This window comes from Stomoxys calcitrans, chromosome 1 (genome assembly GCF_963082655.1).
Source record: "Stomoxys calcitrans chromosome 1, idStoCalc2.1, whole genome shotgun sequence".
NCBI classification, from domain to species: Eukaryota; Metazoa; Arthropoda; class Insecta; order Diptera; family Muscidae; genus Stomoxys; species Stomoxys calcitrans.
The window spans coordinates 76,827,795-76,895,450 of record NC_081552.1 but is presented as its reverse complement, the minus strand read 5'-3'; the positions used below and the strand labels follow the sequence as shown (position 1 = coordinate 76,895,450).

Below are 67,656 nucleotides of genomic sequence, written 5' to 3'. Positions count from 1 at the left end.
ATTTTTAAACCGATTTGGAAGAAATAAAGACCATCACTACAATTTATTCAAAATATTGCTATAAAAAGTAAATCAGATCACAATAGCCACAAAGCTAAGCTTTCATTTTGATGTATAATTCACCTAACTAACTTATAAAAAAAAACTAAAATTACACCAAGATAACTTTTTAATAACGAAATTTACATTTTCTCCTTCTTCATATGTTCAACAGTGGGAAAAGGTAGTCAATAGTTTTGACTGACCCTTTCGAGGCCTATTTCTCGAGACCCAGTTCCGTCCACCGGGAATTTTCATATCACGTGAAAAGCTTAGTACTGAGTTCGTCTTTAAGCCTAGTACCAAGATATATTTATTTACAGGTAGTCGCAGTTGCCCGACAACAAAATATTGTGTGCACTCTCTGTCAAAATCAGTGATAAATGCAACTCTGATTTTGTGTATGTTACTAGTTCGCGCCATTTTTCGTTGCTCGTGTGTGGATGGTTTTTAACTATATTACATACACACAACCAAAACTCGTTGACACATAGTGCAATTTGCGAGAAAAATTGTATACAGCTGTTTACGGTTCACTACTTGGTAATTATGTCATGGCTAGTACTGACTTCGACTTTTCACACAAACAACTATCGAAACGCGCTAAAAAAATTGTTACGCAGATAATGCGAACACATTCCATGCAAAATAGTAGCGACATGTCGCAGCATCAGGATAAATTTCGCACAATTTTAATTGCAAATGAAACTAAATGGTCACAAAATGCGCCGAATCAGCTCTTCTTACTTTGCAAGAAATTAACTACCATTACAACTGTCAAAGCTGGTATTTGAGCAAAATACCAGCGACATGTAGCTGTGCCGAAACAAATTTCGCGTCAAATAATTGCAAAGTAATTTTTTGCTCGCGAACTGGATCACAAGCACCACTGTTTCAACGTATTTGCTTTTATTGTGTGTCTTTTTATGAATTTTGTTAGTGTTATATCGTCCAAAAGGATACGGCATATTCCGCAACCAATTAATAGACAATTTTCGTGCAGATGAAGTTAGTTCTAGAATTAAGTGCAAAAAAACAGAGACATGTCACTGCATCACATTAAAATTCGCTTCGCAATCCCATGGCAGCCGGTTGTACGTACCGGATTGACCCGATGGAATCCTCCATCGGCAAGGGCTGCCGTCTCGGTGTAAAACACACTGCTACAACAACAACAACAACAAAATTCGCTTCAAAAAATTTTACATGTACAGTTGAACCTCGATTATACGGTTCGCTCGGGACCGAGCTTAGCACGGAAAATCGAAAACACGGTTAATAGAGGGTTTTCAAAATTCATTATTTATGTATGTACCTCGGCTACATGTAGCTCAGATATTTCTGGACTTCTATTGTTTTTAAAAAATCCAATAGAACAGTATTGCTTGAGGTAATGCGGACTTTCTGGGTCTTTCGTCTGATTCTTCAAAATTCCCAATAGCTCTTATTCTTCGCTTTTGTTAGCCGTATGTTTTATGGCATCAGATTCTATAGCATTGAATGTGACAACATCGTCGCTTTTCCCCTAATTTGAGAGGTCAGTAATGGAACATCCAAGCGTTATTACAACGTTTCAGCAGCATAATTCACCTGTTCATGACAGGCAGGTTGTCCCAAACATTACGTTTAAAGGCTGGTACAATATTCGTGTTCCACAGGTGAAAACGCATGTGTTTTACGCTTACTTTTTTGAAACACTACAAATATCTCAATGATAACATAATATTTTTATGAAGATTTTTTCATAAGTAATGAAAGCTGTTTTGATATTCAGAGACATGATGAAAAAATGTAGGCTTTCTGAAGCCAAAAGTGTTTGGATGATTAATTTACGGTGTTAGAAGCTTCGGATTGCTCCTTGATCCATAGGCTGAACTAAGCATGTAGAATTCTGTGCAAGAAATATTACTATAACTTTTTCAGATACCAAACGTTTACATCTGGTTGTGCTCTCATCTAGAAGCAAAAGCACGTTGCGTTCCTTATCGAAGCTAATGTTTTGCAGAATTTGTCTTACTTCTTCCTTTTGTCAAACCATCCATAGATTCACTTCTAGAGGCATAATTTAAAATTGATTTGTTTTATTAAATCGCATAAAGTTTGATTGCCTACATCATATTGTTCTGATTACAAAGCAAACGATATGTGTATTTACTGTGATCTTTAATCAGTTCTTATTATTCCTGAATTGAGAAAACTTCACGTTCTCTTATTTTCTCTTTTGTTGTTGTTGTTGTTGTAGCAGATTATATTCTATCTTTCGTCTGCTTGATTCTGTTGAGTGTCAAGATCCAGGAACTCCGCGACTAAGATGGGGTGCGTCCACAGGGATCTGGGTCTGAGTCGAGTGGGTCTGGCCGGGCAGTTAAACAGGTGACGTGTATCGTGCGGTCCCTGGTTACAATCGGGACATACATCTTGCACGTCGGCATCCATCCAAGCTCTGTGGGAATTGAGGCGGCTGCATCTGCCGGAACGTAATTGAGCCAGAACCACTCTGGAGGTCGATTTCTTCGGGTGCAATGGGTGGCGGTCGTTCTCCAAGGACTACATTCACCCGGTAGCCAATTAACGCGTCTGCTAACGTGTCTGCATTAATGTTGTTTAGACCCGCTTGATATGCCGCTTCATCTAGAGGTTCTCTCTTGTAGCGCTGAACCTCACGCTCTAGATCGTGTAGATCTACCTTAAGGCTTCTGGGCGGTGGGTATCTATCCACAAGATGATGATTTGGATGATTTCTGCGATAACAGCCCAAAAGGTATTGCTTAGACAGCATGTAGTTATGTCTTCGCACTGGTAGGATCTTTGTCTCCTGATGGAGGTGGTCCACATGAGAACTGAGGAGACAGCCCGTCGCAGTTCGGAGGGCGGCATTCTGACAGATCTGAATATTATTCCACTGCGTGTCACAAAGTTGACGTGACCACACTGGCGCTGCATAACTTACCACAGACCGGCCAATTGCTTTGTACGTGGTCAACAAGGTTTCTTTGTCTGCACCCCAAGTGCTGCCAGCGAGTGACTTGAGGACCTTGTTTCTACTTTTGACTTTATTGCAGATTGCTGTGGCATGTGAGGAGAAAGTGTAGGCGCAGTCAAATGTGACGCCAAGTATTTTGGGACACTTGATGGTCGGAATCATTTCTCCATCGACCATCACAGTCAGCTCAGTATTCACCTCACGCGTATTTGTAGTAAACAGTGTGGCTAAAGATTTGGTGGCGGATATCTTCAGATTTCTTGCAGCGAAATATGAGGCAAGCTCGTTGAGGGAGACGTTCAACCTATCGCAGATGTCATCAATGGGTGGGGGGCCTGATGCCATGATCGTACAATCGTCCGCATATGATACGATCTCTATGCCGTCTGGAGGAGGTGGGATGGAGGATAGGTAGAGGTTAAACAGAGCCGGAGATATCACCCCACCTTGGGGAACTCCCTGTTTCACTCTACGGTGTTTTGACTTCTTATCCCTAAATTCCACAAATGACTGGCGACCACACAGATAATTCGCGACCCAACGTTTCAGGCCTGGCTAGAGGGACGTGTTGGCGATGTCCTCAAATAGTTTGGCATGGCTGACCGTGTCGAATGCCTTCGATAGGTCCAGTGCCACGAGGACCGTCCTATCACATGGCCTGGGTTGATTGAAGCCACGGCAAATGTTTGTGGTGATGGCATGCAAAGCTGTTGTTGTGCTGTGCAGTCTCCGAAATCCATGTTGATGCTCGGCGAATGGAATTTCTCCTACGAGGCTCGGGAGGAGTAATGCCTCAAGCGTCTTTGCCACTGGTGAGAGAAGGGAGATCGGTCTGTACGACTCCCCCAAACTAGGGTCTTTTCCAGGCTTCAGTAGCGGGATCACTCTGCCCATTTTCCAGACATTGGGAACTATAAGAGTGTTCAATGATAGGTTAAGGACAGTGGTAAGGTACTCAACTCCAGGTGAATCCAGATTCTTCAGCATCAATGTAGAGATTCCGTCGGGGCCGAACGCCTTGGAAGATTTGGCGCCACGGATGACATTCGTAACTTCGCCCACGGTAAATTGTGATGGCTGTTCATCGGCTCGGAGACCACGAATACGGCGAATGTCTCTCCTCCTTGCCCTGTCTCTCTCGGGATGCACAATAAATTGACGGTTGAACAACCTGGCGCATCTCTTCGGATCAGTCACGGTTATCTCGCCAAAAGTGACTGAGGTCCTGTCGTCCCGTCTACCGGGGTTCGAAAGAGACTTAACAGTGGGCCACAGTTTGCCTGCACCGGTGCCTAAGTTACATTGCTCCAAGTGTTCCAGCAACAAATTCCGCTTATGTTCGTTGTACGTGTTCTCTTTTGTTGTTGGGACCATTTTTGAAAAAACACCTTAATCTTCAATTTTTCAATTGCAGACTAACAGATAGAACTTTAACTCAAAATAAGAACGAATAGGGCCCGTCGGATGTCTCAATAAATTAATAAGCCTTAGGGCACCAGCCCCAACACCCATGACATAATTATCAGGTAGTGTAACGTAAACAGCTGAATATAATTTTTTCTCGCGAAGTTATAGTTAGTTAATAGATAGTTAAGAACCATGGCATACAAAAACAACGAAAAATGGCGTGAACTAGTAAAATACACAAAATCAGAGTAGCACTAATCGCTGATTTTGAAAGATAGTGCACTCAATATCTTGTTGTTGGTCAACTGCCACTACCTATAAATAAATATTTCTTGCCTAACACTGCTCATTAAATTCGGTTTTACGGCTCACGCAAGATATATTGATTACCAGGTAGTGGCAGCCAACAACAAAATAGCAATAGAGCACTATCTGTCAAAATCAGTGATTAGTGCAACTCTGATTTTGTGTTTGTTACTAGTTCGAGCCATTTTTCGTCGTTTGTGTGCAATGGTTCTTAACTGTAAAACACACAACCAAAACTCATTGTCAGATCCCAGTGGTGTTTGTCTACAAGACATCATTAACGAATCGTGCACGACCATTTAAAATACTTGAAGACATACTGTGGACACAAAACCAAAATCATTGACGACATTTTCACACAAATGTCGCAAAACTCCAGCATGACATTCCAAGTGAAATGTGAACGATCATGTCCTTGACGACAATACCGCTAACAGTTTCGCCCATCTTGTCGTCAGTGATACAGTTGGTAACACAGTCTTATACAGTATACGTCGACGACACTGTAAGAAACAGAGTCTTTTACATTTTCATCAACGACACAGTAGGAAACATACATATACATTTTCGCTGAAGACTCAGTAGAAGACAGAGCCTTCCACGTTTTCGTTGATGACAACATTAACGACTGTTTCTAGCATTTCGTCTTGGACGACTACCTAAGATACTTTTTCCGCCTATATTCATTGATGACCTAGTTGGATTAATATCAAAGAAACATGTATTTTAAAATTAATGCATATTGTTTTTATTTTATATAAAAGATCTAACATAAAATATATAATTATTTGTTATCGTTAAACATTACATCCATGAAATTTCTAATAATTTGATTTTTTTTTCTTTTTTTAAAATTAGTTCATATATTTCTTATAAAATATATATTCAAAAATTAAATAAAAATACGCTCAATCGTGAAAAATTACGTCAATTTCACTTCTTATAAAATAATTATAAAAACCCGAGAAAAATAATATTTCATTTTAAAATTGTATCAATTACGGAAACCTTTCTATAAAGTAACTTAAACATTAATTACCTTCAGTTTTCGAGAATTTGGTTTGTGGCTAGTATTTTTAATTATTCGCATAGCTGCTCGCAAATTTGCGACGTACAACTCGTATAAGGCCTTCCGTTTTTACCGCGTCTGAAAAATATGGGAAAAATTAAACACAACTATTAGATTCGATTTTTTATTCAAAAACTTACCATATAATCCGTTTGCAATATTTGAGTAGGTTTTTAGATTCTTTCTAAAATTTCGCAATTTAATACGATTCACAAACAACGTACCAACGCACGACCCTTGAAGCCATAACACCAAATATGGTTGAAAAGTCTTCTAACCAAATACTAAATGCGTCCCATAGTGGTTGGTGTGTGTTGCTATCTTTGACTTTCCTTTTCCATTTGCATCTCCGATCATTGAACTCGTCTCGAAAGAGAAACAAACAAAAATTGTAAAATTTAATGATCTCGCATCTCGCCCTAACAGGCACAAAAAAAAAAGGAATTTCGAACTATTTTTATTTTTCAATAAAACCAAATTATTTGGCATATTTATTGCAATATAGCAGCGTGTGCCGTTAACGTCAATGATTTTTCCACACTTTTTATTACAAGAGAGTACAAGTAATTTTTTTTTTCTCCGTATTTATGGAGGAAAATGTTGACAAAGTCGTCTAAAAGCAATTGGGCATTATTTTCGTAGTTATAGGGACAGCAAAGTAATCTGTAAGCGCAATGTATAAGAAGAAAATGATAGTATTTATTTTCGTTCAAAAGATTTTTAAGTATTACTATACCTGTGTACAAAGCGAACAATCTGAATTCTGTCGCTTCCCATCTATTAAATTGATCAAGGTTTCCTATTAAATTCTTTGGGTATATATCTTACTATGCATACCAAAGAATTTGTCATTGAACAAATCTGATCAGAAGTTAATTTTTTCACTATTAAATTCAAAATTTCACGCATAATTCCCAAATCAAAAAGAGGCATGGGGTCAAGTGGGAATCGAGAAATCATGGCAATACCAAGATATATTCATTTACCTGTAGTGGCAGTTGCCCAACAACAAAGACTTGAGTGCACTATCTGTCAAAATCAGTGATTAGTGCAACTCTGATTTTGACTATGTTACTAGTTCAGAACATTGTTGGTTGTTTGTGTGAGTTATGGTTCATAACTAAAGGGTGATTTTTTTGAGGTTAGGATTTTCATGCATTAGTATTTGACAGATCACGTGGGATTTCAGACATGGTGTCAAAGAGAAAGATGCTCAGTATGCTTTGACATTTCATCATGAATAGACTTACTAACGAGCAACGCTTGCAAATCATTGAATTTTATTACCAAAATCAGTGTTCGGTTCGAAATGTGTTCATTCACCGTAACGTTGCGTCCAACAGCATCTTTGAAAAAATACGGTCCAATGATTCCACCAGCGTACAAACCACACCAAACAGTGCATTTTTCGGGATGCATGGGCAGTTCTTGAACGGCTTCTGGTTGCTCTTCACTCCAAATGCGGCAATTTTGCTTATTTACGTAGCCATTCAACCAGAAATGAGCCTCATCGCTGAACAAAATTTGTCAAAATTTCGAACCGAACACTGATTTTGGTAATAAAATTCAATGATTTGCAAGCGTTGCTCGTTAGTAAGTCTATTCATGATGAAATGTCAAAGCATACTGAGCATCTTTCTCTTTGACACCATGTCTGAAATCCCACGTGATCTGTCAAATACTAATGTATGAAAATCCTAACCTCAAAAAAATCACCCTTTATAATACACTCACACAACCAAAACTCGTTGACAGATAGTGCACTTCGCGAGACAAATTTATACTCAGATGTTAACGGTATACTACCTGGTAATTATGTCATGGCCTGTACCCTGCTCTTCTAAATCATAAGTATTTTCGCTGAGAAATATCAGGTGGTGTTCTTTAGAAATTAGCTTTTTGAACATTTCGTACGCCTCTTAAGATTGAATATACCGTACATTTTTCTACTTTTTTGACGATTTGTAGACACATGCTGCAGCCATGAAAAGCATGCTTCCATGAAATCCATGCTCTAGCAGGAGCATCGCAAGAAAAACATTTGATGGTAATGGATATATTATGACCTTTATAAAAAAATCCGTCTCTGTTTATTTCTTTCAAATCGTTATTAAAATCATGTAAAAAGAAATTAATTGATAATGGTTTTGATACTCCGCAATAGATTCCTATAAGAAAAACTGTATTTAGGTTTAAATTCAAGACTTTTCCTAATATCGCCCATGGCTAGAGATGAGTTTATACCGGGTAAATACCCAAATCTTGGGTATTTATTGGGTAAATACCCTTTTGTTGAATACCTTTTTGTTAAATATCGTTCAGATCAGACCATATTTAGTTTAGCTACTATATATAGACCGATATCCCGATATAGATTGAGCCCATAAAAGGAGCATTTTTCATCCGATTTTGATGAAATTCGAAACAGTCCGATTTGATAGACCTCTACACTTGTTTGTTGTATATCGTCCAGATGGAAACATATTAGAATATAGCTGCCATATAGACCGATCTCTCAATATAGAGTATTAAATAGAATATTGTGTAGAGTACCTGGTCCATATTCCCTATATGGCCCAATCTGGGCCCACTGTTTCAAATTTCATCAGCATCGTATGAATAATCCTCCTTTTAAAGGCTCATTACACTATACCGGCAGATCGGTCGATATGGCAGCTATATCCAGAAATTCCGAATCGGTTATCAAGTCGACAAACAAATGTTTTTTCTTAAATTCTGTAGTTATAAATTCTTTTAACACAAAAGAGGAAAAAAATTTTTGTCACCGACACACAAGGCGCTGGCAGTGAACATGACGATGATGACATTTGCATAGTACATCGATTATATTGTCGACAAACAAATGTTTAGAAGACAACAAACAAGACCGTGTTAATGAAATTGTCTTCAGGAAGAAAATTATATGCAATATTGTCTTCAAAACATCTTTGAAACAATTGCATGATAGATTTCCCAATGGGATAGTGAACTTCGCGAGAAAAACTTTTACTCAGCTATTTACGATACACTACCTGGTAATTATGTCATGGGTTCACGTGAACTTATTTTTATAAAGGAAAACAGATAATAGAGTCATTTGAATGGTTAATGTAAACATTACTTTTTATACCCACCACCGAAGGATGGGGGTATATTCATTTTGTCATTCCGTTTGCAACACATCGAAATATCCATTTCCGACCCTATAAAGTATATATATTCTTGATCAGCGTGAAAATCTAAGACGATCTAGACATGTCCGTCCGTCTGTCCGTCTGTCTGTTGAAATCACGCTACAGCCTTTAAAAATAGAGATATTGAGCTGAAATTTTGCACAGGTTCTTTTTTTGTCCATAAGCAGGTTAAGTTCGAAGATGGGCTATATCGGACTATATCTTGATATAGCCCCCATATATACCGATCCGCCGATTTGGGGTCTTAGGCCCATAAAAGCCACATTTATTATCCGATTTTGCTGAAATTTGGGACGGTGAATTGTGTTAGGCCCCTCGACATCTTTCGTCAATTTGGCTCAGATCGGTCCAGATTTGGATATAGCTGCCATATAGACCGATCCTCAGATTTAGGGTCTTAGGCCCATAAAAGCCACATTTTATAACCGATTTGGATGAAAATTGACACAGTGAGTTGTGTTAGGCCCTTCAACATTCTTCGTCAATTTGGCCCAGATCGGTCCAGATTTGGATATAGCTGCCATATAGACCGATCCTCCAATTTATGGTCTTAAGCCCATAAAAGCCACATTTATAATCCGATTTCGCTGAAATTTGGGACAGTGAGTTGCGTTGAGCCCTTCGATATCCTTCGTCAATTTGGCTCAGATCGGTGCAAATTTGGATATAGCTGCCATATACACCGATCCTCCGATTTACGGTCTTAGGCCCATAAAAGCCACATTTATTATCCGATTTTGCTATAATTTCGGAGAGTGAGTTGCGTTGAGTCCTTCGACATCCTTCGTCAATTTGGCCCAGATCGGTTCAAATTTGGATATAGCTGCCATATAGACCGATCCTCCGATTTATGGTCTTAGGCCCATAAAAGCCACATTTATTATCCGATTTTGCTGAAATTTGGGACAGTGAGTTGCGTTGAGCCCTTCAACATCCTTCGTCAATTTGGCCCAGATCGGTCCAAATTTGGATATAGCTGCCATATAGACCGATCCTCCGATTTATGGTCTTAGGCCCATAAAAGCCACATTTATTATCCGATTTTGCTGAAATTAAGGACAGTGAGTTGCCTTAGGCCCTTCGACATCTTTCTTCTATTTGGCCCTGATCGGTTCAGATTTGGATATAGCTGCCATATAGACCGATCTCTCGATTTAAGGTTTTGGGCCCATAAAAAGCGCATTTATTGTCCGATGTCGCCGAAATTTGGGACAATGACTTGTGTTGGGCCCTTCGATATTTGTCTTCAATTTGGCTCAGATCGGTCCAGATTTAGAAATAGCTGCCATATAGACCGATCTCTCGGTTGAACAATGACTTGTACTTATAAGCATTTGGTCTAAATCGGATGATATCTATAGAGCTGCTATGTGGCATAAGGTATGCATTTTTCACTGGATTTTGACGAAATGTGGTTCACATATATACCCGAGGTGGTGGGTATCCAAAGTTCGGCCCGGCCGAACTTAACGCCTTCTTACTTGTTATCTTTGATGTGATTTAGACAAGCTTTTGCTAAAGCTGCTTTCACACTATGTGTTTTTGTCTTAGGGCATGTTAAATTTTGCATTCGTTAAAGTTGTACACATATTGTGATACGAATGAACAATAAGAGGTGTACAACAACCACAAATTAGATGGTGCAACCCGCCATTTCGTCCTCAAGATGTCATTTCAAAAATGACATTGTCCTCAACACAGCCAAAGAAATTTGCTAAAATGAGTAGAAGAGAAACTCAAACAAAAAAACATGCAAAATATGGGGTGGTTTGTTGTTAATGTAAAGGCAGAACTGAGATGTTAATACCGTCAAGCTGGCCGGTTGTTCGCATGAGACGACTTTTTAAGTCCAACCTGCTTCGAATGGAAATATCATACGACAATCACATTTCATATTAAAGGCCTAAACAGAAGGAACAGAACGAGCGTTGAGGAGCGCCGCGTTAAAAAATTCAACTCTGCAAACGAATGTTAAAAAGCAACTCGCAAAATTAAAAGATTTTTATCTTTAACGAACAAAAACTCTACTTCAAGTGTGGCAACCCCGAATGACGCTCGGTTTCAAGCGTCAAATATGACAATTTTCTTAACTCTTCCGCCAATATATATTCATTTACAGGTAGTGGCAGTTGCCCAACAACAAAATATTGAATACACTATCTGTCAAAATTAGTAACTAGTGCAACTCTGAATTTGTGTAAGTTACTAGTTCGCGCCATTTTTTATTTCTTTGTGTGTGTTATGGTTCTTAACTACAATATAATACACACATACAACCAAAACTGGTTGACAGACAGTGCAATTTGCGAGAAAAAATCGTACTCTGCTGTTTACGGTACTCTAGATGGTAATTATGTCATGTTTTCCTCGTTGCTTTAGTGGAATTTGTGAGCAGAGTTGCATTTTTGCAATGTGATGCTCAAATCCTTAACACATTTTATTTTTTCGATTAGAGCGTACATAGGTAAATTTATACAAGTTAATGTCACTAGCCCAGCTCATGACATAATTTACAGGTAGTGTACCGTAAACAGCTGAGTACAATTTTTCCTCGCGAATTGCACTATCTGTCAACGAGTTTTGGTTGTGTGTGTATTAGTTAAAAACCATACAATACATAAACAACGGAAAATAGCTCGAACTAGTAACATACTCAAATCAGAGTTAAGTGCAACTCTGCAACTCACTGATTTTGATAGTGCACTCAATATTTTGTTGTTGGGCACCTGCAAATACCTGTAAATGAATATATCTTGGCCCAGCTTATGGAATTCTCCACTTTCAGAGTTGTATCCGAATCCCAATGTTAAATGCTTTTTTGGATTTTAAAGGGTTTTCACATTTTGATCCTTTTCACATTTTTATTATTTAATTTATCATTTAAATCTTACGGCTACTCCAGATGAGAACGCCAATAAAAACTAGAATGTCAATTTGTAAGTGTACAGAAATTTTACAGCCTAAAGAGAATGAGAGCGTTGAGGAGCATCGCGTTGAAAAATTCAACTCTGCAAAAAAATTTCAAAAAAATCAGATCGCAAAATTTCATCAATTTTTTACTTTGAAGACTATTGACACTGCTTCACGTGACTAAAATATTCTCCCGTCGCCAAAGCGTTTTTTAAAAGATAACGAACAATCAGTGACAAAACAAGACTCTTTTTGTCTCCATTTAATTTCAAAACATAGCTTTCACATTCTTATAATAATGCTTACTTAGCGTACTTTATTTACTTACTTAATTTGGCTATGGCAGATCTTTTGTTCCACTAGCCGAACGTAGAATAGCGTTCCAAGCGCCTCGATCTCCTGTGCTAATTCTGAAATATCTGACACCAAGTTTCAAGGTGTCTCCCAACACTTGACCTTTCCATCCGGCTTTTGGTCGTCCCAGTTTGCGTGTACCACCATGTTTGCCTTCAAAAGATTCCTTTGCTGGAGCTTCTTCATCCATTCTAACAGCATGACCTAGCCAACGCTGCCGTTGTATTTTGATACGTGTAACTATCCAATCGTCATCATATAGCTCGAGGTTCATACGACGCCTATATTCTCCATTAACGCAAACTGGTCCATATATTTCACGAAGAATCTTTCTCCCAAACACTCCAAGCGGTGCCGAACGAGACAGTGCTCCATCTCAAAGCGTGGCTCCCAACTTTCTCCGTTTTCTTTGTCGGACGGGTGGACAAGGCGTTTTGGGAGTTGAAACCATTCATTTGGTCTTATCTCCATTTACTGTCAGACAAATTTTCACTGACTCTTTCGATTTTTTCAAAGGCTGCAGTTACTACTTCCAGTGACCCACCTATGACGTCGATGTCGTCGGCATAGGGGAGTAGCATGTGTTCTCTTATGATTAGTGTGCCATATCTATTCTAACCGGCATTTCGTATAATCTTCTCTAGCAGGATATTGAAGAGATCACACGATAGGCTGTCTCCTTGTCTGAAACCTCGTTGGTATTGAATGGTTCGGAGAGATTCTTTCCTATTCTTACTGAGGAACGCGTATCAGCAAGTGTCATCCTGCAGAGTCTTATTGATTTTGCAGGCATACCAAGCTAAGACATGGCTTGACATACCTTTGAACGTAAAGGGGTATCGAATGTGGCTTTGTAGTCAACAAAAATATGGTACGTGTTGATTTGTCCTTCTCGGGTCTTTTCCAGGATTAAGCACAGTGTAAATATCTTGTCTAGGGTTGATTTACCAGGTCTAATGACGCATTGATAGGTTTTAATCTTTCACACAGTACGCTCGAGACTATTTCGTATGCGACGGGGAGGAGGCTTACTCCCCAGTAGTTGGCACTTCCGTATGCTGAGGTTTCAATCATCGGTTCTTCTAGCCACATTGCGCAGACAAGCTGATGCATACGCCTTATCAGCGTGACGCCTCCGGTCTTAAATAGTTCAGAGGGTAACCCGTTGGTTACCCGTGAATAAACTAACAATCTTGATTATGTAGCTAAAAAATAGATTTTTCACTTATGTGAAGTTTTTTTTTTTTTTCTACACTTATGTGTATGACTTTATTTATTCAGATGAGTATTATTACTGACATGTTTTCTTAAACAAAAGTGGTATATAGTCAATTGTGAAAAATGCTTATTGTGTACTTTTGATTCTTTGCAACTTTTATTCGTTCTTTTAAATTCTCGGAATTATTTGTCAACAACAGAAGGGTGTTGACAAAAATTAGGTTTTGGTATTCTTCTTATACAATGTTGCTAAAAATGCTTATTAGGAGTTTCATTCTTTTAATTCGCGGAATTATTAAAACAACAAAAGGTTGTTGATAAAAATTAGGTTTCTTAATAATTTTGTCTGGAAAGTTGCAAAGAGGAAACGCGTGTTACCAATTCCTAAGAAAAGTAACCATTCATATTAGTATGCGGTGGGGTGATATCGTAACTCCCCCTCCGTTAGATTGAGGCTCCGACGAAATATGAAGAATGGTTGCTTTTTTTTTACAAAATATGGGTATGGTAATTAATAATATGATCAATATTGAAATCGTAGTGCTATTTGTAGCTATGTTGAAAATTCTGTTTATTTTTTGGGTTTCATTTAAATCAGTGTGGACACTTTTTTTCTTCTTTTAAATCCCTTTATTTTATTTATATTTAGTTAAAGTTTAAGAGTAAAGTACAATAAAATGTTTGATATCAATAGAAAAGTAAAACAGTAATCAATGTAAACTAATGGAATGGCGTTCGGTTTTAACTCGCGTCTTTACGTCGTCACGGCTGCGGATAGACTGATTTCTGTGTGCTTCGCTTACTCGTCTTCGTGTTTACCAAAGCCAAACACACATACATTCAAACTTTTCCCACAATTCGGCCATCCTGCGGGGAATTCGTCTCGAATTCTTCATCCTCGCCCTCAAAATCGCACCACCTCTTCATGTATTCTGCACAAGTTGTAGTTTTCATCGGTCCCTCACCAGAACCACGTTTGAAAACATCGTAGGTATCATTTGGCTTTACCCTCATCACTTCGTAGGGTCCCAAATATTTCGGTTTCAGCTTAAGGCCTGGACCAAATTGCGTGCGCTTTATAGCAATTAAGTCACCCTTTTGGTATTTAGTGGCCTTACGTCGTCGTAGATTGTAATACAATCTGTTTTCCTGTTGGACTTTTAAAATTTGCTCTTTCGCAGCTTGTCTGTAAAAGTTTCTTTCTTCAACGAAATTCGAATTCAGCTCATCCTCAATCATCTTCAGAATTTCAGATTGTTCGGGAGTCCTCATCTTTACTCCAAACATTAGTTCAAAAGGTGTAGTGCTAATACTTCTGGAAATTGTCGAATTTATGACTTGCTGTACTTTTGCAACGTGTCGATACCACTTTACAGGGTCATCCATACTCAACTTTGACAAAACGGCTATAATCGTCGAGTTCAATCTCTCAATTTGCCCGTTGGCTCGTGGCAAGCCCGTCGTTATCAGGAAATGTCTGATGTTCTCCGTCTCACAATACAGTTTGAAGTCCTCTGAGGTAAAAGCAGTTCCTCTGTCCGAAATTATTTGATGGGGATTTCCAAATAGAACACTTTGCGACTTCAGCTTAGATAAAACTTCGTTCGTCGATGTTGTCTTTGTTGGGTACAACCAACAGAACTTTGTGAAGGCGTCTATCACGGCAAAAATATGTTTATACTGTTTGCTAGTTGATTCCAATGGTCCTAGATGATCAATGTGGTAGGTATGCAATGGTTGAAACTCTTTCGGTAATGGGTGGAGTTCGCCCTCCTGTTTTCCTTTTTTCCGGTTAGCCATTATGCATGGAATACAATTCTGCAAATGATATTTGACCTTCTCTTCTAATTTGGGTACAGGGTGGCTGATGAATATTGCTACAATGATGAATATTGCTACATTTTTTTTTCGGTGTATGGAATACATTTTTCTTTTATTCATGTTAAATTAAATTATTAAATTAATTATTAAATTATTATTAATTAAATTAATTAATTAATTAATTAAATTAATTATTAAATTATTATTATTAAATAGAAAAAAAGTTATTACATTTTTTTTTGGTAGCGGCTTTCATCAGCCACCCTGTATATAATACTCCCTTCTTATAATCTCTTTGACTTTGTCTTTGGCAAAATGCCCTTTCTCATGAACAGCTCGTATTACTTCCCTCTGCATTCCCTTAGGAATCACCATTACCTCATAGTCATCAACATACCTGCACAAAATATTTCCTTTCATGAAATAGTTATCATGAACGTCTTTTTCTTGAAGAATGCTTATAATTGCCAATAACTCATCGTCTTGTTGTTGAGCTTTCTCCAATCTGGTTAGTAAACTATCCTCCACTATCGTCATTATTGGAAATCGGCTTAATGAATCGACATGTTTCATCCTTACACCAGGTCTATGCTCCACTTCATAGTCGAATTCTTGCAGTAGCAACACCCATCTGGCAACTCGTGTACATAAATCTTTTTTCTCCATCGTCTTGGTGAATGCATTGCAGTCGGATACTATTTTAAAATGAATTCCAAGTAAGTATACTCTGAACTTCTTCAGTGCCTCCACAACTGCGAGTATCTCTAACTCGTAACTGGAATATTTCCTTTCGGCGTCCGTCGTCTTCCTGCTCATGTAGTATACTGGATGCCAACCGTCGTCATCTGGAGATCGTTGCAATAAGATTGCGCCATACCCGTCCATCGATGCATCCGTATGAACTTCTGTTTCGTATCGTTGATTAAAAATATTTAATACGGGTCCTTCTGACAAAATCTTTTTCAAAGCGTTAAACGTAGCAATCTGTTCGTGACCCATCTCGAATAATCTTCCTGCCTTCGTTAAGTCGCTCAAAGGTTTAGCCAATATTGAAAAATCTGGAATGAATTTCCTAAAATAACTAGCAAGCCCTAGGAAACTCTGTAACCCTTTAACGTCTTTCGGCATTGGGAATTTCAATATAGCGGCGACCTTGCTGTTCGATGGAAATATCTGCTTATTCTCGATTACGTGGCCAAGAAATTCCACGCGTCTGACTAAAAATTGGCTTTTCTTCAAGTTTAGGTCAAGTCCATAATCCTTGCAAACTTGTATTACCTCCTTCAGATTTCGCAGGGCCTCGTCTTCGTCTTTCGATGGAATAATAACGTCGTCGACGTAAGGAAGTGCAACACCTCTTCGTGTCAAATCACGAAAAATTGTGTTAATAAACCTCTGAAACACAGCAGGTGAGTTTGACAAACCAAATGGCACCTTACAAAACTGGTATTGCCCGTTGTGAGTAACAAATGAGGTGTACTTACGGCTTGCTTCGGCTACACTCACGTGGAAGATTCCGTTCTTTAAGTCAATTGTGCTGAACACCGTAGCCTCTTGCAGTCGGTCTAGCTGATCTTCGATGAGTGGTAGGGGGTATCGGTCTTTAACTATGATCTTATTCATGCGTCTAAAATCAACGCATAGTCTATACGAACCATCCTTCTTCCTAACCATCACCACTGGACTGCTATATTCAGACACAGATTCCTCAATGATGCCATCAGCCAACCACTTGTCCACTTGCTCATCCACTGCTTCCCTTTCAATCATTGGTAATCTACGAGGTCTGGAAAATATGTTAGTGTCTTCGCTCAGGATGATATTCATTTCGACATTCGTAGTTTTGTTCTTCTCAGGTCTGTAATTATCAATGAGCTTCATAACTTCGCGTTTTGCACCATCACTTGCCATTAAATTCACGTCTACTTGACTCTCTGGCTCGTCAGCTGTTCTTATGAGCATAATGTTGTGCTGCTGGGAGGTAACGTCGTCTTTGATCTTTTCGAACTTTAAACTATTCGCCGTAATTTCAACACGAACATCGGAGCAGAAATCCTTTCCTAGCACCACGTCGATATCCATAGAATTTGCTGGAACTACGTGGAATGTCAATTGGTAGTCCTCCTCGTCGATTTCAACTTGATGCGTGAAGTTTCCCAGCGGCTTTATTCGGTTGTTGAGAGTCCTTTCACCAAATCCAACCAAATAAAAATCAGATTTCTTAAGAGTTGGTCTTCTTAGATCATTGTAAACTTTATCGCTGACAACATTATATCTGCTGCCTGTATCGAAGATCGCCATGTATTGTAAATCAGAAAATTTAACAACTTTCTTCATTATGTCATCAGGAACTAAACGTCGCATATTGGCTCTTTCATTTTTGCGCGGACATTGTTTTGATATGTGGCCAAACTCATTACATCCAAAACACTTGGTCCCTTTATCTTTATCGCTGCAATTTCGGGACGTGTGCCCTTTTTCGCCACAGTTGTAACACAACTCCTTTTTCTCGGCCTTGTTTGTTGTCTTATCCGGTTGTTTCGTCTTATCAGGTTGTTTCGTCTTGTCAGGTTGTTTTTGGTTAAAATTAAACCTTGGTTTAATCTTTTCCTGCATCGTCTCGTAGCATCTTAATTTCTCCTTAAACTCTTTAAGATTTCTGGCACCATACAGCATCGCCTTATTTGTTGCTAAATCATTTATGCCGTCGATTACGTATTGTATCAAAGCGTCGTCTTCTATGTTGCCTCGAGAAGCTAGCTCTTTCATCTTTAAAAGATATTCCAGGTAATTTTCGCCTTTTTGGATTCGTCGTTCGGACAATTGTTTATGAAGCTGTGCGCTGTTTGTCGTCGACTGGAATTCTTCTACCAATTTGCTTTTAAGGGTACTCCAAGATGTTATACCACGTTCGCTTGATATAAACAATTTCGCAAGCCCTTTCAATGAGCGTTTAGCAAACACAAATTTCTGGAGGTCATTCCATCCCATAACAAAAGCAGTTTCGTCGAATTCATCCAACCATGCGCCAATGGGTAAGTCATCAGTTCCATCAAAAGGTCGAATGGAGTCTTCAATATCTCGGAAATTTAAAGTAAATCTGGGAACGTCATTGTATTGATGCGTCTGACACGATGAAACCTCTCTATTTACACCACTAGGCAGTTCGCAATTCATTGTTTGCTGTACGTGAACACTTTCAGCTTTGAGACACTGTTCGCGAACCAAATCGCCTGCAAGCAACAGCTTGTCATTATGTGAACCACCACCAATTGATTCTCTAACACTTGCTTGGCTATCTGCTCTCATTATTGTGCGGTCGTCTTCGTTGCTTTCGCCGTCGTCGTCGTCGCCTTCATCATCGTCTTCGTCGTCATCAACAGCAGCAGCTAACATTGCACCCTTTCGCAGATTATTAAAGATGTGTAAACACAAATCACCATCGATGTAGTCGATACCCAAAGCGTTACATATCGACACCAGGTCAGCTTGACACAAATTTGCCTTTATGTACGTTGCTTTGTTTGCATACATTTCGCTGTCTACATCGTAGTCGAAGCCGTCGAACAAGCGTAGTCGTTTTCGGTTGTCACGATCTCCTTCTCTTCCAAAAATGAATTTATGCATCGCAACCACCACCGTACGCTTGGCAGTTCTTAAACGATTGTCAACCGCCGTAAAATCCCCTAAACATGCCATGGTTCTCTTTTATTTATTATGAGTATTCTTTCTACACAAGTGTGTGTGTGCGTCTTTGTTATAGTTTTATTTTCTTATATTCACAAGAACTGTCCGCTGCACACAAACACATAAACGTGCACTCAATTCAAATCAGATATTGTATCAAATGTCTAAGGTGTCTTGACAATGTCTTACACACAATCACACTCTTCTCCTCAACTTGCCTCTACACACACAACGTTGGGATGTCGGCGTTCTCATATACACTTCTGAAAATTAACCGTCGTTTTGTGTATGGTTGCGAGAGTCCGTCTCTCTCTCACTAACACATACACTCGTCGTCTGTTGTTATTTAAACCACCTCCGTATTTTCAAATTCAACCGTCGTTTTGCGTGATTGTGTGAGAGTGTGTGCGTTGCAGAATTAAAGAAGTTGTACACCTGTGATTCCGTGCTTGGACATTCGTGGATAGAAACTATTCTGCTTTTTTCTTCTCTTTTGATGTGCTTGATGCAGACAATAAATATACTTCCTCGTCGAGTCTTTTCCTTTCTTTTTCTTTCTTTTTTAACCGTTCAGGCTGATTGTCGCCTTTCCACATTAACCATTGAATTACTCCGTTCGTCTCGACCGAGTCGCGTCGCGAGGTTTCTTCTTTCACTGCGGCTTTTATTGGCCGATCGTCGTTTTAGTTCACTGAGTCGACTCTATTTCGGTTGAGCCCCCAATTTGTGGACACTTTTTTTCTTCTTTTAAATCCCTTTATTTTATTTATATTTAGTTAAAGTTTAAGAGTAAAGTACAATAAAATGTTTGATATCAATAGAAAAGTAAAACAGTAATCAATGTAAACTAATGGAATGGCGTTCGGTTTTAATTCGCGTCTTTACGTCGTCACGGCTGCGGATAGACTGATTTCTGTGTGCTTCGCTTACTCGTCTTCGTGTTTACCAAAGCCAAACACACATACATTCAAACTTTTCCCACATCAGTAAAATCATTTTCGTATTTAATTTGTTTAATATATAGATTTTCCAAATTTATTTCTGGGAATGTCGTATTTTCTTTTATCTTTTTTAAAAGAGTAGTTTGAATAATTTTTTCTTTTACAATTAGTTTCTCATTCTTAAATGTTAGATTTCCGACATTGATTTGACAATTTTGAAATTTAATTATAAAGTTATGGCTTTTGCCAATATTTTCTTCGTAATTACAATTATTCGTAAAATTATCAAAGAAATTTTTAAATATAACAATTCCTTCTTTTATTTCTTTAATTTCTGTATTTTTTTAACTCTTTGAGTGTACAACTTGCTGTTTTACTTTTATTAAATATGCTTAATATACATGGATCATCAATTTGCTTTAGATTCTTAAATAAAGTGGATGAATTTGGGTAATATGCATTTTGATTTTCATCTATTAAAACTCTGTTTTCTTTTAAAAATAATGACTTGTTCATTTTATCAGGTATTGGTTCAAAAATTATTTGTTTAAAGGGTATATTGGAAAATTGGGGAATGGAAAGGATGATAATAATTTGGTCTTTTTCAAAGGAAACAGCAACTTTTGTTCTTGTATATTTCTCAAAGTCATTTATAATTTCAGTTTCTTGTTCATCGAGTAAGTCTGTCGGTATTATTCCTAATTTACTAGTAAATATGACACTTGCAATGTCGTCAATATGGTTTTTGAGTAGATTTATGTCATTATTGATTTGGTAAATGTGTCTTAGAAAAGTTACTTCGTCCTCTAATGTTGATATCTTATTTTCGATCTCATTGCGAAATTTATGAATATATGTTTTTACTATATATTGTTGTCTATTAATATGGGTTGTAACATTTTGAATTTGTTGGGACAATACTTCGCTTATGCGTGCTGTATTTCCTATTCTGATTGAGTTAGCATTTGTAATTGTAGTTAGATTTGCAAGTAATGATTTGATTTCTTGTTCATCATCACTGTCCATATTTCCTGTTATAAATTTCAATCCTTTACCTAGACCATTTATTAAACCACGTCGTATTCTAAAATTTGGTGAAAGGTTGTCTAGTTTAATTTTCAAAAGATTAAAATTATTTAGCGTTGTGTCTAGAAGTGGCATTAAATCTGATACTGAACCATGTAATGAATTGATATTATTGTCTATGATTTCGATAGTATTATAGTAGTGTGTTAGATTAATTAAATGATATATTCTGCGGTAGTGGTCGACGATTCTTATGTCGCTTTCTTTGATTGGGATATAGCCTTCATTCTCCGTTAGGTCTTGTATTTCCATTAGTTGGGGTTGGATGATGTTCACTATTGAAGTGAGCATAAATACGAATATTTGTAGTTTCATCTAGAAAGAATGATTTTATAATCAATTTTTGTTGTCATTGAAGGTCTGAAATTTCTTTTTCCTTTTTATATGAGACTTATAGTATTTAAAATTTCGGTCTGTTACTACATGATCGTCATCTAATTTAGATACTGTTATTTTTCTAAATTTTGAATGATTTTTTCCACCTCGTTCATCCTTTAAATAAATTGGTCCTGTTTGGATGTCGATGTTTTCACGGGTTTCGTTTAACTTATTTATGATTCTTTCTTTTGCCTTTATCATTTTTTCTTTAATCAAAGGGTATTCATCTTGAGTTATTAATCCATTTTTGAAATCAGTTGGTTTTTTACCAGTTGTTGAATGTATTGTATTATTGTAATACATTATTATTCTATACATTTTTTCCTCAACACTTTCTGTGTCTCTGTTAGGGTCATGTTTTAAAATTCGAACGTGTTCGTTGATTGTATTGTGCAGTCTCTCGACATCTGCATTTGAGGTATGATTATTATTTGAGGTATAGTGTATTTCTATTTCTTGTTCTCGTAAGAATTCCCGAAGGGGTAAAGCTTTAAATCCTAATTCATTGTCCATAATTAACTTTTTTATATTTCCGACTGTTGAAAGGTATTGGGTGAGAGCTTTCTTAAACTCGATCCAAGATCTATTTTCTATCTTTATGGTTTGAGCATGTTTTGAAAATTTGTCCAAAAATGTTAAAAATAATGTTTTTTCTAAACTGTAAAAGACATCGGCGTGTATGACTTCTCCGGGTTTATCAGGTGTTTCGGTAATTTTGTATTGTTGTCTTATTGGGTTTCTCTCGTACTTTTCTTTATTACATATATCGCAATTATTAATGTATTGTGTTATGCGTAGTTTTAGTTGTGGGTGGTAATATTCAAGTTTTAGTTCCGCAAAATTCTCATTAATTCCTCTGTGATTGTTTTTTAAATGTTCCTTTTCAATTAGCTCAGTCAACTCGTTTTCATCTGTGATATCCTTAAGAAGGTATTTACATCGTACAATTTTGAAATCTTCGTTTTCACCAAAATATTTATCATAAACATTTTTCAGTTCATTAAAAATAGATTCATCAGTCATGAAAATTGCATTTGTTTTATCAGGGTTAAACTGATTTTTCAATAGAGTTATAAGTGTTTCCTCGTCGAAATTTTTCGCATAAATTGTTTTCCTATTGTTTTTAAAAATTTGTTCATTTTTTATTTTTAATGATCCTGACATCGTTTTATGAATTACAATTTGTCTTCGATAAAAATTAAGTGGGTTATTTGTTTCTGAAATAATGTTAGATAAGTTTCCATCTTCGCTGAAATGTATCTCTATTCTAGATAATGCGTCTGCATTACCGTTCATAATACCCTTTTTATACTTGATATCATAATCGTATTCCTGTAGTCTAAGTCTCCATCTGACTAATTTTGAATTCGGTTCCTTGATAGAAAATAACCAGACTAGTGGTCTGTGATCGGTTTCAATCAAAAATCTTCTTCCAAAGAGGTATGGTCTAAAATATTTCGTAGACCATACTATTGCTAGAAGTTCTTTTTCTATGGTACTATAATTTTGTTCCGCACCATTTAGACTTCGACTTGCATAACAAATGGGATGTCCATTTTGGGATAGGACAGCTCCAAGAGCAAATTTGCTTGCGTCGGTTTGGAGAACGAATTTTTGGTTAAAATCTGGATATGCCAAAACGGGAGAATTTGTCAGTAATCTTTTAAGTGATTCAAATGAGTCGATATATTCCAAATTTTCAAGTTCAACAACGGAGTCCTTTTTTAGATATCTCGTCATTGGCCTAGCTATCTTAGAGTAATCTTGCATGAATTTTCGGTAATATCCCGCTAATCCAAGGAATTGTTTTATTTCCTTTTGCGTCTTTGGTAGGGGAAATTTTTGCACACAGATAATCTTCTCAGGATTTGGCTTAATAACTTCTTCAGATACTACGTGTCCTAGAAATTTGGTTTCTCTTTTCATAAACTCACTTTTGTCTAATTGAATTTTTAAATTGACTTCTTTCAGTCTCTGAAAAACTTTTGTTATAGATTCTACGTGTTCTTGGAGTGAAGTTGAAAATATTATTATGTCGTCCAAATAAACAAGGCAGATTTTGTTAATTAACTCGTCTAAGACATTATTCATTAGACGCTGGAAAGTGGCTGGGGCTGTTTTCAATCCGAACGGCATACGAAGAAATTCGTAGTGGCCGCCTTCCACATTAAATGCTGTCTTTGGAATATCTTTTTCGTGGATTTCGATTTGGTGGAATCCTTTCGCCAAATCGAGTGTAGTAAAATATTGACAACGCCCAAGTTTTTCTAAAATTTCATCTATATTCGGGATTGGGTATTTATCATCTATGGTTACTTCATTGATCTTCCTGTAATCTACAACGAGTCTCCATTTTGTTTTTCCACTAGCGTCCATCTTTTTTGGAACTATCCAAACTGGTGCCGAATAAGGTGAGTGACTGGGTCTTATTATTCTTTTCTCTAACATTTCGTCTATTTGTTTCTTCACCTCAGTTTTGTGTACATATGGATATCGGTATGTTTTTGCAGCAACAGGTATGTTGTTGATAGTTCTTATTTCATGTTTAATAGCATTCGTAAATGTAAGATCACTTTCCTCTGTGTAAAAGATATTTTTGTATTTGTTAATGATTGGTAGTAATTTCTGGTTTTCCTCTTCATTTAAGTGGTCTAAACGAATTTGTTCCATTATTGATTTGTCAGGTTTTTCATTGAGTTCAATTGTATAAAAATTTTCGGGTGTTACTTCATCTGTGTCTTGAGTTTCTAAAATAACTCGTTGTGGTAAATTTCCATTCACTTGAACGAAAGCATTGATATTATAATTTTCCGCTTCATATACCCCTTCCATTATTTCGATATTCTTATCGTTTAATATAATTTGGGGATTATAAATTAAACCGTTTTTTTGTTCAACTGGCAACATTATTTTATGTAGTCCTTTCTTTTCGAAATAGTATTCAACGCCGTCATTCGTATATCGAATGGGGATTTCTGTTTCCTCTAATTTTAAAATATTATCTTTCATATTAATTATTGCTTTCATTTGTCTTAATATGTTATTACCAATTAGTCCATTATATTGATTATGAAATTGGCAAACAAAAAATTCTATTTTCGTATCTGTACTTGCACCGAATTCTTTAAAAACTGGAATGGCTACTTTTTCTGAAATTGTAACAATATGTTTGAGAGTCTTAACATTCATCGTATTACAAGGTACCCTCCATTTAGGATGGCAGATTCCAGGATTAATTATGGAATGTGTTGCCCCTGTGTCTATGATAAATTTCAGGCGTCCCAATTTGGTTTTGATTGTTATATATGGTAGGTTTCCGCTGAGGCTGTCGGCTGAAAATTTTGTGCATCGTTTGCATTATTTTCATTTTGTTCTTGTTGTCTGGGTTGGTTGGAGTTTTGTCCATTACATTTGCAATATTGTTCGCTTTGGTTGTATAGTTGGTTATTTTGGTTGTAGTTCTGATGATTCTCTGTTGAGGAAGTAGGTTGCACATTATTTATTTCCATCGGTTCTGGTTGTTGGGGTTGGTTATGGTTTTGTCCGTGACGTTGTTGATTTCGATTGTAGTTATAATTCGGGTTGTCCTGCCGATAATTATGGTTTTCCCGGTGTTGATAATTATGATTGTTATATTCATTTGATCTGTTATTATTATTATTATTATGATTATGATTGTTATAGTCATTTGATCTATTATTATAATTATGGTTGTTATGTTCATTTGATCTATTATTATTATAATTATTTCTATTGTTATGGCTCCTTACACTTCCTGAAGATTCTCGGTTCCCGTCTTTTCCTTCATTATTTTGTCTTTTTCCTTTATCGTTCCTTTTTACTATACGACCATCTTTTCCCATGTAGGCGTAGCCGCTTTCGAATAAAATATCCATGGCAGATTCCAGGCTATCAGGGTTTCTGCAAGTTAATACAGTCCGCATAGGTTCTGGCATCTTGTTTTTAAAGATATGCAATGCAGATTTCATATTATTAAGAGAAACTTGATTAGCTGCTTCACCTTCGCCAATGACCAAAAGGGCTTTGCTATTCAGGCGTCTGAGTCTGTGTTTTATTTCATTGTAAAAATCTACAGTAGTGGTTTCAAAGGTTACTGCTCTTAATTCGTCAAATAATTGTTCGCAATTTTTTTTTTCACCAAAGTTGTTCTCTAAAATATTCTTAATTGTGGTCCAAGACTGTGCCTGTGTATTAATTTCAATGATTTCCTTTGCTTTACCGACTAACCTACTTTTAATGATGTCCGAGAACAAAAGCTGTGATATTTCGTCATACGTCCTAAGCATCGGATGTATTCTGTCAATCAGTCTAGTAAAATTAATCAAATCGTTACGGTTTCCATTGAACTGAGGTATTGAATTTAGGTATTTGATGGGGTTTATTTGGATTTGGTTAGGTTGGGCCATTTTGTTTCTATTATATAATATTATATTATATATTGGATATTGTGTTTATTTATTTATTTTGACTTATAACTATTCTTACTATACTTTGTAGCTTCCTTTCTCCTTTTAGGGTTAGGGGGCTTCCTTCTTGGTAGTCAATTTTTGGTAGTCAATTTTTCTTCTAGTTGTTTTCTTTATTGGATTGAAGTTGTTTTTTTTCTCGAAATTTTTTTGTTTTTGTTTTTAGAATTTCCAGTCTCACTTGGCTAATTAATTTTTCTTTTAGCTTTTTGTTTTTATTAGATTGGGTTTTTTTCAGAATTTCAAGTCTCTTTTTTTATAAATTTTTCTTTTAGTTTTTTTTCTATTGGATTGAAGTTTTTTTTTTTTTTTTTTTTTTTTTTCACTTTTTAAAAAAAAAAATTCACTAAATTTCGAATCTCACTTTTCTAATAGTTTTAATTTTTCACTTCGATCTTACGGTGGTACACGTCGTTTTTAGTCAGATATCACGTTAGAACATTAAAATGTTTGAAAGAAATTAATTAATTATTTAATCATATTCCTTTTCGCGACATCCCATCCTCGTCGCCAAATAGATTTTTCACTTATGTGAAGTTTTTTTTTTTTTTTCTACACTTATGTGTATGACTTTATTTATTCAGATGAGTATTATTACTGACATGTTTTCTTAAACAAAAGTGGTATATAGTCAATTGTGAAAAATGCTTATTGTGTACTTTTGATTCTTTGCAACTTTTATTCGTTCTTTTAAATTCTCGGAATTATTTGTCAACAACAGAAGGGTGTTGACAAAAATTAGGTTTTGGTATTCTTCTTATACAATGTTGCTAAAAATGCTTATTAGGAGTTTCATTCTTTTAATTCGCGGAATTATTAAAACAACAAAAGGTTGTTGATAAAAATTAGGTTTCTTAATAATTTTGTCTGGAAAGTTGCAAAGAGGAAACGCGTGTTACCAATTCCTAAGAAAAGTAACCATTCATATTAGTATGCGGTGGGGTGATATCGTAACTGCTAAACTCAGTTGGAAAATTTCGGGTTTTTCAATAAGAGCAAAAACAAAGTTTTTTTAAATAAAACAAATACGGCTGTGGAATCAATGAAATAATACTGTGAACGTATGTTCGTTGCCATTATGTATAGAACTCGATTTCTTTTGCATGGCCACCGCGGGCACGCTTGCAGAAGTCTAGACGCTTAACCCAATTTTCGGCGGTTTTCAAGCTTAAATCGGCCGATACTGTTACAATTTCGCGTTCGATATTCTTATGAAGTTCGTCAACCGTCACTGGCTTGTTGGCATAGACCAAGATATATTCATTTACAGGTAGTGGCAGTTGCCCAGCAACAAAATATCGAGTGAACTATCTGTCAAAATCAGTGATTGGTACAACTTTGATTTTGAGTATGTTGCTAGTTCGCCCCATTTTTCGTTGGTTGTGCGAGTTATAGTTCTTAACTATAATACATACACACATAATCAAAACTCGTTGACATATAGCGCACTTCACGAGAAAAAATTTTACTCAGTTGTTTACGTTACACAAACTGGTAATTATGTCATGGCATAGATCACAAACTTGACGTATCCCATGACATAACTATTTACTAGGTAGTGTACCGTAAACAGCTGAGTAAATTTTTTTCTTGCGAAGTGCACTATTTATCGATGAGTTTTGGTTGTGTGTGTATTATAGTTATGAACACAAACAACAAAAAATTGCGCGAACTAGTAACATACTCAAAATCAGAGTTGCACTAATCACTGATTTTGACAGTGAACACAATATTTTGTTATTGGGCAACTCCCACTACCTGTAAATTAATATATCTTCGACGTATCCCCACAGAAAATAGTACAACGGTATCAAATAGCACGACCGACGTGGCCAATCGACTGGCCCATTTCGTGTATAACATGTTCTCCAAACTTGGTTTCCAATAAATTGATTGTAGCATTTGCTGAGTGGCTTGTGGCACCGTCCTGTTGGAACCACATGTTCTCCAAGTCCATATCATCCAATTAGGTCCAAACATATTCTGTTATCATTGAACGATAGCGATTCCCATTCATAGTAACATGCCGGCCTTGATCATCACCGAAGAAGCACGGCATGAACCGTGATGCAATGATGACTCATCGAGAATGCGTAGCGTCGTTTGCTGTCGCTATCGGTCTACTTTTGTTGCGTCCCTGAATTGAATTGGAATTGTTTATAGGCTGATTGGAAATATGCTTATTCAATTAGTTGTAATTGTTTATGGTTTGATTGGAATTATTTGGAAATTTTTTGTACCGGAAAAAGTATTTGGGTTATTTACTGTGTGGGTTTATTAATTTCATTTAAGAATTCTTGCAATTTATCAGGTTGATAGGTGTTTGCATATGTAACTACCCTCCCATTTAGATCTGAATTCGATTATTCAAATTTATTTTAAAATGACTAAATTTTGTCCTCCAGATGAAAAATATTAATATAATTGTAAATATGGCGAACATGTTTCATCCATATATGACTTTATTAGATTCTTTAAATTTGAAATATTTTGAAAGGTAGCTTTATTTTCATCATATATTTCCTCAAATGTCTGCTTTTCTGTAAAATTGTGTATATCATCATATCGTAAGCTCATAATGTTTTCTTCGATTTTTTCAATCAAATTAGAAAAGTAGCAATCATTCCCTCTTATCCCAGTTGGCAATGGCGTAGTCGAATTCCGAAATTTTTACAAAATGTTATTATGGTTATTGAAGACCAATTTTTTTTTTACATTTTTCGTATCACGTAAGTCGAATATGACTGTCAAATATGACGAAAACGATCAATGTATAAGTTGATTGCATTCTAAAATACATCACGCCTCTAAAGCTAAGAATATTGATTCGATACTAAAAACCGTATATATAGACGAATATAGATTGGAAAAAGGAGCCCAGATGAACGAAAAGCAAACGTTCGACATCGGCAAACATGCTATAAATTATTTAAAGTAGTTATTCCTTTTGTAAATATTTTAGTTTGTTAAAATCAATATTATATTTGGTGATTTCGTTTTTTGTTACAATATTTGGGTGAACTATTCCATATTTAGCTTCAACTACATTATTTTGTATTTGTTCTTTTTCGCTTTTTAACAATTGAATTTTTGTGATATGTTGTAATTACATATATATGTTGGTGGTATTCGTGATTTTCCATTCAAGTTATACCATTAAGATTTTTTCAATGTCTTTTCTATCGCTTTTTACAATTTTTTTAAGTTGTTTTATTGCCAAATTAAAATGATATATTTTGTTTATTTAATGTTTGATCAGTTTGCAATAAATGTTTTTGCATGTTCTATCTACCATAATCGTACATGGTCACAAATGTCCACTTAGATAAGGTAGCTACTTCGTTTATAAGCCCTAGTTTTTGCCCTGTCTTTATTGGTATTCATGACATTTCTTAATTTCTTGTCTCTAATAATTCAGTTTGTTGTATATTTATGTTACTTGCATTCATTAGTAGTATCGTCTGTAATTTCACTAATAATGTTTTCTATTTGTTCAGTATCTACTATGTTTAAAATTATGCCACTATCCATAACTATGTCTCTTATTTGCAAGTAAATAAATCCTGATTGCTCAGTTAGATGTCTCGTTGTCATCGTCCCGTGAATCGTCATTATCATCAAAGTAATCATTATGCAAATTTTAATGGATGTTTGTTCTTATAAGGATGAATGTTATTTAATTTTGATTACTTATATTTAAGATGTTCTTTGCGTCTCAGAGCCTTATAATTCTTTATATATCCCTCCCTTCTGTTTTCAGTATATTCTTCTCTAGAACTGTTAAATTTATCAGAGGCATCTCTTGAGCCACCCAAGTTGCTGCACTCTCTGGCGTTGTCCGCAATTCCCATGCTGGTGTTTCCCTTACCCCTGTCGGTGATTGGGTAGGTTGAAGATGACGTTCTTAGGCTGCGATTACTTCCGTCAGTCTGTCCCGAATCTTGATCCTCGCCCAGGCTTCCAAGCAACATCATTCCTTTAGATCTCTTAACATCTCCTCCTCCCTTCCAAATTTGATTTTTATGCCGCTTGAACTCCTTACCGTCGTGCTCAATCGCCCAATCGTTCAAGTATTTGGCCTCTTATCCATTTTTCAGCAACAGCGCTTTGCGCCCTAAAATACACATACTCGCCTGGAACACAGGATCGGAAGGATGATTCAAATTCTGACTTCTGCCTCTGCATAACCTTCTTGTCTACCGTATCAGGTCTCACCAAATCGATGCTAGTATGTTCAAGAATAGTTGCGCTGGTGACTGGCCGGTGGTGGAGTGAGGCGCCATTCGATATTGCCTTAAAAACTCGTAGATGTTCCGGTGCACTGATGTGTTTCCTGTTCCCATAGCACTTAACGCACACTTTACCGTCTGTACATACCGCTCGGCCTGACTATTTGTCGCGGTAGTATAAGGAGCAGTTCTCTTGTAATATTTAACTCCCTTTTCCTTTAAAAATATTCTGAATTCCGCTGAAGTGAAATTTGGCCCATTATTCGTAACTACAATGATCGGTGCACCATCGTCACTTTGATGTCCAGTCACTTGCTATAAGCGTCCGTAATAATAAGGAGATGTGAACCATATATGGGGCCCGGAAAATCTATGTGTACCTTTTCCCACGGTGCCTTGGGGTACTCCCAATGATGTGAATCAAATTGTGCTGTCATACGGCTGTTACTGTTACACCCGTCGCTGTTACTGCTACACCCGTCTGTATAGTTGCATAGTTACTGTATACTGTATAGTTCATTTCTGGCGCTTTAGCTCTAACTGGAAGCTGCAAAATTTGATACGTTACGAACCAACTGAATTGATCGTAATTGATCTCGTTGGTCGTTTCTTCATCCACCACGTTAATGTGTAATTGATCTTTCATCTGTAGTATAGGGAAATCAGCGTTAATATTCTTTTTGGACCGTTTAAAAATGACCACAAAATCAAAGTTTGCAAGAAAGTCGGGATAGTTTGCCATTCGACTGATGCAGAGCTGGGGTAATGCTTTCTGGGGATGCAAAATCTGGGTAAGGGGTTTACTATCTGTTACTAAAATCCAATGTCGGGCATACAAATACATAAAGAATTTTTGGACTGTCCACACTAGGCAGAGCCACCTTATCAATTTGGGTGTATTTAACCTCGGCTGCGTTCATTGTCCGACTAGCAAACGTTATTGGCCTTTCCTGGCCATTCGTCAGACGGTGGAACAAGACGGCACCAAGCCCGGTCTTGCTGGCATCGGTCGCTAAAACGAGTGGTAGTTTAGGATCGTATGTAATTAACGTTCGTGGTGATAACAGGTCCTCCTTTATGACATAATATGCCTCCTCAGCCTCAGGTGTCCACTAAAAAGGCACTGTTTTCAGCATTTGTCGCAACGGTCTATCTTTAGTCGACAGATTGGGTGTAAAAGCACAATAGTAGGTTGCTTTTCCCAAAAAGAGTTGTAACTCCTCGATAGTACTAGGCCTTGGAGCATTACGGACCGCCTCCATGTGTTTATCGGCCATCATTGGACCTTCGCCATTTATATGGTGACCTGAAAACTCGACCTCTTCTGGAGCGAAGATGCACTTACATCGATTCAATTTCAACCCATTTACACTTAGGCGTTCTAACACCTGTTCCAACACTGTCATCAACTCTTCAAAATTCTCCGCGAATACCAAAATGTCATTGAAAAAATTATGAACGTGCTCTAACCTTTGCAACACCATTTCCATCCGCCTTTGCCACAACGCTGGAATATTCGCCGCTCCATTGTCTGCTCTTTTTGGCCTTACCAAGCCATGTGTCGGAGTATTCAACGTCAACATTTCTCCAAACTTATCGCCGATTACCAGATGGCTATAGCATCCCTGATGTCGAGATGGCAAAATAATGACCACTTCATCTTATTGAAGATGTGGTCTGCTCTCGGTATCGGGTGTTCATCTATCACCCTCCCCTTGTTCACCGTGGGCTTATAGTTGCCGGTGACCCGCAGCTTACCACCTTTTTTCGCAACTATATGGGTTGCAACTATATGGGTTGTCGAAGCCCATTCTGAGAATTCCAGCTCAGACTCTATCTTATCATCAATCGCCTAAGCATACGCCTCCTGCATGGCATATGGAGCTTCTCTTGCTTTCATGAACACTGGCGTGACCCCTTCTTTCATATGGACTGTCACTGCAGGGCCAGTAAGTTTCCCTGCTACATCAGAAAAAACGTCACCAAACCGTGTAAACACTTTATCCAAGACATGTGTTTGTTCTGTTGACAACTCCAAAGCTGGTGAAATGAACAATCCACTCTCTGCCCAAGAGAGTATCAAACTGACCATCTATCTCCTGTGTCAAATTCCATCTGCACATACTTTCCACCTTCTTCACATCTACCTTTACTTTATTAGGTGACTTCCTCTTCTGAATACAGTCCACGTTGTTTAACTCTTCAATCGATTCTCCTTCTGAAGGTGACGCTTCGTCCTCAGCCACATGAGACGTTTGTGCTTCATTTCTGCCATGGCGCAGTCGGCAACTTCCAATGACTGTGCTGGTTCGTACGCTACCACAAAGTTGTCTGGTTTCTTTGCTATTATAACGTTGCACATCTCCCTGGCCTTCAAGCCAAACAAAAACTGCTCCAACAACATTCGATCAAGAAATGTGCCATATTCACAATAAGCTTCCCTCAAGCGCAAAGAAAAATTTGCCACATTTTCCTCAATAGCCTGCAAAACTTGTCTAAATTTAATTTCATTAGCCCAACAACAACGAATTCAACTATACAACCCTTTGAGAAATTGCAAATTTCTGGACTCTTCCTAATTGACATTCTATTTTTTATTTTCATCAAAAAGTTTATGATTATAAACGTGTAAATTATAAATTCAAACGATAAAAATGTGAAAAGAAAATTTCATCAGCTGGGCTAATGGCTTTACCTTGTATAAACTTGCCTAGACCCTGCTTTTCCATTTCCTTTATTTGTCTTCTAACTTCTTCTTCGTGTTCTGTTGTATATCTGTAAAATTAAGCATTAATTTGTATTTGTGCTGTTATAATTTCATGTTTTATGTCCATGGTGCTAGTTAATGAATAAGATTTTGAATTTGTTGATGATTTTCATAACTTCTTTCAATTCTTCGGTATTGAATTGTCCTAGTGCTATTCAATTCCTGTCAAAGTCTGACACTTCTGATTTGCAAATCTGAAGATTCTTATATGGATTTATAATAAAAATTTGTTGTTTGATTGTAAAAGAAATTTTACTGTCGACAATATTAATTATTGTATTAAAGGAGTTGATTAATAGCCTGTTTGCCGAAGACGAACGTTTGCTTTTCGTTCGTCTGGGCTTCTTTTTCCGAACTATATTTGTCTATATAGGCGGTTTTTAATATTTATTTTTGATGAGTTATTTCTCTTTTGACTTTAATGAATCTGATGTCGAATCAAAATTCTTCCAACAAACAAACTCTTGAATTACACGAAAAATTCGTTTCGATATAGACAAACAGGCTATAAATCTATACCTTTTTTTATAAAGTTGTATCTTCGTCCTGTAAGTGGTGTCGCTTTCCATCTAATTGTCCTTTTTTATATTAAATTAATCTGATATGTCTGTAAATACCTCTTATGTTATTTTTCCTATTCCACGAATAAATTGCTAAATTGAATTACGTCTTACAACTTAAATTTTTAAATCCTCCACCATAACATACCCCCATTGTTATACTAATTTCGTCATTCCGTTTGTAACAACTTGAGATATGCGTCTAAGATCCCATAAAGTGTATATATTCTTGATCGTCATGACTAAGTCTATCTAGTCATGTCTGTCCGTTCGTCTGTCTGTCGAAAGTACGCTAACTTTCGAAGGAGTAAAGTTAGGCCCTTGAAATTTTTACAAATGCTTCTACTTAGTATATGTCGGTTAGGATATTGTTAACCCTCCGATGAGTGACAGTTTTGAACTTCACGGCCGTGTGAAAAGGTCCCTACGGACCTTTTTTGTAAATCATGTTTTTTTTCATATAATTTTTTTTTTATTTTTTGTTTTGTTTTTTTTTATTTATAACGAAATTCTACATACAAAAATATTTTTTTCAATTTTTTTATTTTTTTTTTTGCTTGAATTTTCTTAAGACTATTATAAAAAAATTTAAAAATTATTGTTGTACTTCTTGCCCCTGCCCTGTGCGCAAGTGTTGCAGCGATGTAAAAGTGTGCTATGTTCTCCGCAAACAGCGTTGCCGCAGTCGAAGCAGTATGCCCGCGTTTTCCGCTGCCGCCCGTACTCAGAACGGCAAAGCCTACATGACGGTCTACTTGACCTAGCCGCAAACGACGGTACATTGCCTTCCATCGGTCTTGGTAATACCTGAAATGAAAAGAAAAATAAAAAACAAATATATATATATATATATATATATATTCTATTCTTGAATTTGAAGATGTTTTCTTACCCTGACATCGAATGCTTCCATCGCATTGCGTATCCTTAGATAGGAGGTTCTATGGTTGGTCAGTTTTCGTTCTTCGATATTTGGTCTGTCACTCCTTTTTATAGGTTTCATTTCGTGGTAAATCGTAAAAGCAGCCCATGCAGCGACGTCCAGCATATTATAAAACATGGCCAACGGCCATCGTTCTCGGTTTGCTCGTCAACGAGGCAGGTGTAGTGCATCGTGGAGAGCACGTTCACCACTTTACTTTTTTCGGCACGTACGAACATAACGATATATCCCCCTCGTTCAAACCAAATAATGTACTATTGATGGTGCGCTTCGGGTTCTTCTTGAACTCCTGTGGAATGAATGTTTTGTTGTAGCGCACTGTACCAACATATGCGGTCTTCCTCCTCAACAAAATACGCGCCAAATCAAGAGTGGTAAAGTAATTATCCACGTATATAGTACGGCCAGCATCTAAATAATTTTCCACAAGATAAAACACTATGTTCTGCCCTTGGTTTATCTCCCGTTATTGGTTTGGCAGTTTTCCAGAATATATCATTCCCTTCACAGGATAATAACTCTGTGAGTCGTATAACCACCATACTTTCAAACCATACTTAGCTGGCTTTGACGGAATATATTGTGTGAAGCGGATGCGGCCTCTGTAAGGGAACAACTGCTCATGAACTGTTAGTGTTTCATGAGGAGTGTAAGCTGCTGCTAAGTTATGTTGCAACATTTCCCAAATGTCGTCAATAGTCGCAGTTTTGCTGTTGATGAGTCGCTGTGGTCGAGTGTTTCCATTGTCGAATCGAATAAATTGCTTTATACACATGAAGCGATCATACGACAACGCAGCTTTGTATATTGGGCAACGCGTCGCGTCCCATAATTCCATAGCTGGTTCATGGTTTGATCTTGTGAGTCCAGCATACAAAAGAATAGCTACAAAGGCGTCAAACTCTTTCACTGTCACTGGCTTCCACTCCTTTTTCTTCGTGGGATTCGCCAAATTCCATACAGCTGTAACCTCCCTGCCTTTACCCTTTGTTTCACGCAGCACTAAGTGTATTATTTCCTCTGTCATGATTGAACGCATTATTGTATAGGGGTCATGAATATTTTCTGTTGGTCCTGGTTTCTTTCTTCTGAAGTCGATCACGTTATGATAACGAGTGCGTGATGTTGGTGGTGCTTTTTTACTCCATAGGGTGCCATCTTTACCAATACACTAACTTTCATTCGTTTCCTGTCCATCATTTTCTTCCTCTTCATCATCGTCGTCATCAGTATTTTCATTTAGCTCGACGTATCCTTCAGTTTCGGCATCTGACTCTTCAGCATGTTGGTATGTGCGATCTTCATCATCCTCAACTTCATAATTATCAATTGCAGCAATATCAATTTCTTCATCCATAAAATCAGCAAATCTACTATCTTCTTTCTTTCATCCGCAGTCATTTGCTGGTAACATGTACTACGGCGTACAACAATTTCAGCAACGTCCAAATTACTTGCATCTGCCATATTTATATTTTTGTTTCTATCACACACGATTTTACTCTTCGCTGACTGATTTGGTTTACGAAACTACAACTTCTTTTATACTCTTTCGTACGTCTACCTGAACTCAAAGACATTTAGGGATTACTTCACTGATGCGCAGGAATAAAGTTGAGAATGTATGTGTGAGAAAAAATAGTCATAAAAAAAACAACAAACACATACATTCGGTGCACATGTACTTTTGTTGCTCTCTCAATGACGACTAAAAAAAATATGTGTGTATTTTTTTTCTTCGAAATCCAATGTGTATTTTTGTTCTTAGAATTATTTGTTTTTATCATCATCCCTAATGTCTTTGAGTTTAGGTCTTTGTGTTGAGAACAAGTAAATTATGTGTTGAAACAATAAAAAAATTAGAATGATGCCCAAAAACATACATTTATTAGTGAAATTCAGTACAAGGTCCATACGGACCTATTCACACGTCCGCGTACTATTCTCACTAAAACCTCAATAACTCCTAAAGTAATGATCCGATGGGCTTGATTTTTTTTCCAAAAGATGCGCAACAAAATACTCTTGGAATACAGAGTAACTTTGGGGTGGGATGTAGTGGCCGAAGTAGGAGTGATTTCAGTTTGAAAAGGCAAAAAGGCCCCTTGGGACCTTCTCACTCATCGGAGGGTTAATGGGCCAAATCGGTCAATCAAAACAGTCAATATCAATATCTAGAGGCGCAATTCTCTTCCGGCTTGGTTCAAATTTTGCACGTAGTGTTTTGGTATGACTTTCAGCAATTGTGGCAAGTATGGTTTAAATCGGTTCATAACCTGATGTAGCTGCCATATAAACCGATCGTTTTGAGCTTCTATTGGGTGCAATTCTTATCCGATTCGGACGAAATGATACATGTATCGTTTTGGTATGACTTGCAATAACTGTTCCAAGTATGGGCTAAATCAGTCCTTAACCTCATATAAATCGATCTCCCGATATGAATTCTTAAGATACTAAGCTGCGCATACGTCGTTTTGGTATAACTTCCAACAATTGTTTTAATCATGGTGTAAATAAGTCGAAAATCTGATATAGTTGCCATACGTATAAACCGATCTCCCAATTTGTGTATGACTTCTAGCAGCCATGACAAGTATGGTCCATATCCGTCAATAACTTGATATTTGAAAAAGTCATTCAAAGAACATAACAAATGCGACCCATGGTGGAGGGTATATAAGGTTTGGCCCAGCCGAACTTAGCGCTCATTAACTTGTTTAAAATCATTTATGTCTCATCAATTATGCTTGCTTCTACATCTATCCAGGTTGCATATTTTTATTCTTTATTGTTTATTTCACCATTGGTAAACAATCATATATTGTATTCAAAAACAAATCATTTGTTATTAAATTTTGGATTTTATTTTTTCCACTTTCTTCTATTATCTCTTATCGATTTATTTCTTCTTCCTTGATATTGTATTGCATATATTTTGCAATACTTGCTTTGGGAATGTTTGCGAATTATTTGTTTCTATGTTATCAATTTCCATTGGTTCAGCGTGGTTTTGCCAATGTCGATTACTGCTTTCTTCTCCTTCTGTAATAATTATTAAGATTATTATAGGTTTATTATTTCGGTTAAAGTTGTTATGATTGCAATTATTTCTTTGTTTTCTATTCATTTGATTGTAAATGTTTCGTTGATTTTTTTATATTAAAATTTTTATTATATTTGCTAGATTTCATTTTTCTATATTCTGGTCTAAACCAACTACCCTCCAATATCCTACTTGCCATTATTTTCAAAATATTATTTAAATTTCCTCATTATAAATGTTGTGTTTATCGTATTCACTAATATACTGTCAAAGTTACTTAAATCAATATAATGGTCGCATGAATAATAAACTGTGAATTAGGCCGATTTATATTTTATATCTTGAATTTTTATCATAAGTTGGTGGGGTTCCACGTCTGGTCGATATCTTAATTCCAGCGTTTTCTTAATAGACCTGCCAGTTGTCTGTCTTCAATAGGATTCATCGCTTCTAATTGTTGTTCTCGTCTAGCAACTTCTATTACTAGTTCCACTAGTCTGCCTGTCCTTCCGTCATCCTTCGTTGATCAAAAACTTGTTGTCTTCTTTGCCTGTTAATTGTAAAGCTTTTAATACCGATTCGTTCATTTGTTTTAACTTTTGCTGCACAGAAAATGTTGTTATATTTATCAGTAGTTTCGGTTAAGTGTTCACTTCAATTTTTTCTTTTTGTAGTGTCCACTTTAAATTAAAAGTGTTCACTGCACTCTGGTGGTGTTTGCTTAAAGAACTGTTTCTTTAGCTTTATCTTCTCTATCTGTGGCTTCCACTTTAATTTTTGTTTTAAGCTTTGGATGTGCAACATTTTTACAATTACGAGGTACATATCACTGAATCCTTTCTTGAGGATTCTACCTACTGTGTCACTAAAATATAACCCCGTCACCAGAGCGTTATTTTACAGAACAAACAAATGTATTGCTCGAAATCATTACCAAAATGAGACCCTCTTTTTTTTTCTTTAAAACATTTAATTTTAAAACATGGCCTTACATTATTATAATAAAGCGCTTTCAATCGTCAAAGTTGAAAATGTTTTAACTTTTCCGCGTTGCTTTTGTGGGATTTGTGTGCAGAGTTGCAGTTTCGCAAAGCTCAACATTCTGTTTCGGCCTTAAGTACAGTATGCACCTCTGGGAAATTTTTCGGTACCATAAGAAAGATATCCTAAACGAAAATTTCGTTACCGATGCCGTTATGTACTTTATTAGCCAAAAATGATAAAGTCGATGTTTTTTATCATCTTGTATTCTAAACAACTATTTTTCAGTGGCGACATAAAATGTCTTGGCCGCAATCGAAAATTACGCCAGAGGTGCATACTCAGCTTAAATGGGAATTTGCGCCATGACATAACTACCAGGTAGTGTACCGTAAACAGCTGAGAACAATTTTTTCTCGCGAAGTGCACTATCTGTCAACGAGTTTTGGTTGTGTGTGTGTAATATTTTTAAGAACTACAATATAACAAAAAAAAAAAAAAGAAAAATGGCGCGTGTGTATGTTACTACAATACATACACAGAATCAAAGTTGCACTATTCACTGATTTTGACATATAGTGAACTTAATATTTTGTTGTTGGGCAACTCCTCCCTTCTTTGAAGATTATCCTGCATTCTATTATTTTTTTTAATAGGTATTTTAATGCAAGTATAACAGAGTATTACATATCATTAATCGACTAAAATTTATTTTCAAAAAATCGATTTCGTGTTTATTAATTTCCTTTGCTGACAATAACGATAGATGTAATGTGATATATTTAGCTAAGGCTATATTATCCAGTATTTCATCTACTTTGTTTTTTAAAATTGAAATTTAAGTAATTGGTGGTGATACTTATGTAAGTGTGCTTATATGTCGTTATTATGCGTTTGTACATTGTTTAGAAATAGAGTATAGAGTTTTAATATGACTTGAATCGTTAAATTTTGTGTTAATATCTAGTTTTTTATTAATTGTTGTTGTTGTAGCAGTGTGTTATACACTGAGTCGGCAGCCCTTGCCGATGAAGAACTCCATCGTGTCAATCCTGTACGTACAACCGGTTGCCATGGGATTGCTAATTGCTAATTTTATTAATTGTCTGTAGGTTTTTTAATTTGGATTGGTTAAGGTTGGATTTAAAATGTTCTATTTGTTGCCTATCACCATTATTCATGGTTCCGAATAACCATTTTTGAGTGTTTCCCACTATATTTAAGAGACCTTTTTTGCGCTAATATTCTCAATGTACATATGTTTGTTTTCTAGTACGACGTTTAGTTCATGTGGATGTACAGGATTTGTATACCCTCCACCATAGGATGGGGGAATACTAATTTCGTCATTTAGTTTGTAACTCCTCGAAATATTTTAAGTCGAACTAGTCACGTCTGTCCGTCCGTCTGTCTGTCGAAAGCACCCTAACTTTCGAAGGAGTAAAGCGAGCCGCTTGAAATTTTGCACAAATACTTCTTATTAGTGTAGATCGGTTGGGATTGTAAATGGGCCATATCGGTCCATGTTTATATATAGCTGCCATATAAACCGATCTGGGATCTTGACTTCTTGTGTTGAGCCACTAGAAGGCGCAATTCTTATCCGATTTAGCTAAAATTTAGCATGGGGTGTTTTGTTATGACTTTCAACAACTGTGCCAAATATGGTTCAAATCGGTCCATAACCTGATATAGCTGCCTTATAAACCTATCTGGGATCTTGACTTCTTGAGCCTATAACGTGAGCAATTATTATCCGATTTGGCAGAAATTTTGTACAACGGCTTCTCCCATGACCTTTAACATACATGTCGAATATGGTCTGAATCGATTTAAAGCCTAATACAGCTCGCCTATAAACCAATCTCTTTTTATACCCTCCACCTTGGGATGGGAGTATACTAATTTCGTCATTCTGTTTGTAACACCTCGAAATATGCGTCTAAGACCCCATAAAGTATATATATTATTGATCGTCGTGACATTTTAAGTCGAACTAGCCATGTCCGTCCGTCTGTCTATCGAAAGCATGCTTACTTTTGAACGAGTAGAGCTAGCCGCTTGAAATTTTGCACAAATTCTTCTTATTTATGTAGGTCGGTTAGGATTGTAAATGGGCCAAATCGGTCCATGTTTTGATATAGCTGCCATATAAACCGATCTTGGGTCTTGACTTTTTGAGTCTCTAGAGGGTGCAATTCTCGTTCGATTTGACTGAGATTTTGCACATAGTGTTTTGATATCACTTCCAACAACTGCGCTAATTATGGTTCAAATCGGTTCATAACCTGATATAGCTGTCATATAAACCGATCTACGGTCTTAAATTCTTGAGCTTTAGACCATACTTCAACAACTGTGCGGAGTATAGTCCAAATCGGTCCATAACCTGATATAGCTGCCATATAAACCGATATTGGGACTTGACTTCTTGAGCCTCTAGAGGGCGCAATTCTCATCTGATTTTACTGAAATTTTGCACAAAGTGTTTGATATCACTTCCAACAACTGTGCGAAGTATGGTCCGAATCGGTCCATAACCTGATATAGCTGCCATATAATCCGATCTTGGATCTTGAGCCTCTAGAGAGCGCAATTCTCATCCGATTTGGCACAAATTTTGTACGTCTCCTCCCATGGCCTTCAACATACGTGTGCGATATGGTCAGAATCGATCTATAGCTTGATACAGCTCCCATATAAATCGATCTCCCGATTTTGCTTCTTGAGTCCCGAATCGGACTATAACTTGATATAGCTTCTCCTCCGTCCTTATTCATTATTCTTTGTTTGTCTAAAAACAAATACTCCGCAAAGAACTCGACAGATGCGACCATGGTGGAAGGTATATAAGATTCGGCCCGGCCGAACTTAGCACGTTCTTATTTGTTTTTACTTCTTCAGCCCCTAAAGTGCGTAATTCTTACTAGATTTGGCTGAAATTTTACACAATGACTTCTACTATGGTCTCCAATATTCAATTCGATTTTGGTCCGAAATTAACAGTAACTTGATATTTTTACAATAACATAGCAATTGTTTTCTTTTACCCTTTGTTTGCCTAAAAAGAGATACCGGGAAGAGAGCTCGACAAATGCGATTCATGGTGGAGGGTGTATAAGATTCGGCCCGGCCGAACTTAGCACGCTTTTACTTGTTTTTTTTTTTAATAAAACAAAAACGGTTGTGGATATCAATGAAATTCTTTATTTCTGTGAAACTACGTTCGATGCCATTATGTATGGTACTCGATTTCTTTTGCAAGGCCACTGCGGTCTCGCTTGCAGAAGTCCAGACGCTGAACGCAATCATCGATGGTTTTCAAGCTTGAGCCTCATCGCTTGAGATGACATTTAACGTTGAGACCACTGACAATTTCGGTAGAAAATTATAATAATTTCTACTCGTTGATGGCTCGTATATCTTTCCATCAAGAAATGGCAAATCTTACTGAAAAGATATGCCAAAGGGGAAGAAAAATATGGCGTCGTTTCCTGACCCTATCGGTCTAGTTTTGTAGTTTACCTGTTGAAAACCCCTTTTATTGTATGTAGAATAAGATTGTTTTCGTGACTATTTTGACAGGTTCGATCGTTATCCTGTAATATCCGTTTGTCGCTTGTAGTGGTAGTATTGTAAGAGATGATGATGTTAGGGGAATCGTCATTGGGATAACCACTAGTACCTGCGAATTTAAAAGGTCGTTTTAAATTAGAATCATGGATATTAGACACAAAGATGGATATTAGACACATTTCTGTTATATTTTTATGAAGCCTTCTTTTCTTTGTTCACTATATGTTTCCATCTTCTTATTTGCTTTATGTATATATTTTTGTTTTATGTTTGTAAGACGATTGTATACTTGGTTCTGAGCTACAAAGAGTGTACGTACACCCAATTGTACAGTGATAGTTGTTGTTATAAAAGGTGATAGCTTTATTCATCTGCATCACAACGGGAAATTCTCCTAATATTAAGTGTTATAATTTTCTCCACTATATTATTAAGACGTCGTGGGTCTGAATTTCCGGTATGAGTATTTGATTTGATTGTATAGAATTCTTTATATCGGCTTTTAAATGGTCTGTAACGGTTCCTGATTTAAACTCATTATCAAAACAATCTTTTTTATTTTGCCTTTTCTGGCGATAAAATAGAATTTTAGTTAGAACAGTCCTTGCATTTCTATCTGGTAGTGGAAAGCAAATGTCATATTTTGAAAATTTGTCTATGTATACTATGATCGATTGTTTATTGTTTACGGAGGTATTTATATGAATTATTTCATATATTTTTCTGTTTGTTTCTCTTTTGAAACGAGCTGTGATCGGAGATTGTCTTTGCAAATGGAAAAGGAAAGTCAGAGATAACAACACACACCATCCACTATGGGACGCGTTTCGTCTTTGGTAAGAAGACTTTTCAACCATATTAGGTGTGATGGTTTTTGGAGTTTCGGTCAAACTAATTTTTTTTCTTCGATCGTATTTACCTGCACTGCATATGCCACTTTTGTTTCCAGTTCCTCATATGTCGCCATTATGCCACGGTGGCCACTTTCATTTTTGCGGAAAAGTGCAATTTGCCTTATCATTGCCTTGCCATTTTGGTGCATTTAACGACCTTTATATTTGAACTTGCGGAGTATTCATTCTCAATAATTTTGTAAACTTGATAATATTCATGGTCGCTTAGGTAAGAGTATATTCTTACCTTTCCTTTTGTTAGTTTCCCGCGTTTTTGTTTCTCTTTTATCTTCTTCTAAGATAATTTGTATTTTAAATCTATAAATAAGCGTATCTAGAATAGATACCTTATATTCCAAGTCCTTCTCTTGACAGACGACGGGTTGTACTTCTACTTAGGCGGCTCCTTTAAGTAGTCTATCGAAAAAAATTATACTCTCTTAGGTTCATTGGCTATCTTTGGAGTCTGGGATTTATATCTTTCCCTTTATATTTGGTCACCAGGCACTTAAGTGGTTGGTGGTCACATTGGAGGTCGAACTCTCTACCAAACAGACATGGTCGGAAATATTTCACGGCCCATACAATGGCTGACAATTTTTCTCTATAGTCGTATATTAACATTCGTGTTCATTCAGGGTTCGGGGTGCATAATCAATTGGGTGCCCTTGCTGGGAGAGCACTGCCCCCATTGCGAAATTACATGCATCCGTAGTCAGCTTGAACTTTTTGCAAAAGTTGAGATATCTTTATATAGATATCTTGTGTCTCGAATGCAACTAAATATACTGGGTCATTGACATTAATCTTCTCATTCTTCTTGAGGCATTTAGTCATGGGAAAAGCGATTTTTGAGTGGTGTTCAGATTTGTGAGTACTGTGTTCGGAATTTTCAATCATTGTATGATTGAAACCTTAGCACGGTTTGGTTTTATTTCCTAAGTGATCAATGCATGACCCAGAAATTGTATGATTGAAACCTTAGCACGGTTTGGTTTTATGCCCTAAGTGGTCAATACATGACCCAGAAATTGTGTCCATTTCTTCAAAAAATCACATCTGTCCACCTATATTTTAAGTTGGGCATTTTGTAATGCTGTGAATATTTTCCTTAATGTAACCATGTGTTCTTGGAGCAAAGTACTACAAGGATATCGTCTATATATTTGACATAGGTCAGGTTTGCCAAATGGCACACGTATGAATTATTTCTACCCGAAGGGGTAGGGAAATCTGCTTTCCTTCTATCCTCCTCCCTAACTACTAGTTGGTTAAAGCCCTTTGCCAAGTCTAAAGTTGTGAAATACTGGACACTATCTAGTCTATCTAATAATGAATTTATGTTAGTAATGGAATATTTATCATCCACTGTAAATTCATTGAATTTTCAATAATCTATAACGATTCTATATTTATTCATTTCTGAATTATCCACAGTGGCAATATTTGTGAGGTACTATGCCATGTTAAAACTTCTCTCCAAAGAGGTGTCGCACTGTGGCGCGCCATTCGAACTCGGCTATAAAAAAGGAGACCCCTTATCATTGAGCTTAAAATTTGAATCGGACTGAACTTATTCATATGTGAAGAGTTTGCCCCTTTTCCATAGTGAAATGTTCATGGACAAAATTTTACAATTTTAAAGCAAAGCTTTCAGAATTATTCTCTTCTATCGATTCGACTGTAACTATATCGTTCATATATTACGGGTATATATATTCTTCAAAATATAATTTTTGATCTAGCATTTCTATGAAGTTTTACATGGCATAGTACTCACAAATGTTGCCAGCATTAGGAGGGGAAAACCACCATTGAAATTTTTTTCTGATGGTCGCGCCAGGATTCGACCCAGGCGTTCAGCGTCATAGGCGGACATGCTAACCTCTGCGCTACGGTGGTCTCCAAGGTCATTCTTAGTCTTTTCAAAATAATTCGAACAGTTCTCTTAAATTACTCTCTTCTGCGTATATTCATTTATTGAAAATATATCTATACGTTACTTTTGGGCGGTTATAGTCCATGATTTGCTATTTATTTCTTCCCAGGTAGCATCCGGTTCTAAAATCTTTTCGTGAATCACCATAGACATGTCTTGACGAACAAGGTTGTGGTTGTTTGTAGGACATTGATTTACTTTTGCTTCCACTGATCATATAAAGGCTGCTGTTGAATGCTGCTTATCAAATGGTTTCAACTGTCTAAGTTGTGTTAGGATGTCCTTCGGGGAAATTATGGAATTGTCTTTAATCTTGTTGCTAAGCGAACAGTTACTGCTTCTATTTGGTTGATTCTTTCTTCCAAAGTTTCTATATTTGTAGGCCTGATTGACCTGTTTTGATCGAATGCTTGTTGACTTCCCATATCTTCACTTTATTATCTGTTCTTTGTATATAGTTCTTTTTTTTTTGGCAAACTTTGGCAATCGATCGAAGTATCATTAGATTACTTAGTTCCACGACTGTGCCGCCAATAAGTTTCAATGATTTTTTGGAAACATAAAAAACTTAAAAATACATTTGAAACTAACTTCAAAACGATTTTATTGCCTTTAATCTATCGAGCTATGAAAAAGTGATATATCGACAAATGCATGTCGACGTTGGGTTACATTGTTTTTTTTTTAATTTTCGGTGATTATGACATTATCGTTGCCAGCATAACACCAAACATTAGGGAAGCTAGTGGTTACTTAGCTGGTGAGTACGTAACCCGTGTATATTGGGCGACTTTAAGAATGTTTCTTGAAATTAGGTTTGCTCAGGACCTTAATGGGCTTATTGTTCTACACAGCAGATGTATTCAAATAATATAAATATATCCACTGTTTAAAAACTCAGTACAATCAACAAATAATTCAGCTTTAGTCAATAAATCGGTATATGACATCTATATCTAAATGCGGTTCGATCTAGACCAAATTCATAGGAGGGGATAGCCACCCCTGAAAATTTTTTCTGATGTTCTCGCCAGGATTCGAACTCAGGCGATCAACTTCAGAGCATAATCGCCTACATGCTAACCTTAGCGCAACGGTGGCATCCAAGGAATGATTCTCGGTTTAGCCATTTTGTGTTTTGTTCATTCACTAAAATTTTTATCTTCAATATACATATGGAAAGATTATATTTTTGACATATTTTTTGCATAAATTTTCCATATCTTTAATATTCTCTAAAAAATTAATTTGTTACGTAAAGATTACCCTGATACGAAATTTCAGTTCAGTCGGACCCAAAATACATTTTGCATAAAAATCCGGAATCTACTAATAACACTGATTTTGACAGATAGTGCACTCAATATTTTGTTTTTGGGCAACTGCTCCTACCTGTAAATGAATATATCTTGGTACCAACCATGGCCCAATTAAAGCAGAGTATTCTGTTCAGCTTTCGGATTTGTTGCGAAAAACTTTAACAATATATCATATTTTTTTAAAAAATAATTACACGAGCTTTTTTGTACTAACTTAATCCTACATTCATATTACACGAGGATAAATGGTTTTTAAATGCTTCTTTTAAGCCTTTAGATTAAAAAAAGCGCATATTTATTTCACATGTTTTATACGATATTTTAAATGGAGTTTGACAGTTGTTAACGTGAAAATCCGAATAGAGTACCAACCCTAACAGGTAGCGTCATCAGCACAACAACAAGAATCTACCCCAACAAAACTACCTTGATTGGCAAAAGCCATAATATCAAATGCCAAAATGGTTTTAGATACATATAAACTTTGTTTTACAACTTAAATTCTTCGAATGTTTTTTATAATTGTATTTTCATTGTTTTAACACTTTTTTGTGCTTCAAATGTCTGCATTTGACATTTAGAGTTATTGGAAAATCAAAACAGAAATGAAAAAATTGTACTCAGATGTTCGCATGACTTCACATTATAAGTGCACCCTGCCACTAACCCTAAAACTTCAAAAACTTCGTTGACATTTTAAGGATTTTATTGAAATTGCAGTGCTAAGTGCAATATTTTTGTACTAAAACGAAATACATTCTGACCATTACAAACAAAAGTAAAAGTATCAAGCTTTTGTTTGCAATGATCAAAATAGAACTCAAAAGCTATCGATATTACATCTTACTATCTGACAATTCATTTAGTACTAAACTATGGCAATTTGATCGTAGCAATAATAGATTGTTTGCATTTTAATTTTATTTCCTTGTGTAGTGTAACCTGCAAAACTATGTACAATATTTGTAACAACAAATATAATAACTATGTTTTCAAAACAAGCTCTCAAATGCATAAAAAAACATTATCAAAAAACTTATTATAGAATACACATTTAAAATGTAATTTTATTCAATTCTTTATCAAAACTAGTATTAAATGCAATAAATAATTCATTGTGAAATATTATAATTCAATTCAAATATATATTACATTTTCAAAAATTAAATATTGTTCCTGTCTTTCGATTTACATGTTGAAAAAATATAATTGATATGATTTTGTATACAATGAGTAGTTGTGTGGAAACGAATATTTTATAAATTAAATCACCAAGTTCTACTTTGTTCCTTCTAACACAAATCGGCGAGGGAGTACTTGGAGTGATTGAAAGCAATATTTTTCGTAAATTTTATAGACCAATCTACATTGCCAAAAGAAAACCGACGTCGCACTTTGGGCGAAATGACCGATCTAGCGTCTTCAAACTCAATTTTCCAATTTTCTACGTGGTTTCTCAATCGTCAACAAACATTCCACTGATCTTAGAAATCGGTTCTACGTTGATTGATTCGGTCGAGTAGAACAGCTGTAAGCTGTCAAATCCAAAATATGTTTCTGCGGATGCATACTAAAGGTGCTTTCACAGTAGGTCTGTTCATGTTCTTTTCCAGTAAAAATGTGCAGGAGAGTAAGAGACATTTTTCTCTCTTTTAAAAAATTTGCAAGCAAAAATACGCGAACGACTTCCAGTGAAAATTTGCAGAAAAACAGCTGATTTTTGTTTTAGTTAGTTTTTTATTTGCTTGCTTGGAAAACAATTTTTTAAATAAAAAATCCTGGTGATATTTGTGAGGTATTTGCCTTAGATAAACGTCAATTTATTGACCCGAGTGTGAAAAGGCTAGAAGGGGAGCCATTTGTATATCTGTAATCTCAGTGCCGCTAGACAGCCACCACAAATTACCGTGCAATCCCATGGCAGCCGGTTGTACGTACCGCAATGGCCCGATTAAGTCTTTCATTGGCCCAACAATAACCGTGCACCAAGCTACGAATGTCATCCGTGGCGCCAAGTCGCGCAATGCGCTGGTTCCGGACAGAATCTCTACACTGATGCTGAAGAATCTGGATCTGCCTGGAGTCAATTACCTTACAACTGTCCTATCTGAACACTATTATAGTACCTGATGTTTGGAAGATGGGCAGTCTGATCCCGCTACTGAAACCTGAAAAGGACACGAGCAAGGGGGAGTCATGCAGACCGATCTCCCTTCTCTCATCAGTAGCCAAGGCGCATGAGGGACCCCCTGCTCCCCTCGTTGGACAATTTCCATTCGCCGAGCATCAGCATGTATTTAGAAGGTTGCATACGACTACATCTGCTTTACATGCCATCGCCGTATATAAAAATACACTTGTTGTGCTTACAAAGATACCTTGGACTAACCATCTAATGCTTTTTGATATTGTGGCTGGACAAATTGCTACGACCACTGATGTGAGGCCAAGGGAGCTTTCTATTTGCTCATGTTGCGGCTACGGACACTTTGTTATCGTTGAAGATATCTGTATGCATTCACAATTGGCAGACTAATTTGCACTAATTTTTTGTAATCCCACTGTGCGTCACTTGTTTAACTGCCCAGCTAGACCCATGTTCAATTCCATGGCAGCATCATCCCTCTTTAACAAATTCAAATGAACGATGCTGGTTTCATCGAAGCTCTCCGATGAGGATGATTCCATCAAAACACTTAAGAAACCAATAATTGCTCTTTTATTGGTGTCTGGAAGGATACAATGTCTTATTTTTTCTAGATTTTACAAATAATTCCTTAAATTTTGCACTTACCTTCTAATGTAGAACATCCGACTTGAGGTAAAATAACAACTTCATTTGTCGAGTTTTCTTTACCTGAACACAAGCTGTTGCCATGAATCTACATCAAAAGTAAATAAAAATGAAACAAATTTAATAATTACCAATAAACAATATTTTTATTTTTTACTTACGTCTCCCTTTTTTGAATATAGTGTAAAAAATTTGTGTTTTTCATTGGGAGAGGAATGTATTAAAAATATTTTTGTGACCTGTGCCAATTTGTTTTAGGAAAAAAAATTATGTTAAAGCAGCTTATACCAAAATAATAAAAATGACTTCCAAATATATGGCTGGAACTTGCTTCCAAAAATATGACTGGAACTTGCGGGATTCAATCTATTTTCTTTTTAATAAATTACTATGTTGTCTTGGGAAGCCATCGTAGCGCAGAGGTTAGCATGTCTGCCTATGACGCTGCACGCCTGGGTTCGAATCCTGGCGAGACCATCAAAAAAATGTCAGCGGTAATTTTTGCCTCTTAATGCTGGCAACATTTATGAGGTACTATGCCACGTAAAAAATTCTCTCCATAGAGGTGTTGTGTATGGTTAAGGACCGATTCCAACCATACTAGCCACAGGTGTTAAATGTCGTAGGAGAAGTCACTGTGCAAAATTATAGCGAAATCGGATAATATTTGCGCGCTTTAGGGACTGAAGAAGTCAAATCGATGGACCTGTTTATATGGGGGCTATATCCAAATATGAAACCATATGGTTCATTTGCAATTTCCAATGACCTAGATTCAAGTGGCTGACATTTTTCGTTCTATCTTAATCGTGATTTCAGCAAACAGACGGAGGATATGCCTAAATCGACCTAAGGTGTTATCAAACTATATGTTCTTGTCTTATGACATGCCACTTTTAATGGATCATTGGTATTTTATTATGTGTGTCAAAATTGACAATTTACATACCATTCATCATTTTTGTTATCACACTAGTATGTTATATTTGTATGACATAACCTAAAAATGAGAGCAAAGCTAATTTCCTATGGCTACAAATTGTTAAATTTGTGAGAAACCTGTTTTAATCAAAAAGTTTTGAAAACAATTGAATTTGGGGCTGCTTTCATTCAACTGACAACAAAAACAGCTGATTTCTTTATATTTTTGTCAGAAGGAATAGAGCAACGCTCTAATCGAAAAAATAACAGTGCTATTTTGAAAAGTGATCTTCATATGTTAAATTCATTCGTATCACACTACGTGTGGATTTTTAACAATAGCAAAATTTGACGTGTCATAGGACAAGAACATATAGTGTGATGACACCTTTAGGGTGCGAACAGAGTGCGCGCTGAAAGCCGAGTTTGTCAATGCGATAGAGATTGTCAGTACGATAAAACTAGTTACAAGTCAATGGCAAACAAGCTTGCGTATAACATAGTGAACGCCAATGAGAGCAGAGAGCATAACCGATTGAGTGCGAGAAAACAGTTCTAAAGCGTTTTTCGCGCTTGTTTGCATTGTTGATGTTTAATTTTTGCGTGCAATAAAGTTTTTTCATCTTTTTTAATGTTTTAAAAATAAAAAAATGCACATCAATCAAATAATAAGTGATATTTTTTTCGGCATCATATAATTAATGAAATTCACCAAATTCAGCTGGCTCAAAACAAAATACCGAGAACACTATCTTTTAAAATCAGTGTTTGATGCAACTAAGATTTTGTGTATTTTACTAGTTAGCGTCATTTTTGGTGTTTATGTCTGTTATGGCTCTTAACTATAATGCACACACCAACCGAACGTTATGACAATTCGTTGAAAGATAGTGTACTCGATAGTGTACACGAGAAAAAATTTTACTCAGCTGTTTGCGGTACACTAACTGTAAGTGAATTTATCTTGGCGTTGACTACGTTATGCGCAAGCTTATTTGTATTGACTTGTATGTAACCATAATCTTTATCGCATTGACAATCTCGGCTAGGCTTTTATCGCGTACTCTGTTCGCACCTTTAGAATATCAGGACAATCAAAAATATATATTCTTTTTATAGGGTCGCAGACCAATATTTACAGATGTGCAAAACAATTTTTAAAATATGAAAAATTGTTGCAACTTTCACAAAAAATTAAAAATAAAAAAAATCTGTTTTTATTGTTGCTGAATCGACTCTCAATCAAAAAAAAATATATTAGCAAAAAAAATTACATTAAACCCCACAAGGTTAAGGCTTCTAAATCAATCATTTCGTCCACAGTGCTTTGTATGCAGTGTTACCAGCATTTTTTGCGTCCCTTACCAATCTTCGGAATTCCCCAATTTTAAGTGAATTTCCCCTAGAAAAATCCCCAACAACAAATCTTTTTCTTGAACATAATATTTTTCAGATTGTAGTAATATATATGTATACCCAATCAGAGAGGCTTAAGAAAAACAGTGAGCCTTACCAGCGATTTCATCCAAAATGTCGAACTTAGATTTGGTTTTTTTAGGATACAATGACAGAAATCTCTTGTTCCTTAATATTATGTTCGAGGGCTAAAATTCATGGATACAATTATTGGCTCTCATCGGTTTTCTTATCACCAAAATGCGCAATTGCTTCACAAAATACAAAAAATCGTATACATTTATCTCTAAGCGATGTAGCGCCTGCTTTTTGCAATTTCCAGTAGAAGTCATGTGTACTGTAAGGATTTCAATTATTTTCATTTCATGGATAAGGATAGATATCGCTATCACGCTATAACAGTCAGTTACGCGGTCTTTGTACCATATTGTATAAGACAATAGTCACATAAACTCCCATTACTACAATAAAACTTGATGTACTTTGAACAGATTAAGTTTATGTACGGCTTTAAAACAAATTCTATTGAAATTGTAAAAGTATAATAAAACAAATCCTCCCCAAAAAAAATCCCCATTTTTGCTTCGAGTCCCGACCAAATCCTTAAGTCACAAATTTCTTCCCAATTTTACTATCACTACTGGCAGCACTGATCGTACGAACCACGAGTTGTATGACGATGTTGGCATATACAGAAAAAAAGTATCACGAAAGTTTTTTCAATTAAAAATATTGTTGAAAATTAAATAGTTTTCAATTAAAAAATTTATTGAGTCTGTATGACGATGTTGGCATACACAGAAAACAGTATCACGAAATTTTTTTCTATTAAAAAAATAATTGAAATCAAGTTCTAATTAAAAAAAATTTATTGAGTCAATCAATTTATTAATAGAATCCGTTTATTTTCAATTACGATCGTAATTTAAACATTTTTAAAATTTTTTTGGAATTTTTGAAATGCGATCGTGATTGAAATATGTGAAATATTAATTGATTCAATCATTTTTTTAATTGAAAGTGAACCTTTTTCAATTACGATCGTGATAGATTTTTTTTCTATTTTCATTTAAGAGAATATTCCTTTAATTGAATCTGAAAATTTTTTAAATAAAAATGTGATGGAAGTTTTTTTCTTTTTCGATTAAGCAATTAGTTCCTAACAAAAGGTATTATATATTATTAATCAAATCTGTAGACGCAACTCTAATTTTATTTTCGATCAAAATATACATATTAATGCCATAACAGCAACGATCTAATTATAGCATATATTACATAAATGTTTTTCTTTTGGGATTATTTCCCTTATACATGAAATTCATAAATTTACTTCAATAACAATATATTAATTACTGTTTGTATACGCCAGTAGTTAGACCTAACCCACCTCGCTACTCTTTCTTTTATAATTTGGGGAACAATATGTTTTTATTTTGCATCATATAAGAGTATTTTAAAGACCCATAAGTCCTGCAAGTCTGTATCAACACACCCCCGATATCAGCAAATTTTTGGAAGTATCCGCCTATTGTTTCTTAGGAGTGATCATGGACCCAAACATAAATCAGGGTGCGCCTGAACCAATTTTAAATAAAAAGGTCTTACACCTAGAATAATATTTGAGATTCTAAATTTTCAATGTTCATAGACGAGAAAGAACAAACAACCTAAATAATCTGTGGAGAGATTTTCAGATTTATCCACATTGAAAAGTCGTGCGCACAACGAATAACTTTTTTTTGAAAACGAACACTCAAATTGAAAAAATTTTAAGAAAAAAGCGAATAAATATATCCCACTATGCGACGTCCGTGGGTTTAATGTTCAAAGTGGATTTATTCTAAAATCTCAACACAGGGAAAGTTTTAATGTTGCTTCGCATCACCCGAATTATCCTTAACATCCTTTGTAAGAAATAACAAAGATTGTTCAGCATTTACTACTATAATGTATAACAGTGAAGTACTTTGTAATTTGCTTTTAATGACATTTGTAAATAATGTACAATCTGCTCTCATTTTATCTATTTATCTAATGTATATATCTTTGTACAATTAGAAGGTAAAGTCATAAGCCCAACAACAACGAAATCAACGGTACAACACTATGGGGATGGTGGCGCTGATTCCCACTAGGCTGTCGAACTTCTGTACCCTGTCAAATTGACATTCTAGTTTTTATTTGCAAGGTCAAATGAGTTATGATTAACTGTGTTCGGGAACTCAAAAATTTGTGCAAATTTACACAAATTTTTACTGGAAGACGTTCGCGTACTTTATTTGCCAGCAGAAGAGAGCAAATTTTGACAGTTCCAAAATAGAGAACCTGCAAATTTACAACTTTGAACAGATGTAATGTAAAGATCTGGTGTTTTATGAAAAGCAGGTGATACATGAAAATACAACAGCTTACACCAAAAATATAGTTTATTGGTAATTATTAAATTTGACTTATTTTTATTTCCTTTTAATTAAGATTAATGGCAGCAGCCGGTGTTCATGTACAGAAAACACGACATATTAAGTAGTAATATTACCTCAAGTTGGTTGTTCTATATTAAAAGGTGAGTGTAAAATTTCTGGAATTGTTTGGAAAATCTTGGAAAAATAAAACATTGTATCCTTCCAAACAGGGCAGTTAAAAGTGACGCACAGTCGAATTGGAAATAATTTGTCTGCCAATTGAAGCTGTGTTTGGGAACTCTAAATTTGTGCAAATTTGCACAAATTTTTACTGGAAGTCGAAATTTGCAACTTTGAACAGTAGTGGAATTCAGTAGTGTTTAAAGGAAGATCGTTTAGTTAAAAAGCAATAACAGTAATGTTAATTTGGTATTCAGTAGCCACTTTTAACGATAATCGACATCGTTAAAAACAGTTGTTTTCGCTAACGAATTTCTATTCGTTAACTAAACAACAGACTATTATTTGGTGCTTAATTTAATGAAATAAATAAAGATAAATGTGTATAATAGCTTTAGATTATTTTTCTCTGTTTTTTTCTTAAAATATTTCGGATATGTATGTGTACAATCAATTAATAAGCGTGGTAGCGTGTGTTTCTCAATATGAAAAATAACATGTCCGCATAATATAGGAATAAATTCGTATTGATAGCACTTTTCCTAAAAAATTTTGTACATTTTATTTAGATTTGTGATGTTTTCAAGTACATTAAAGAAAGATTTCAGGCTATGAGAAAAATCATTTATTATTTTTGTCGATTCCTCTTTGCACTTTTCGTTTGTTTGGGTAGAGTTGCCAGAGAGAAATCATAGATAATGATTTCTGTTAACGAAGAATTAGAGAATAATATAATCGTTAGTGCAAACAATAATTTGTCGACATATTTAACTAAACGATGTTCGTTATAAGTTAGTTACAGAATTGCGGTACAGATGTTTTGTAATGGTCAGCTGTTTTATGAAAAGCAGCTATTACATCAAGGCGGATTTAAAAAGGTGGTCTCACGCGAACCCCTGCCGACACGGGGTAACTATCAGCACCACACAGGCTGGAACTTTGAGCTACGACTTGCATCGGATCTTGGAGCAAGCGGCTTACCACAACGACGCTACATGTGCAATCCCACAAAACCCATGCGGTTGGGGCGCTGAGCCAGTAACTCGCCCGGAAAACTATGAGAACTGCTATGAGAAACAAATAAATAGAAAAAACGAACGCCCCCAACGTTGACGACCCACGCAAACGAAAAAAGGACCATGATTTGCGGATCTGCACCTGGAATGTCCGCACTCTTTATAGAGAAGGCGCAGTATGATGTATGAGCTGGCGGATGTATTATAGAAGTACAAGGCAGATAATACCGCCTTACAGGAAGTGCGATGGACTGGGAATGGCGTCACTACAACACCAAGCGGTACCGAACTCTACTATAGCTGCCATAACACAAGGCATGCATTTGGCTGTGGATTTGTGGTTAGCCGGAGACAGAGACACCTTGTCTCCAGCTTTACTCCGGTGGATCAGAGACTAGCCACAATCCGCATAAAAGCCAAATTCTTCAACATCAGTCTTATTTGTGCCCATGCCCCGACGGAAGGCAAAGAAACCCATGGTACGACCAAGAGCGCGAGATGCTACTGAAGCCAAGAATGCGGCATATAGCGCAACCCTGCAATCAGTAGCAACGCGCCAGATGCAGAAGAGAGAAGAAACGTCTATTCCGCAGAAAGAAAAAGGAAATGGAAAGGCGTGAGTGTGAGCGAATTGAGATGTACAAGAGTCAGAATGAAGTCCGGAAATTCTACCAAAGAACTAAACATCAAACCGATGGTTTTGGTACAGACACATCCTTCTGCAGCGACAAAGAAGGAAATCCGGTTACTAACACAGATGACATGCTGAGAATATGGAAAGAACATTTTACCGAACTGCGAGCGTCCGACGTTGGCGGCGAAGAGGGTACCGCAGAACCAAAGAATGATGATGATATAGAATGTGTACCTCCTAGTCAGAATGAGGTCCAGTAGTGACCCGACTAAAGAATAACAAGGCAGCAGGAGCCGACGGGTTACCCGCTGAACTATTTAAGACCAGAGGCGACACGCTGATAAGGCGTATGCATCAGCTTATCTGCGCAATCTGGCTAGAAGGGCCCATACCCGATGATTGGAACCTCAGCATACTATGTCCCGTACACAAGAAAGGAGACAAGACGGAATGTGCCAACTACCGAGGAATGAGTCTCCTCCTCATCGCATACAAGATACTCTCGAGTGTACTGTGTGAAAGATTAAAATCTAAAGTCAATGGGATAATTGAGCCCCATGAATGCGGCCTTAGACCTGGTAAATCCACCCTGAATCAGATATTCACACTGAGCAAAATCCTGGAAAATACCCGAGGACAAATCAACACCTACCATATCTTTGTTGACTACAAAGCCGCTTTCGATACTCCTTTACGTTCAAAGGTATTTGAAGCCATGTCTGAGTTTGGTATCCCTGCAAAATTATGACACTTGCTGATACGCGTTCCTCTCCAAATCATTTAGTACCAAACGAGGTTTCAGACAAGGAGACAGCCTATCGTGTGATCTCTTTAATATTCTGCTAAAGAAGATTATACGAGATGCAGATGTTAATAGATATGGCACTCTAATCAAAAGTGAACACATGCTACTCGCCAATGACGACAACATCATAGGTCGGTCACCGGATGTAGTAACTGCAGCCTTTGAAAGAATCGAAAGAGAGTCAGTGAAAATGGGTCTGGCAGTAAATGGAGATAAAACGAAATGGATGGTTTCAATTCCCAAAACACCTTGTACAACCGAGCAGATAAAGAAAATGGAGAACGTTGGGAACCACAACTTTGACATAGTTAGTAACTTTATCTACATCGGCACCACCGTAACCGAAACGAATTACACCAAACAAATGCAAACAGATGCTACTTCGGACTAAGTAAGCAGTTTAGAAAAAAAGGCCACTTCTCGACAGACGAAGATTACACTATACAAGATACTGATGCTACTCATGCTGTTATATGGTTCAGAAGCATGGGTACTTGTGAAAGCAGATGAGACAGTGCTTGGAGTATTTGAGAGAAAGATTCTTCTTGGTCGCAGGAGATCGAGGCGCTTGGAACACTATTCTACGTTCGGCTAGTGGAACAAATGTTCTCTTATAGCCAATTAAAGTAAAGTAAGTAAGTCTCATGCGAACTGCTGCTAACAGCCGGCCAGGTTTGACGGTATAAAGATGAAAAATTTTGTTTTGTTTTGTCTATGTTGTTATCTTCTTTCTCGCATATTCTCTGATCAAGTACGCACACGTATGCACACACTCACACAAATTTCTTTGTGTATGTTGGCAAAACGTCGATCAGCTTGATGACAACATGGCGGATTGCACCATATGATTTGTGGTTGTTGAGACCACCTTTAATTGTTTCGCCACACTGTTACATCAAGGCGGATTTAATAAGTTTGTCTCACGCGAACAGCTGTTAACAGCCCGCCAGGTTTGAGACTACCTTTAATTGTTTCGCCTTGCTGTTACACAAGGCGGACTTAATACGTTGGTCTCACGCGAACAGCTCTTAAAAGCCGGCCAGGTTTGACGGTATTAAGATGACAGATTTTTGTTTGCATTCTCTTTTTTATTATCTTCTTTCTTGCATATTCTCTGCTCATTTGCGCACATGTATACACACACAAATTTCTTTGTGTGTGTTGGCAAAACTTCGATCAGCTAGATGGCAACATGGCGGATTGCACCGTATGTGTTGTGGCTGTTGTACAAATGGGACCACCTTTAAATGTTTCGTCATGCCATTACATGAAAATACACATGACATAATTAGCAGATAGTTTACCGTAAGCAGGTGAGTACAATTTTTTCTCGCGAAGAATTTTTTAACATGACATCGCCTGGATCTCATCTTGGATGATAAAAGAAACTGTTGATATATTACCTTTTAAGTTATTTATTATTAACAGACTCTCTTTGCTCTGTAAGTAACAGTAAAGGCCGAGAGCAAGCCTTTTCTTGTTTTCATTTTGGTTTGTTATCCGCAAACGTATGTAGACACTATACCCTCAAGCTCGTAGCTAGTATCTATAAATACCGTGTATTGGAACAAGACAATAATAGTTTCAAATATTATATTAAGTAATCGATAATCACACTGCCATGTAATCGAAATAGAAGAAGACTCAAATAAACATACATACATACATACATCTTTCGCGAAGTGCAATATCTGTCAACGAGTTTTGGTTGTGTGTATGTATTATAGTTAAGAACCATAGCGCACACTAACAACGAAAAATGGCGCGAACTAGTAACATACTCAAAATCAGAGTTGTACTAATCACTGATTTTGACAGATAGTGCACTCAATATTTTGCTGTTGGGCAACTGCCGCTACCTGTAAATGAATATATCTTGAAAGTACAGAAGCTAACATTGAAATGAATCAAAACGGCAGAGGTAAGTGGAACAAATAAAAATATTGTTTATTGCAAATTATTAAATTTGTTTTATTTTTATTTACTTTTAATGAAGATTCATGGCAGCAGCTGGTTTTCAGGGACAGAAAACTCGCCAAATGAAGTTGTAAATTTACCTCAAGTCGGTTGTTCTACATTAGGGTTGTTACTATATTCGGGTTTCGCGGTGAAACTCCATATAAACAAATGAGCGGAAAAAGTTGATGAAAAGTGTTCATTTTGCTTTAACTTGTTTTTTCACCTAGGGGAAATTTAATTTCACGACCCCCAAAAAGAGCACAACCAGTGTCGCTGCGCAGCAAGACGTGTTCTTACGTAAAATTAACGCGATCGCGATGTTTGTTAGTGTTTGTGATCTTGCTCACATGTATTTACTCGGGGAGGAAAAACAAAATATTATATGCATAAATAAGAAACTATTTGTATAAAGTATAAATAAATAAATATACTTCAAAATTAAATGAAAAATGAATGTTTCTTTCATAACAAACTATTGCAATAAATCTTTACGAAGTAATAACGATTGTGCAAAAAAGTGTTGTGCTTTTAGTCAAGCTATTATAACGTTATATTTATACAAGTGGAAGATGCTGGCAAAGGCTTTTGGGAATTTGTGCTTATTTGACTAGTACTAACAATACTACAAAATCTAATTAACTTTACAAATAAAATCATAATTCGTTTTTTTTAATAGTTTTGTGTTTCATAATTTATTAATTTCAAAGAGGTGGGTTTTGGTTGAAATTGCAACAACATATATGAATTTGAGTGTGGTCCACACGCTCACATTTGTATGTAAACATGTACGTAAACAGCGGATAAATTGGTTGGTGCCATATGAATTTTTATATGTAAATGGCAACATTTTGTCCGAAGAAACCCAAAACAATTAAATGTGATAACCTTGTTAAACCACTGAAAGAACGATTTAGGGAAATTTAGGGAAAACATAGTAGCAGCCTTAAGGCACGAAACACACTTCTCATCTGATGGCATCTGAAAGCTCATTTTTTCCACCAGTTGTTGAGGTTTTGTCATATCTTCATAGTTCAAATGCCCTATGCGAGCATGCCACAAATCCATATCCTGACATGTTGCCACCATGCACACCGGCGATATACGAACATCCAGCTTAAAAATGCTGTCCTTTCGTCTAGCTGTCGACACAACGTTTTTCCTAATCACACACATCTAATTTATAAATTCAACAGTGTAGAAGACAATTTGAACAACAGACAAAAGGTTGACAGTCAAATCAGGCACAAACAGCACATCATGAATTGTTATTTCCGACCTATTTGTCTTGAACTGTATTTTAATGTCACCCACATGCTCTGTCAATCGCTCTTTATTGGCCACAACAATTTCTTTTTTGTGCGACTCTCGAACATCAGCAAACCAATTGCAACCCGAGTCCACAAACCAATCATCAGCATTTATAGCCCCAGCCACGAAAACGGTGCAAAATCCATGAGTCTGTTTGCCGTCTCCTTTCTTCTTACCTCGGCACTCAGAAGCTATATGCCCAAAACGAAACTATTACAATTGAAACAGCGTAGATCTTTCATTTTGGCATTGTTTTTCTTCTTCTTCCTTTCAGAAAAAACGCTGCACTGTCACTATCACTGGGTTTTTTAACATCTTACAGAAGCTTTGTTTTAATAGAATCACAAGTGATTTTTACTCCAGAACTTTCTATTCCCATAATCATAGAAGCATATTCTTCTGGCAAGCCTGCTAATAGTAACGTTCAACCCATTCATCGCTAACTGGTATGTCAACTTCTTTAAACTTGTGTGCGGTGGACACAATCTTGCTTACATACTATGTTCTCGGACGTTGCAAAGCTAGTGGTGATAAGCTGCCGTAACAAACCAACACGGCGGGTAAGCCCGGAATCTTGAAAGGCGGCTTTGTTTGTAGTGGCGCTTGTGGCTGTGTTGGTTTAAATCTTTCTTTTCTTTTTTGTTCCTTTTCCGGTTTGTGGCCAGACTGATTGTGTTATGGTGTTGGTGGCTTGGTTTGGCAAATAGCTCCCTAGATTATACCTGTGATTTCGCACATTACATTTAAACGCTGTTATATCTATGCTATGCCATTGAGTCTTTATGCCCTAGGCAATGATGTTATCTCCTTTTCTCCGCGACATATTGAGTTTGTTTTGCATTGGTATATGTCGGGCCATTTCTTTTTTGTTGTAAACTTTGCTAAGAGCTTGGGAAATTCTGATGCTTTGGCGAGAGTAGAAAAGGGCCTGGCCGAGAAGCCATCTTCCTCATTTTTGGCAAGCTTTCCCAGAGTGAACAAGTGTACATAAAGCTACGATCGTTGTTTGTTGAGTCAATTTTTAATAAAACCGCTGTGAATTTTTTTTATTGAAACGTCATCCGTTTTTTTTTTATGAAAACCGCTCAGTTTTCGGAACTTCTTTAATTATCCATTGTGAGTTTTTCTTATTTTTCGGGTGTCGGTAGGTCGGCATAAAGTGATTTACTTTCATTTATTTCGAATTTTCTTTTTTTCTGTTTTAAGGTTGGAATTTTATTCTAACTTATGTTAAATTTTCCAATTAGGGTGTTTGGATAAATTTTTGAGCCAAACTACCATTGAATCATAATTTATGTCCGGTCATTTCAATTATTGATTTGCCGCATATGAAACCCGCATTAACCATTTCCCGATTAAAAACCTACAAAGGTAAATTAAGTTTTGTTATTTTTTTGCTTTGCTCCAATTCTAATAAGAGGTCGTGTGTTTCCCTCAGGTTTCTAACTCTCTTTGGTCGATTTGGTTTCTCTTTTGAGGCGAACGAAGTCCCTTGGAGTACCATTGCATCCCATTTACACGGAACCCATCAGTCTGTTACTCAGCGTCGTGAAATTAACTCGTTCCTACTCCCCGCGTTGTGTCCGTGGTCAGGTGAGTGGAGAGGAAGTATTCGGGGACTGCGGCGAAGCCCTGACCGCCTTTGTGTGCTATATAACCCCAAACAAAAAAAAAAATAGTGTGTTCCTGCTCATATTCGCAGCCTTAAAAGTGACCTATTTTATAGTGCGAATCAGGAAAAAAAAGATCGTTGCTTTGATAGCCTGAAAACTGTAAGAACCTGAAAAAGAAAGAAATTGATTTTTTTTCCAAGCAGAAGTCTGCTTTGCAAGCATGAAAATCTCATGTTATTTGTTCGTATGTGTTGTTTGATTTTGAACCGCTTCCATTTATATTCATTTTTTTTTTTTAAATCGGTTCTTTGGAGAAAAAGTAACATTTTTAACAAATTTATAGTGTCTCTAAAATTTATTTAGTTTCCAAAATTTTAAAGGGTAAAAATTACGCAAGTGGTCGCAGAAAAAAAAGGATATATTTAAAAACTTTAGAAAAAGTGAAGCACTAATAAAGAAAAAGAAAATCATATTAAAACATTACACCCAAAGACTACAACAACAAGTCACATAAAAGAGACAATAAATAAAACAACCAACAAATCTAGTAAGTTATAAGAACATCCACCAGTGTTGGGAAGTGCAAATAGCCCTGCCCCGCATACCCCTGCTGAAAGGCCTTTCATCGTGGGATCTAAACGACAAGTAAGTGGTTTCTTTACTCTTTTGTTTTGTTGTTGTTGTTGCTTTATTTGAAAACACCACTTGTTGTCATTAATGCTGTGGCTGCATGGACTAGTTGTGCCAATCATTTGAGCAGACCGTTAGAATATTGAAGAGCAGTGGTGGTTTCAATGAAGATTCTCTTTTATTTTCAATAAATTCAAAATATATTTCTTTGGTCACAAATTCAGCTGCAATAAATTTCAAATAGATCAAAATAATTAGAACATTTTATAAATCCTGGTAAAAGGACTCGAAAATAACATTCACGTAGGCGTTCAAGGTGTTTTTTTCCTTTTGTGTATGCCTTGTTATTTTCTCCTTACAGCTTTAGAGGCATTGAAACATATAGCAAGCTCTTGGCTGCAGTTTAATATGCTCACTTGTCCCTTACTCTCAGTACATAAATGCATAGCCGTACAAACATGAATGTTGTTTTTGTTGTTTTCCCTATGGTAAACCAGTTGATGTGACCAAAAGAATCGTTTTACTTTTTCATTTGTTGTTGTAATTATTGCATTGGATTTTATGTTTTGAAATTATGACACAATTTTAAGCAGCAAATAAGACCAAACAGAGAATAACACTAATACATTTGCAATTTCACCTGTCCGTCCGGAAACAGGTCATTGAACTTCGATCATTTTGCTTTGCGTTTTTTTTTATTTGCTTTTGCTTTCTTATGCATATTGAACATATGCGCATTAACAATTTTGTTTAACATTTCAGTCGATCGTAACAGACACCTACGAACAAACCTCTGTCACTGTTAATCATTTCGTTTTAAATTTTAGCCATATAGTTAACAACAGCAGTTAAGCAAGTTATTTTGATTTGTTTGTTTTTTTATCTTTTTTGGTTTTTTTATTATTATCTTTTGTATATATATATATATAAGGGTTTAAAAAATTTAAAATGATTATGTTTGTTTTTGAATTAATATCGGTTACAATGTCGAATAAAATCATGAAATCGATAGATATGTGCTAAGCAATTTCTTTATGTTTGATTCCTGAAGGCACCGCAGTAGCGTAGAGGGGAGGTTTTGGTTATGGGTTACCAGGGATATATTGGTGGATACCAGGTAACATGGATGGGTGGGCATAGACTTTTCAGGTTGCTACAACTATAACCTGAATGCAATAGGCTCTGCGAAATCGACTTTCTTCTTTCTCTTTTCTACTTCTTGCGTTGCTATTTCGTCCCCATCTTAGCTTAACTTGCACGCTTTATAGACAATTCTTTTCAAAGTTTTATGGTAGCGTTTTCGAGCTTGACAATGGCAAGATCCCATACCCACCGACGAGCAATAAGGCCGAGCCGAATAAGCGTGCCAATGCCAACTTGTCTGCTCATTGACTTGATCAACATGTACTGGCTTTTCAAGAAATTGAAATTGACCGTTGTATGCTACATATATAAAATTTTTGGCGCCCAACGTGGGGCCCGAGCGTTTTGAAACTGATTTTCGTAAATTAATTTATTTTTTTTAAACTTCAAAATATTTTTTTTTATATTTTGGCAAAATCGCTCAGCTCCTATTTTCCTTTTCTATCTTTTTGTGTATTCCCATCCTTTCCAATTTTTCAATTATTTTCTGTGTATCTCAATTTCAATGGAATTTGTATTTCGTTAAATGCAGTGGTGCTGTCGAATACTACCAGTTATAGGGGTACACGGCCTTGTATCTTTATGAAGGTATCTTTTGTATTTTGCTGTTTGGCGAATTCAGGATTTTGGACCTCTGTCTAATACTGACCTAGACTTTAAAATTCTTAAGATATTTTCTCTCTAATTTAGGTATTGGAATTTGTGAATGTTTTCGATTACGTTTGCAACCAACGTAAGCTTATCTTTTCTTTTAGATCTAACTTTCTCTTTTGGGGAATCTCTTTTTTTTTTAGAGCCTAGATATATTTTATATTTTGTTCTCCCTTTCTACTGGTGGTCGCCTAAAGGAATCAAATAATTTCATGATTATTTTGGGTTTTGGAAATTTCGATTTTTATTAAATTTTTTTTTTTCCATTATTGGTTTTTTATTTTTTTTTTTTTTTTTTGCTTTATTTTTGGTTATTTATTCTTTTTTATTTTAGATTTTTTTCCGTCTTGGAATATTTTTTTTCTCTTGATTTTTAAGATTTACATTTTTTATTTTTTTTGGGATTTATTTTGACTTCCATACTTTTGTTTTTGTTTTTGAATAATAAAAAGCGAAATATTTTTCTGAATATTTTTAGCTTTTCAAATTCAAATATTTTTGGGTTTTTTTTTTTTACTTTTCGTGAAGTCGTCTGGTGAAGGATTTTACTTCGATTTTTCTTCTCTTGTTGTCTTGGGTTTTTTTTCAAAATGGTACTTCAACGTAGTAATGAGGATTTGCCTACCGCGCTAGCTAGTGAGGAAAACGGTCCAAAATGTGGCGTGTGCAATGCTTCTGTCCCAGATAAGTCCGTTTTGACCGAAACTGTTTGCAGGCATTTATTTCACAAGACTTGTGTTAGCAATCACATTAAAACCAATCCTAATTGCCCAGTGTGTGGTAAGAAAATTACGAAAGATCCTACTCCGTCGGCGCCTAAGCCTGCTTCATCACCTGTAGCTACTAGATCTTCATCGAAAGCCAGGAATTTTGACTCAATGAGATCAACCGATTTAGTCCCATCTACATCTAGTCAATCAGGAAATGCGACTAATGTTTCACAGGGAAAACCTTCTAATACCTCCTCTAGTACGACCCTTGGTATGTCTGAATTTTCTTTGAATGACATTCAGAGTATGGTATCTAGGATTGTTTCTGAACAGCAATCCCAACTTTTGTCCGCTTTGTCCAGCCAAATCTCGACTTTGGTTGATAAGAGTGTTGAGACCAGTTTGTCTAGATTGGGTTCGAATGCCTTCCAAATGGGCCACATTCAGAGTAATCCACCTCAATTGAACAGAGTGGATATAAATTCTTCTCATGCCTTGAACACGTCTTCACCGGATGCTAACAGAGCACCACGAATGCATACATTACCTGATGTAGAGCAGCGCACACTTGAGCAGCTCCTTGGTTTGCCTTCATCATCAAATAATCGGCCGAATGTTAGTGGTGGTCAGGATTCTTTTGATGCTAGGCTTGGTACTAATCGCCCGTACTCTGCAGGATCAGTCACCGTGCCTGATTTATGTATCCGACCCGATAAGGTTAGCCAAATTATGTTTAACTGGAAGATGAAATTTAATGGAAGCTCAAACTGTTTGCCGGTCGACAGTTTTATCTATAGGGTTGAAGCGTTGACAAACCAAACCTTAGGTGGCAATTTTCATTTGTTGTGTGGCAATGCTAGTGCGTTATTTGACGGGAAAGCCAACGATTGGTTTTGGCGATTCCACAAGACGGTAGATATTGTTAAATGGCCAGATCTTTGTCGTGCACTGCGTGAACAGTATAAGGATTCGCGTACGGATGTAGATATTAGGGAGATGGTCCGAGACCGGAAACAAAAGTCTCATGAATCTTTTGACTCCTTTTTCGAATCGGTTATCGACCTCGTGGATCGATTGGAGCAGCCTTTGAGTGGTAAAACACTGGTTGAGATCTTGAGACGTAATCTTTTGCCAGAAATCCAGCACGAAATTTTAAATATGAAAATAGAATCTATCGGTCAACTTCGTGAGATTTGCCGCCGCCGTGAATTTTTCATTCAGGACGTTTATAAAAGGCATGGTGTTTCTGGTAGTAAGGTGGGTCACCTCCAAAAGCGGTTATCCGAGATTGATATCGAACCTGAACAGACACCGGTATTAGAGTTGCTGCCACCTGATGAGGATATAGCAGAAATTAGTTTGATTTGCTGGAATTGCCGAGGGGCGGGACACCGTTACCAAGATTGTTTGGCAGAACGCACCATATTTTGCTATGGGTGTGGGGCACCACAGACATACAAACCCAGCTGTAGGAAATGCAGCTCGAATCCAAAAAACTATTCAGCGATGGCACCAAAGGGTGCAGCCAAAACGAGTCATGCTCGAACGAGCCCCGAAACAAAATAGGGTGTGAGGATATTTTACCCAATTTTGACAGTACTTTAACCAGATATGACAATAATTTACCCAGACTTGAAAATAAATCACCCAGCTTTAACGATGGAAATGATGGTGTTAACTACACAGGAAATGGAAATGAAAAGGGATTACTTTGTACAGATAACCCTGAGTTAGAACGACGATTAGGTCCTAATCCTTTGGTTCCTTTCCATGAGAGAGAGGAATTATTATGAAGTCAGAAAGAGGATTTTAGGTGAAGACTACAGGCCTAGTAGGTCGAGTATTAGAATTAAAACTTTTTGGAAAAAGATTAAATCTGTGAGGAAAATCTTCTCTGTTTCTGTCCTAGACAGACCTGGAGATGTAAGACCCTATGCTGAAGTTCAGTTGTTAGGCAGAAATATGATAGGTCTCCTCGATACTGGCGCTTCCGTATCCTGTTTAGGTTCTGATGCGGCTACACGAATGTTACATTCGGATATTCCATACAAACCTCTTCACACCACAGTGAACACTGCCGATGGCAAAGCTCAAAAGGTTTTAGGGATTTTGGAGACTTCAATTGAATTTCGCGGTCGAAAAATGGGCATAAGGCTTTTCATTGTACCTACTCTCTCGCAGAATCTGATTTTAGGGATCGATTTTTGGCGTTTATATGACCTTTTACCACCGTCTTTGTTACCGGCCATAGGTTCGCTTAATCTTTTCCTTGACGTTTGTGAGATTTTGGGTGATATTGTGTTGACCTCCGAGCAGCGGTTCGAGATGCAAAAGGTGATAGGTCTTTTCTCTTCATTCGCGAAGGCGGGTCTGGGAAAGACTAATGTTTTATGCCATACCATCGATACTGGTGATGCAAAACCAGTTAAACAACGGCACTTCCCAGTCTCTCCGGCGATTGAGAAGTTGATTTATGAAGAGTTGGACCGAATGCTTGCCATGGGGGTGATAGAAGAATCCTCTAGTGCCTGGTCTTCTCCAGTGGTGCTACATAGAAAACCTGGCAAAAATAGATTGTGTTTCGACAGCAGGAAACTAAACTCTCTGACAATAGGTGACGCTTATCCGCTTCCACATATCGACGGCATTTTAAGCCGTCTGCCCAAGGCGGAATTTATCAGTAGTTTGGACCTCAAAGATGCCTTTTGGCAAATACCACTTGATGACTCATCGAAAGATAAGACAGCATTCACGGTACCTGGGAGGCCGCTGTATCATTTCAAAGTCATGCCCTTCGGTGATACCTGCGGACCTCAGATCCGAAGTGTTTGTCTATCTGAATGATCTTCTTGTGGTATCGGCATCCTTTGAGCGACATATTGCTGTGTTAATGGAAGTGGCTAAGTGTCTACGAAACGCTGGTTTAACCATAAATGTCGAGAAAAGTAAATTTTGCGTGACTGAAGTCCGATATTTAGGCCATGTTGTGGGAAACGGGGTTATCCGAACAGACCCAGATAAAGTTGCCGCCGTTACAGAATTTCCGACACCGAGGTCTGTTAAACAGGTCAGACGTTTTCTTGGTATGTCGGGTTGGTACCGGAAATTTATTAGGAACTATGCTGCCCTTTCGACCCATTTAACAGATTTGTTAAAGGCAAAAAGAAAATTTGCGTGGACCGATGATGCCCAGAAAGCTTTTGAGGATTTAAAGTCAATCTTGAGTTCAGCCCCTGTTTTGCATAGTCCTGATTTCTCGCAGCCTTTTTACATACACTGCGATGCTAGCAAAACAGGAATAGGAAGTGTATTGGTGCAGAAGAATGCGGAGGGTGATG

The 67,656-nt window shown here is 36.6% G+C and overlaps 2 protein-coding genes and 1 long non-coding RNA gene across 4 annotated transcripts; 1 reads left to right on the top strand and 2 right to left on the bottom strand.

The window, feature by feature from the left end:
- Window positions 1-24,692: 24,692 nt before the first annotated feature.
- Window positions 24,693-25,700, bottom strand: LOC131996119 (GATA zinc finger domain-containing protein 14-like). Its single transcript, XM_059365572.1, has one exon. It carries the CDS (start codon window positions 25,698-25,700, stop codon window positions 24,693-24,695), a length of 1,008 nt encoding a protein of 335 aa, XP_059221555.1.
- A 15,900-nt stretch (window positions 25,701-41,600) lies between these two features.
- LOC131998192 (uncharacterized) lies at window positions 41,601-42,593 on the bottom strand. 2 transcript variants are annotated; one of them, XM_059370627.1, is made up of 3 exons: window positions 42,302-42,593; window positions 41,932-42,091; window positions 41,601-41,856 (listed from the first exon to the last, which is right to left on the bottom strand). In XM_059370627.1, the coding sequence occupies exons 1-3, from the start codon at window positions 42,357-42,359 to the stop codon at window positions 41,760-41,762; spliced, it is 315 nt and encodes a 104-aa protein (XP_059226610.1). In that variant the 5' UTR covers window positions 42,360-42,593; the 3' UTR covers window positions 41,601-41,759. The 2 variants fall into 2 exon arrangements, 1 of the variants encoding a protein (XP_059226610.1); XR_009398649.1 differs by having other exon boundaries at window positions 41,601-42,091; window positions 42,160-42,593.
- An 11,153-nt stretch (window positions 42,594-53,746) lies between these two features.
- LOC106095331 (uncharacterized) lies at window positions 53,747-54,195 on the top strand. Its single transcript, XR_001222722.2, has 2 exons — window positions 53,747-53,830; window positions 53,900-54,195. It is a non-coding gene; the product is annotated as an uncharacterized LOC106095331 (long non-coding RNA).
- Window positions 54,196-67,656: the final 13,461 nt, after the last annotated feature.

Bases quoted from the DNA above. Each gene is read 5' to 3' on its own strand.
- LOC131996119 (XM_059365572.1), bottom strand. From the start codon at position 25,700: ATGCTTAGGACGTATGACGAAATATCACAGCTTTTGTTCTCGGACATC.
- LOC131998192 (XM_059370627.1), bottom strand. From the start codon at position 42,359: ATGCAGATGAATAAAGCTATCACCTTTTATAACAACAACTATCACTGT. The intron at 42,092-42,301 runs GTACGTACACTC...TTAAATTCGCAG, and splicing joins CTATCACTGTACAATTGGGT to GTACTAGTGGTTATCCCAAT. The intron at 41,857-41,931 runs GTAAACTACAAA...ATATCTTTTCAG, and splicing joins ATAAAAGGGGTTTTCAACAG to TAAGATTTGCCATTTCTTGA.